Source organism: Pecten maximus, chromosome 13 (genome assembly GCF_902652985.1).
Source record: "Pecten maximus chromosome 13, xPecMax1.1, whole genome shotgun sequence".
Taxonomy (NCBI): domain Eukaryota; kingdom Metazoa; phylum Mollusca; class Bivalvia; order Pectinida; family Pectinidae; genus Pecten; species Pecten maximus.
Window position 1 is genome coordinate 7,098,302 of NC_047027.1, and position 72,089 is coordinate 7,170,390.

A 72,089-nucleotide genomic window follows, 5' to 3' on the forward strand; every position below is an offset into this window, starting at 1 on the left:
TGTAGATACAGGGTTTGTAGATACATGGTTTGTAGATACAGTGTTTTGTAGATACATGGTTTGTAGATACAGGGTTTGTAGATACAGTGTTTGTAGATACATGGTTTGTAGATACAGGGTTTGTAGATACAGGGTTTGTAGATACAGGGTTGTGTAGATACAGGGTTTGTAGATACAGAGTTTGTAGATACAGTGTTTTGTAGATACAGGGTTTTGTAGATACAGTGTTTGTAGATACAGTGTTTGTAGATACAGGGTTATGTAGATACAGGGTTTGTAGATACAGGGTTTGTAGATACAGTGTTTTATAGATACAGTGTTTTGTAGATACAGTGTTTTGTAGATACATGGTTTGTAGATACAGGGTTTGTAGATACAGTGTTTGTAGATACAGGGTTTGTAGATACAGTGTTTTGTAGAGACAGTGTTTTGTAGATACAGTGTTTGTAGATACATGGTTTGTAGATACAGTGTTTGTAGATACAGGGTTTGTAGATACAGTGTTTTGTAGAGACAGTGTTTTGTAGATACAGTGATTTGTAGATACATGGTTTGTAGATACAGTGTTTGTAGATACAGTGTTTTGTAGATACAGGGTTTTGTAGATACAGGGTTTTGTAGATACAGTGTTTGTAGATACAGTGTTTTGTAGATATAGAGTTTGTAGATACAGGGTTTGTAGATACAGGGTTTGTAGATACAGGTTTGTGTAGATACAGGGTTTGTAGATACAGGGTTTGTAGATACAGGGTTATGTAGATACAGGGTTTGTAGATACAGAGTTTGTAGATACAGTGTTTTGTAGATACAGGGTTTTGTAGATACAGTGTTTGTAGATACAGTGTTTGTAGATACAGTGTTTTGTAGATACAGAGTTTGTAGATACAGGGTTTGTAGATACAGGGTTGTGTAGATACAGGGTTTGTAGATACAGGGTTTGTAGATACAGGGTTGTGTAGATACAGGGTTTGTAGATACAGAGTTTGTAGATACAGTGTTTTGTAGATACAGGGTTTTGTAGATACAGTGTTTGTAGATACAGTGTTTGTAGATACAGGGTTATGTAGATACAGGGTTTGTAGATACAGGGTTTGTAGATACAGTGTTTTATAGATACAGTGTTTTGTAGATACAGTGTTTGTAGATACAGTGTTTTGTAGATACAGAGTTTGTAGATACAGGGTTTGTAGATACAGGGTTGTGTAGATACAGGGTTTGTAGATACAGGGTTTGTAGATACAGGGTTGTGTAGATACAGGGTTTGTAGATACAGTGTTTTGTAGATACAGTGTTTTATAGATACAGTGTTTTGTAGATACAGTGTTTGTAGATACAGGGTTTGTAGATACAGTGTTTTATAGATACAGGGTATTGAAGAGACAGTGTTTTGTAGATACAGTGTTTTGTAGATACAGTGTTTTGTAGATACAGTGTTTGTAGATACAGGGTATTGTAGATACAGTGTTTTATAGATACAGGGTATTGTAGATACAGGGTTTGTAGATACAGTGTTTTGTAGAGACAGTGTTTTGTAGATACAGTGTTTTGTAGATACAGTGTTTTGTAGATACAGTGTTTGTAGATACAGGGTTTGTAGATACAGTGTTTTATAGATACAGGGTATTGTAGATACAGTGTTTTGTAGATACAGTGTTTTGTAGATACAGGGTTTGTAGATACAGGGTTATGTAGATACAGGGTTTTGTAGATACAGGGTTTTGTAGAGACAGTGTTTTGTAGATACAGTGTTTTGTAGATACAGTGTTTTGTAGATACAGGGTTTATAGATACAGGGTTGTGTAGATACAGGGTTTGTAGATACAGTGTTTTGTAGATACAGTGTTTGTAGATACAGGGTTTTGTAGATACAGGGTTTGTAGATACAGTGTTTTGTAGATACAGTGTTTTATAGATACAGGGTTTGTAGATACAGTGTTTTATAGATACAGGGTATTGAAGAGACAGTGTTTTATAGATACAGGGTATTGTAGATACAGGGTTTGTAGATACAGTGTTTTGTAGAGACAGTGTTTTGTAGATACAGTGTTTTGTAGATACAGTGTTTTGTAGATACAGTGTTTGTAGATACAGGGTATTGTAGATACAGTGTTTTATAGATACAGGGTATTGTAGATACAGGGTTTGTAGATACAGTGTTTTGTAGAGACAGTGTTTTGTAGATACAGTGTTTTGTAGATACAGTGTTTTGTAGATACAGTGTTTGTAGATACAGGGTTTGTAGATACAGTGTTTTATAGATACAGGGTATTGTAGATACAGTGTTTTGTAGATACAGTGTTTTGTAGATACAGGGTTTGTAGATACAGGGTTATGTAGATACAGGGTTTTGTAGATACAGGGTTTTGTAGAGACAGTGTTTTGTAGATACAGTGTTTTGTAGATACAGTGTTTTGTAGATACAGGGTTTATAGATACAGGGTTGTGTAGATACAGGGTTTGTAGATACAGTGTTTTGTAGATACAGTGTTTGTAGATACAGGGTTTTGTAGATACAGGGTTTGTAGATACAGTGTTTTGTAGATACAGTGTTTTATAGATACAGGGTTTGTAGATACAGTGTTTTGTAGATACAGGGCTTTGTAGATACAGGGTTTGTAGATACAGTGTTTTGTAGATACAGGGTTTGTAGATACAGTGTTTGTAGATACAGTGTTTTGTAGATACAGGGTTATGTAGATACAGTGTTTTGTAGATACATGGTTTGTAGATACAGGGTTTGTAGATACAGTGTTTTATAGATACAGGGTATTGTAGATACAGGGTTTGTAGATACAGTGTTTTGTAGAGACAGTGTTTTGTAGATACAGTGTTTTGTAGATACAGTGTTTTGTAGATACAGGGTTTTGTAGATACACTGTTTAGTAGATACACGGTTTTTAGATACAGTGTTTTGTAGATACAGGGTTTGTAGATACAGTGTTTGTAGATATAGGGTTTTGTAGATACAGGGTTTTGTAGATACAGGGTTTTGTGAATACAGGGTTTTATAGATACCAGGGTTTTATAGATACACTGTTTTGTAGATACAGGGTTTGTAGATACAGAGTTTGTAGATACATGGTTTTGTAGATACAGTGTTTGTAGATACATGGTTTGTAGATACAGTGCTTTGTAGATACAGGGTTATGTAGATACAGGGTTTTGTAGATACAGGGTTGTGTAGATACAGGGTTTGTAGATACAGAGTTTGTAGATACAGAGTTTGTAGATACAGGGTTATGTAGATACAGTGTTTTGTAGATACAGGGTTTGTAGATACAGTGTTTGTAGATACAGTGTTTGTGGATACAGTGTTTGTAGATACAGTGTTTTGTAGATACATGGTTTTGTAGATACAGGGTTTGTAGATACAGGGTTTGTAGATACAGTGTTTGTAGATACTGGGTTTTGTACATACAGGGTTATGTAGATACAGTGTTGTGTAGATACAGTGTTTGTAGATACAGGGTTTGTAGATACAGGGTTTGTAGATACAGTGTTTTATAGATACAGGGTATTGTAGATACAGGGTTTGTAGATACAGGGTTTTGTAGATACAGTGTTTTGTAGATACAGTGTTTTGTAGATACGGGGTTTGTAGGTACAGGGTTTTGTAGATACAGTGTTTTGTAGATACAGGGTTTGTAGATACAGTGTTTTATAGATACAGGGTATTGTAGATACAGTGTTTGTAGATACAGTGTTTTGTAGATACAGGGTTTGTAGATACATGGTTTGTAGATACAGGGTTTGTAGATACAGTATTTTATAGATACAGGGTATTGTAGATACAGGGTTTGTAGATACAGTGTTTTGTAGATACAGTGTTTTGTAGATACAGTGTTTTGTAGATACACTGTTTTGTAGATACGGGGTTTGTAGGTACAGGGATTTGTAGATACAGGGTTTTGTAGATACAGTGTTTTGTAGATACAGAGGTTTGTAGATACACTGTTTTGTAGATACAGGGTTTGTAGAGACAGGGTTATATAGATACAGGGTTTGTAGATACAGTGTTTGTAGATACAGTGTTTTGTAGATACAGGGTTATGTAGATACAGTGTTGTGTAGATACAGTGTTTTGTAGATACAGGGTTTGTAGATACAGGGTTTGTAGATACAGTGTTTTATAGATACAGGGTATTGTAGATACAGGGTTTGTAGATACAGTGTTTTGTAGATACAGTGTTTTGTGGATACAGGGTTTTGTAGATACAGGGTTTGTAGATACAGTGTTTGTAGATATAGGGTTTTGTAGATACAGGGTTTTGTAGATACAGGGTTTTGTAGATACAGGGTTTTATAGATACCAAGGTTTTATAGATACACTGTTTTGTAGATACAGGGTTTGTAGATACAGAGTTTGTAGATACAGGGTTTTGTAGATACAGTGTTGTAGATACATGGTTTGTAGATACAGTGCTTTGTAGATACAGGGTTATGTAGATACAGGGTTTTGTAGATACAGGGTTGTGTAGATACAGGGTTTGTAGATACAGTGTTTGTAGATACAGGGTTTGTAGATACAGGGTTTGTAGATACAGTGTTTTGTAGATACAGGGTTTGTAGATACAGGGTTTGTAGATACAGTGTTTGTAGATACTGGGTTTTATAGATACAGGGTTTTGTTGATACAGTGTTTTGTAGATACAGGGTTTGTAGATACAGGGTTTGTAGATACAGTGTTTGTAGATACTGGGTTTCATAGATACAGGGTTTTGTAGATACAGGGTTTTATAGATACAGGGTTTGTAGATACAGTGTTTGTAGATACTGGGTTTGATAGATACAGGGTTTGTAGATACAGTGTTTTATAGATACAGGGTATTGTAGATACAGGGTTTTGTAGATACAGGGTTTGTAGATACAGTGTTTGTAGATACAGTGTTTGTAGATACAGGGTTGTGTAGATACAGTGTTTGTAGATACAGGGTTTGTAGATACAGGGTTTGTAGATACAGTGTTTTATAGATACAGGGTATTGTAGATACAGGGTTTGTAGATACAGGGTTTTGTAGATACAGTGTTTTGTAGATACAGTGTTTTGTAGATACAGGGTTTGTAGGTACAGGGTTTTGTAGATACAGGGTTTTGTAGATACAGTGTTTTGTAGATACAGGGTTTGTAGATACAGTGTTTTGTAGATACAGAGGTTTGTAGATACAGGGTTTGTAGAGACAGGGTTATATAGATACAGGGTCGTGTAGATACAGGGTTGTGTAGATACAGGGTTTTATAGATACAGTGTTTGTAGATACAGAGTTTGTAGATACAGTGTTTTGTAGATACAGGGTTTTGTAGATACAGGGTTTTGTAGATACAGTGTTTTGTAGATACAGGGGTTTGTAGATACAGGGTTTGTAGATACAGTGTTTTGTAGATACAGGGTTTGTAGATACAGGGTTTAGTAGATACAGGGTTTGTAGATACAGTGTTTTGTAGATACAGGGGTTTGTGGATACAGGGTTTGTAGATACAGTGTTTTGTAGATACAGTGTTTTGTAGATACAGGGTTTGTAGATACAGTGTTTGTAGATATAGGGTTTTGTAGATACAGGGTTTTGTAGATACAGTGTTTTGTAGATACAGTGTTTGTAGATACAGTGCTTTATACATACAGGGTTTTATAGATACCAGGGTTTTATAGATACAGGGTTTTGTAGAAACAGGGTTTAGTAGATACAGGGTTTTGTAGATACAGTGTTTGTAGATACAGTGTTTTGTAGATACAGTGTTTTGTAGATACAGTGTTTATAGATACAGGGTTATGTAGATACAGGGTTTTGTAGATACAGTGTTTTGTAGATACAGGGTTTGTAGATACAGGGTTTGTAGATACAGTGTTTTGTAGATACAGGGTTTTGTAGATACAGGGTTTTGTAGATACAGTGTTTTGTAGATACAGTGTTTGTAGATACAGTGTTTTGTAGATACAGGGTTTGTAGATACAGGGTTTGTAGATACAGTGTTTGTGGATACAGTGTTTGTAGATACAGGGTTATGTAGATACAGGGTTTTATAGATACAGTGTTTTGTAGATACAGTGTTTTGTAGATACAGTGTTTTGTAGATACAGGGTTTGTAGATACAGTGTTTGTAGATACAGGGTTATGTAGATACAGGGTTTGTAGATACAGTGTTTTGTAGATAAAGGGTTGTGTAGATACAGAGTTTGTAGATACAATGTTTTGTAGATACAGGGTTTGTAGATACAGTGTTTGTAGATACAGGGTTATGTAGATACAGTGTTTGTAGATACAGGGTTATGTAGATACAGTGTTTGTAGATACAGTGTTTTATAGATACAGTGTTTTGTAGAGACAGGGTTTGTAGATACAGTGTTTTGTAGATACAGTGTTTTGTAGATACAGGGTTATGTAGATACAGTGTTTGTAGATACAGGGTTTTATAGATACAGTGTTTTGTAGATACAGGGTTTGTAGATACAGTGTTTTGTAGAGACAGGGTTTGTAGATACAGTGTTTTGTATATACAGTGTTTGTAGATACAGGGTTTGTAGATACAATGTCTTGTAGATACAGGGTTATGTAGATAAAGGGTTTGTAGATACAGGGTTATGTAGATAAAGGGTTTGTAGATACAGTGTTTGTAGATACAGTGTTTTGTAGATACAGGGTTGTGTAGATACAGTGTTTTGTAGATACAGTGTTTGTAGATACAGTGTTTTGTAGATACAATGTTTGTAGATACAGGGTTTGTAGATACAGGGTTTGTAGATACAGGGTTATGTAGATAAAGGGTTTGTAGATACAGTGTTTGTAGATACAGGGTTTGTAGATACAGTGTTTTGTAGATACAGTGTTTGTAGATACAGGGTTTGTAGATACAGGGTTTGTAGATACAGTGTTTTGTAGATACAGTGTTTGTAGATACAGGGTTTGTAGATACAGTGTTTTGTAGATACAGTGTTGTGTAGATACAGGGTTTGTAGATACAGGGTTTGTAGATACAGTGTTTTGTAGATACAATGTTTGTAGATACAGGGTTTGTAGATACAGTGTTTTGTAGATACAGTGTTGTGTAGATACAGGGTTTGTAGATACAGGGTTTTATAGATACAGTGTTTTGTAGATACAGTGTTTGTAGATACAGTGTTTTGTAGATACAGGGTTTGTAGATACAGTGTTTTGTAGATACAGGGTTTGTAGATACAGTGTTTTGTAGATACAGGGTTTGTAGATACAGGGTTTGTAGATACAGTGTTTGTGGATACAGTGTTTGTAGATACAGGGTTATGTAGATACAGGGTTTTATAGATACAGTGTTTTGTAGATACAGTGTTTTGTAGATACAGTGTTTTGTAGATACAGGGTTTGTAGATACAGTGTTTGTAGATACAGGGTTATGTAGATACAGGGTTTGTAGATACAGTGTTTTGTAGATAAAGGGTTGTGTAGATACAGAGTTTGTAGATACAATGTTTTGTAGATACAGGGTTTGTAGATACAGTGTTTGTAGATACAGGGTTATGTAGATACAGTGTTTGTAGATACAGGGTTATGTAGATACAGTGTTTGTAGATACAGGGTTTGTAGATACAGTGTTTGTAGATACAGGGTTTTATAGATACAGTGTTTTGTAGATACAGGGTTTGTAGATACAGTGTTTGTAGAAACAGGGTTTGTAGATACAATGTTTTGTAGATACAGGGTTTGTAGATACAGTGTTTTGTAGAGACAGGGTTTGTAGATACAGTGTTTTGTAGATACAGTGTTTGTAGATACAGGGTTTGTAGATACAATGTCTTGTAGATACAGGGTTATGTAGATAAAGGGTTTGTAGATACAGGGTTATGTAGATAAAGGGTTTGTAGATACAGTGTTTGTAGATACAGTGTTTTGTAGATACAGGGTTGTGTAGATACAGTGTTTTGTAGATACAGTGTTTGTAGATACAGTGTTTTGTAGATACAATGTTTGTAGATACAGGGTTTGTAGATACAGGGTTTGTAGATACAGGGTTATGTAGATAAAGGGTTTGTAGATACAGTGTTTGTAGATACAGGGTTTGTAGATACAGTGTTTTGTAGATACAGTGTTTGTAGATACAGGGTTTGTAGATACAGTGTTTTGTAGATACAGTGTTTTGTAGATACAGTGTTGTGTAGATACAGTGTTTTGTAGATACAGTGTTTTGTAGATACAGTGTTTTGTAGATACAGTGTTTGTAGATACAGTGTTGTGTAGATACAGGGTTATGTAGATAAAGGGTTTGTAGATACAGTGTTTGTAGATACAGGGTTTTGTAGATACAGGGTTTTGTAGATACAATGTCTTGTAGATACAGGGTTTGTAGATACAGTGTTTTGTAGATACAGGGCTTTGTAGATACAGTGTTTTGTAGATACAGTGTTTATAGATACAGGGGTTGTGTAGATACAGGGTTTGTAGATACAGTGTTATGTAGATACAGGGTTTGTAGATACAGTGTTTTATAGATACAGTGTTATGTAGATACAGGGTTGTGTAGATACAGTGTTATGTAGATACAGGGTTTGTAGATACAGGGTTTGTAGATACTGGGTTTTATAGATACAGGGTTTTGTAGATACAGTGTTTTGTAGATACAGTGTTTGTAGATACAGTGTTTTGTAGATACAGTGTTTATAGATACAGGGTTGTGTAGATACAGGGTTTTGTAGATACAGTGTTTGTAGATACAGGGTTTGTAGATACAGTGTTATGTAGATACAGGGTTTTGTAGATACAGTGTTTATAGATACAGGGTTGTGTAGATACAGGGTTTGTAGATACAGTGTTTATAGATACAGGGTTATGTAGATAAAGGGTTTGTAGATACAGTGTTTGTAGATACAGGGTTTTGTAGATACAGTGTTTTGTAGATACAGTGTTTGTAGATACAGGGTTTGTAGATACAGGGTTTGTAGATACAGTGTTTTATAGATACAGGGTTTATAGATACAGGGTTGTGTAGATACAGGGTTTGTAGATACAGGGTTTGTAGATACAGTGTTTTGTAGATACAGTGTTTATAGATACAGGGTTGTGTAGATACAGGGTTTGTAGATACAGTGTTTTGTAGATACAATGTCTTGTAGATACAGGGTTATGTAGATAAAGGGTTTGTAGATACAGTGTTTGTAGATACAGTGTTTGTAGATACAGTGTTTTGTAGATACAGGGTTGTGTAGATACAGGGTTTGTAGATACAGGGTTGTGTAGATACAGTGTTTGTAGATACAGGGTTTGTAGATACAGTTTTGTAGATACAGGGTTTTGTAGATACAGTGTTTTGTAGATACAGTGTTTGTAGATACAGGGTTATGTAGATAAAGGGTTTGTAGATACAGTGTTTGTAGATACAGGGTTTGTAGATACAGGGTTTTGTAGATACAGGGTTGTGTAGATACAGGGTTGTGTAGATACAGTGTTTTGTAGATACAGGGTTTTGTAGATACAGGGTATTGTAGATACAGTGTTTTGTAGATACAGTGTTTTGTAGATACAGGGTTGTGTAGATACAGGGTTTGTAGATACAGGGTTTGTAGATATAGGGTATTGTAGATACAGTGTTTTGTAGATACAGTGTTTTGTAGATACAGGGTTTGTAGATACAGTGTTTGTAGATACAGGGTTTGTAGATACAGGGTTTGTAGATACAGTGTTTGTAGATACAGGGTTGTGTAGATACAGGGTTGTGTAGATACAGTGTTTGTAGATACAGGGTTTTATAGATACAGGGTTGTGTAGATACAGGGTTTTGTAGATACAGGGTTTGTAGATACAGTGTTTTGTAGATACAGGGTTTTATAGATACAGGGTTTTATAGATACAGGGTTGTGTAGATACAGGGTTGTGTAGATACAGGGTTTGTAGATACAGTGTTTTATAGATACAGGGTTGTGTAGATACAGGGTTTTGTAGATACAGTGTTTTGTAGAGACAGGGTTGTGTAGATACAGGGTTTTGTAGATACAGGGTTTTGTAGATACAGTGTTTTGTAGATACAGTGTTATGTAGATACAGTGTTATGTAGATACAGGGTTGTGTAGATACAGGGTTTTGGAGATACAGTATTATGTAGATACAGGGTTGTGTAGATACAGGGTTTTGGAGATACATGGTTTTGTAGATGCAGTGTTTGTAGATACAGGGTTTGTAGATACAGGGTTTTGTAGATACAGGGTTTTGTAGATACAGTGTTTTGTAGATACAGGGTTTATAGATACAGGGTTGTGTAGATGCAGGGTTGTGTAGATACAGTGTTTTATAGATACAGGGTTGTGTAGATACAGGGTTGTGTAGATACAGGGTTTGTAGATGCAGTGTTTTATAGATACAGGGTTGTGTAGATATAGGGTTGTGTAGATACAGGGTTTGTAGATGCAGTGTTTTATAGATACAGGTTTTTGTAGATACAGGGTTGTGTAGATAGCAGTGTTGTGTAGATACAGGGTTGTCCCAAATTTATTCGCCTCTTACGATCATGCAGTGGGGACAGCAGGTACAATCCGTACGCCCTAGGATTTCATAGATTACTACCAATGCATAAAATCGAGCTATTTTCAAGTGACTTAAGACTAAGTCTAGCCTGCCTATTACAACCATTGGAGATCAGGTGGTCTTTAGAAAATCAAGAAATCAAAGCAAAACACAAATGTCAGCATTCCTGACTTTTAGTACACCTGTTTTTGACTTATGGGATTACATGGAAACAATACGTCTGGCCTTAAATAAAAAGCGTCTTGTAGGCACCATTGTCACAAACAATAAATAAGAAGTTCAGTTAGCGTGCAGATATTTTGATTACTTCGATTATTGACAATTTCAAGTACATTAATAGTAGTGGAATTATTTATAGGCCGAAATTTCATATTGTCTTAACTTAAGCGACTTCCTAAACACAAATTCTTCCACAGGAAATCATTACAGAATTTACAGAAAGTTTCTAACTAAGATGTTTTCTCCCAATTACGTTTATCGTTGATTTAAAATTCAAGGAATTTCCTTTATTATTGATGCAACAGGGCTGATGACTTAAACACGGCGAGGAAATGTTTATTTTCTATTGAAAACGTTACTCATTCTCGCAAATTTTCACACTTCATAAAAGTTATAAATGTATCACTGGTTATCATTGACATCACACCTACATATAAAATTTCACTGAAATGGGACAACATCTGAAAATCTGACCAATCAGAATCCAACCATTGGGAGTCAGTTAGGAAGTTACATAAGTGTCCATAGATTATAACAATGAAACCACACTATGAGCGGACAGCTTCCTCAATTTCCCCGCGCATGTATCATAGGACAGCTTTCTCCATTTTCCCACTCTCGTTTCCTTCCCATCACCACTTTCCATGGTTTTCAGTTTATTAGTCCCCTACTAGTGAATCCCCAGTTAAAATCTTAGGTATAGGAGAGTCATCTACCGCCTTGTTTGTAGGACACGCTTGTCACTTTAGCGACATAATGACAATGTCTAGTCTAGGTACATCTCAACTAGTGTAAGGGGGAGATGTTTATACAAGTGATATCCCTTCCGTCCCTAACAAATAAAAGTACACAGAACTTTGTCGATTATAGCAGAGTTACAAAGGAAATTAATTAGAGCAGACGTTTTAGAGAATCGATGTACACGGGATAATTCAGTCCATCTATGAAGTCGGCCAAACAGCTAATCCGGATTATCTTTTATATAAGGAGATAATCGAAAAAATCAATTTGCTGTCCTTACAAACAAAACGGAAAGTGTAGATGAAACGCCAAGGGCAAACTATGACCTAGATCTGGGGGTGATGAAGTATCTATGTTTTCTTTATAATGGTTAATGTTAAGATCTCAATGGGATCCATTCTATTTCCTTGTGCAATATTAAGCTAGACGAGTAGTCGATAGACCAGGAGACGCTCTTCCCTCCTGATCACCTGGTTCTACGGTATCTCATTATAATATTTTCCTCGCTCGATATTAAGCAAGACGAGTAGTCGATGGATCGGGAGACGCTCGTTCTTCCTGATCACCTGGTACTACGGTATCTCTCATTATAATATTTTCCTCGCTCGATATTAAGCAAGACGAGTAGTCGATGGACCGGGAGACGCTCGTTCTTCCTGATCACCTGGTACTTTTTCTCATTACATTCTTTTTCCTTGTTTGATATTAAGCTAGACGTGTAGTCGATGAACAGCGAGACGCTCGTTCTTTCTGATCACCTGGTACTTTTTCTCATTACATTCTATTTCCTGGCTCGATATTAAGCTAGACGAGTAGTCGATGGACCGGGAGACGCTCGTTCTTCCTGATCACCTGGTACTTTTTCTCATTACATTCTTTTTCCTTGTTTGATATTAAGCTAGACGTGTAGTCGATGAACAGCGAGACGCTCGTTCTTCCTGATCACCTGGTACTTTTTCTCATTACATTCTATTTCCTGGCTCGATATTAAGCTAGACGTGTAGTCGATGGACAATGAGACGCTCTTCTTTCATTATCAATTATATTCTGTTCCTTCCTGAGATATGACGTCGTCGCTGGTCTACATGCCTTGTGGTTACGTTGTCACCTCCATAGTTCTCAACGTAAAGGGGAGGTAACCCAGGTTTGTATGGCGGAGCAATTGGTCTAATTCTCCTTGTACGTTTCCATGGTCTCCACAAAACTACATTTTGTCCGTATTTTCCCCCTCGTTTTTCGATGTTTCATTATTATATCGATATTCTCCATTGTTTCAAACGGGTTTCCTCTGTTCTTCATGATGTGAAGCAGATTTCTAACTGTTCTGAAACATTTAGTATGACTATTCTTGTACTTTTTAAAGATCGCATTATGAATCTATATTGTTGGATATTTTTCGCTGGGTTGTCTTTAAGATCTGCTTTTTGTATTATTTTTGTTTAACCTAGTGTTACTTTATTGGAGCTTAACCTTGATATTATAAGTTGTTTTGTTCTTCTATGACTAGTCAGTGATGTTAAGGACAGCATCCAGCTGTTTGTCCTTCTATGACTCGACAGTGATGTTAGGGACATCATCCAGCTGTTTGTCCTTCTATGACTCGACAGTGATGTTAAGGACATCATCCAGCTGTTTGTCCTTCTATGACTCGACAGTGATGTTAGGGACATCATATAACTGTTTGTCCTTCTATGACTCGACAGTGATGTTAGGGACATCATACAGCTGTCTGTCCTTCTATGACTCGACAGTGATGTTAAGGACATCATCCAGCTGTTTGTCCTTCTATGACTCGACAGTGATGTTAGGGACATCATATAACTGTTTGTCCTTCTATGACTCGACAGTGATGTTAGGGACATCATACAGCTGTCTGTCCTTCTATGACTCGACAGTGATGTTAAGGACATCATCCAGCTGTTTGTCCTTCTATGACTCGACAGTGATGTTAGGGACATCATACAGTTGTGTGTCCTTCTATGTCTCCTCATTAATGTTAGGGATATTATACAGCTGTTTTGTCCTTCTATGACTCGACAGTGATGTTAGGGACATCATATAACTGTTTGTCCTTCTATGACTCGACAGTGATGTTAGGGACATCATACAGCTGTCTGTCCTTCTATGACTCGACAGTGATGTTAAGGACATCATCCAGCTGTTTGTCCTTCTATGACTCGACAGTGATGTTAGGGACATCATATAACTGTTTGTCCTTCTATGACTCGACAGTGATGTTAGGGACATCATACAGCTGTCTGTCCTTCTATGACTCGACAGTGATGTTAAGGACATCATCCAGCTGTTTGTCCTTCTATGACTCGGCAGTGATGTTAGGGACATCATACAGTTGTGTGTCCTTCTATGTCTCCTCATTAATGTTAGGGATATTATACAGCTGTTTTGTCCTTCTATGACTCGACAGTGATGTTAGGGACATCATATAACTGTTCTTTTAGGCATCGTCATTTCTGATACAAAACACAAATCTCGATGAACTAGGCGACAAAGTTTTTTTCAGCCCATATTCAATAAATCGAAATCGGATTATTGACGCTTTGATAATATTAATTCACGTTAGTGTCCCGTGTTAGAGGCATTAGTGTATGACAAAGTGTGGCTTTGATGAGATGATCAAAGCTATATCCCCACAAAAACAAAAACAAAAAAGAGAGAGAAAAGAAGAAGAAAAAGTCGCCTGTTTTAGTTGATATGAATATGTTGTTTTTACATTGACTATTACAGGAAAAATGTAATATTTGTAGGCTGAAAATGTGTAGGTAATCATTATTGGAAAAATGATCGGGAGAAAATAATCGTCAATGGTCTTCATCTCCTTAATTGTGACAAATAAAAGGTGTAAGGTATTGTTTAAGTAATTTAATCAACTTGAGTGCCGTTTCCCTGTACACTGGACATACGAATATCGTAGACGATGTGGCTTTAGATATGTAAATCGTGGAGAATACGTCACGATATTGGATGGCTGACAGTATCCACCCTGAGCCTGATTGACATAAAGACACTGGCTGGTGTTGTAGTCAGACACAGGTGTGTAAGAGGAAGATATGAGACTGTTATTTACTGTCATAGAGGTATGTCTCCTCAGCCTGGCGTTCACCGAAGGTAAGATTGATAGATTATCATTATAACTAGACGTGGAACATAATAATATAAGGTAGGTGAGATTGGAGAAGATGTAAGATTGAATGGTAGGTAATACTGATTATTGAGATTGGAGGGTAGATAATACTGATAGTTGAGATTGGAGGGTAGATAATACTGATTGTTGATACTGGAGGGTAGATAATACTGATTGTTGAGATTGGAGGGTAGATAATACTGATTGTTGAGATTGGAGGGTAGATAATACTGATTGTTGTGATTGGAGGGTAGATAATACTGATTGTTGAGATTGGAGGGTAGATAATACTGATTGTTGTGATTGGAGGGTAGATAATACTGATTGTTGAGATTGGAGGGTAGATAATACTGATTGTTGAGATTGGAGGGTAGATAATACTGAATGGTGAGATTGGAGGGTAGATAATACTGATTATTGAGATTGGAGGGTAGATAATACTGATTGTTGAGATTGGAGGGTAGATAATACTGATTGTTGTGATTGGAGGGTAGATAATACTGATTGTTGTGATGGGAGGGTAGATAATACTGATTGTTGAGATTGGAGGGTAGATAATACTGACTGTTGTGATTGGAGGGTAGATAATACTGATTGTTGATACTGGAGGGTAGATAATACTGATTGGTGAGGTTGGAGGGTAGATAATACTGATTGTTGTGATGGGAGGGTAGATAATACTGATTGTTGTGATGGGAGGGTAGATAGTACTGATTGTTGAGATTGGAGGGTAGATAATACTGATTGTTGTGATTGGAGGGTAGATAATACTGATTGTTGTGATTGGAGGGTAGATAATACTGACTGTTGAGATTGGAGGGTAGATAATACTGATTGTTGATATTGGAGGGTAGATAATACTGATTGTTGTGATTGGAGGGTAGATAATACTGATTATTGAGATAGGACGGTAGATAATACTGATTGTTGTGATGGGAGGGTAGATAATACTGATTATTGAGATTGGATGGTAGATAATACTAATTGTCGAGATTGGAGGGTAGATAATACTGATTGTTGTGATTGGAGGGTAGATAATACTGATTGTTGAGATTGGAGGGTAGATAATACTGACTGTTGAGATTGGAGGGTAGATAATACTGATTGTTGTGATTGGAGGGTAGATAATACTGATTGTTGAAATTGGAGGGTAGATAATACTGACTGTTGAGATTGGAGGGTAGATAATACTGATTGTTGAGATTGGAGGGCAGATAATACTGATTGTTGTGATTGGAGGGTAGATAACACTGACTGTTGAGATTGGAGGGTAGATAATACTGATTGTTGAGATTGGAGGGTAGATAATACTGACTGTTGTGATTGGAGGGTAGATAATACTGATTGTTGTGATTGGAGGGTAGATAATACTGACTGTTGAGATTGGAGGGTAGATAATACTGATTGTTGATATTGGAGGGTAGATAATACTGATTGTTGTGATTGGAGGGTAGATAATACTGATTATTGAGATAGGACGGTAGATAATACTGATTGTTGTGATGGGAGGGTAGATAATACTGATTGTTGAAATTGGAGGGTAGATAATACTGACTGTTGAGATTGGAGGGTAGATAATACTGATTGTTGAGATTGGAGGGCAGATAATACTGATTGTTGTGATTGGAGGGTAGATAACACTGACTGTTGAGATTGGAGGGTAGATAATACTGATTGTTGAGATTGGAGGGTAGATAATACTGACTGTTGTGATTGGAGGGTAGATAATACTGATTGTTGTGATTGGAGGGTAGATAATACTGACTGTTGAGATTGGAGGGTAGATAATACTGATTGTTGATATTGGAGGGTAGATAATACTGATTGTTGTGATTGGAGGGTAGATAATACTGATTATTGAGATAGGACGGTAGATAATACTGATTGTTGTGATGGGAGGGTAGATAATACTGATTATTGAGATTGGATGGTAGATAATACTGATTGTCGAGATTGGAGGGTAGATAATACTGATTGTTGTGATTGGAGGGTAGATAATACTGATTTTTGAGATTGGAGGGTAGATAATACTGATTGTTGAGATTGGAGGGTAGATAATACTGATTGTTGTGATTGGAGAGTAGATAATACTGATTGTTGAGATTGGAGGGTAGATAATACTGACTTGAGATTGGAGGGTAGATAATACTGATTGTTGAGATTGGAGGGTAGATAATACTGATTGTTGTGATTGGAGGGTAGATAACACTGACTGTTGAGATTGGAGGGTAGATAATACTGATTGTTGAGATTGGAGGGTAGATAATACTGATTGTTGAGATTGGAGGGTAGATAATACTGATTGTTGTGATTGGAGGGTAGATAATACTGATTGTTGTGATTGGAGGGTAGATAATACTGATTGTTGAGATTGGAGGGTAGATAATACTGATTGTTGAGATTGGAGGGTAGATAATACTGATTGTTGTGATTGGAGGGTAGATATACTGATTGTTGTGATTGGAGGGCAGATAATACTGATTGTTGTGATTGGAGGGTAGATAATACTGATTGTTGTGATTGGAGGGTAGATAATACTGATTGTTGTGATTGGAGGGTAGATAATACTGATTGTTGATATTGGAGGGTAGATAATACTGATTGTTGAGATTGGAGGGTAGATAATACTGATTGTTGAGATTGGAGGGTAGATAATACTGATTGTTGAGATTGGAGGGTAGATAATACTGATTGTTGAGATTGGAGGGTAGATAATACTGATTGTTGATATTGGAGGGTAGATAAACTGATTGTTGAGATTGGAGAGTAGATAATACTGATTGTTGTGATTGGAGGGTAGATAATACTGATAGTTGAGATTGGAGGGTAGATAATACTGATTGTTGTTATTGGAGGGTAGATAATACTGATTGTTGTGATTGGAGGGTAGATAATACTGATTGTTGTGATTGGAGGGTAGATAATACTGATTGTTGTTATTGGAGGGTAGATAATACTGATTGTTGTGATTGGAGGGTAGATAATACTGAATGGTGAGATTGGAGGGTAGATAATACTGATTGTTGTTATTGGAGGGTAGATAAACTGATTGTTGAGATTGGAGAGTAGATAATACTGATTGTTGAGATTGGAGGGTAGATAATACTGATTGTTGAGATTGGAGGGTAGATAATACTGATTGTTGAGATTGGAGGGTAGATAATACTGATTGTTGTGATTGGAGGGTAGATAATACTGATTGTTGAGATTGGAGGGTAGATAATACTGACTGGTGAGATTGGAGGGTAGATAATACTGATTGTTGAGATTGGAGGGTAGATAATACTGATTGTTGAGATTGGAGGGTAGATAATACTGATTGTTGAGATTGGAGGGTAGATAATACTGATTGTTGAGATTGGAGGGTAGATAATACTGATTGTTGTGATTGGAGGGTAGATAATACTGATTGTTGATATTGGAGGGTAGATAATACTGATTATTGAGATTGGAGGGTAGATAATACTGATTGTTGATATTGGAGGGTAGATAATACTGATTGTTGTGATTGGAGGATAGATAATACTGATTGTTGAGATGGGAGGGTCGATAATACTGATTGTTGAGATTGGAGGGTAGATAATACTGATTGTTGAGATTGGAGGGTAGATAATACTGATTGTTGAGATTGGAGGGTAGATAATACTGATTGTTGAGATTGGAGGGTAGATAATACTGAATGGTGAGATTGGAGGGTAGATAATACTGATTATTGAGATTGGAGGGTAGATAATACTGATTGTTGAGATTGGAGGGTAGATAATACTGATTGTTGTGATTGGAGGGTAGATAACACTGATTGTTGAGATTGGAGGGTAGATAATACTGATAGTTGAGATTGGAGGGTAGATAATACTGATTATTGTGATTGGAGGGTAGATAACACTGATTGTTGATATTGGAGGGTAGATAGTACTGATTGTTGAGATTGGAGGGTAGATAATACTGATTGTTGAGATTGGAGGATAGATAATACTGATCGTTGAGATTGAAGGGTAGATAATACTGATTGTTGAGATTGGAGGATAGATAATACTGATTCTTGAGATTGGAGGGTAGATAATACTGATTGTTAAGATTGGAGGGTAGATAGTACTGATTATTGAGATTGGAGGGTAGATAATACTGATTGTTGTGATTGGAGGGTAGATAATACTGATTATTGAGATAGGACGGTAGATAATACTGATTGTTGTGATGGGAGGGTAGATAATACTGATTGTTGAAATTGGAGGGTAGATAATACTGACTGTTGAGATTGGAGGGTAGATAATACTGATTGTTGAGATTGGAGGGCAGATAATACTGATTGTTGTGATTGGAGGGTAGATAACACTGACTGTTGAGATTGGAGGGTAGATAATACTGATTGTTGAGATTGGAGGGTAGATAATACTGACTGTTGTGATTGGAGGGTAGATAATACTGATTGTTGTGATTGGAGGGTAGATAATACTGACTGTTGAGATTGGAGGGTAGATAATACTGATTGTTGATATTGGAGGGTAGATAATACTGATTGTTGTGATTGGAGGGTAGATAATACTGATTATTGAGATAGGACGGTAGATAATACTGATTGTTGTGATGGGAGGGTAGATAATACTGATTATTGAGATTGGATGGTAGATAATACTGATTGTCGAGATTGGAGGGTAGATAATACTGATTGTTGTGATTGGAGGGTAGATAATACTGATTTTTGAGATTGGAGGGTAGATAATACTGACTGTTGAGATTGGAGGGTAGATAATACTGATTGTTGTGATTGGAGAGTAGATAATACTGATTGTTGAGATTGGAGGGTAGATAATACTGACTTGAGATTGGAGGGTAGATAATACTGATTGTTGAGATTGGAGGGTAGATAATACTGATTGTTGTGATTGGAGGGTAGATAACACTGACTGTTGAGATTGGAGGGTAGATAATACTGATTGTTGAGATTGGAGGATAGATAATACTGATTGTTGTGATTGGAGGGTAGATAATACTGATTGTTGATATTGGAGGGTAGATAATACTGATTGTTGAGATTGGAGGGTAGATAATACTGATTATTGAGATTGGAGGGTAGATAATACTGATTGTTGATATTGGAGGGTAGATAATACTGATTGTTGTGATTGGAGGATAGATAATACTGATTGTTGAGATTGGAGGGTCGATAATACTGATTGTTGAGATTGGAGGGTAGTTAATACTGATTGTTGATATTGGAGGGTAGATAATACTGATTGTTGAGATTGGAGGGTAGATAATACTGATTGTTGAGATTGGAGGGTAGATAATACTGAATGGTGAGATTGGAGGGTAGATAATACTGATTATTGAGATTGGAGGGTAGATAATACTGATTGTTGAGATTGGAGGGTAGATAATACTGATTGTTGTGATTGGAGGGTAGATAATACTGATTGTTGTGATTGGAGGGTAGATAATACTGATTGTTGAGATTGGAGGGTAGATAATACTGATTGTTGAGATTGGAGGGTAGATAATACTGATTGTTGTGATTGGAGGGTAGATAATACTGATTGTTGTGATTGGAGGGCAGATAATACTGATTGTTGTGATTGGAGGGTAGATAATACTGATTGTTGTGATTGGAGGGTAGATAATACTGATTGTTGTGATTGGAGGGTAGATAATACTGATTGTTGATATTGGAGGGTAGATAATACTGATTGTTGAGATTGGAGGGTAGATAATACTGATTGTTGAGATTGGAGGGTAGATAATACTGATAGTTGAGATTGGAGGGTAGATAATACTGATTGTTGAGATTGGAGGGTAGATAATACTGATTGTTGATATTGGAGGGTAGATAAACTGATTGTTGAGATTGGAGAGTAGATAATACTGATTGTTGTGATTGGAGGGTAGATAATACTGATAGTTGAGATTGGAGGGTAGATAATACTGATTGTTGTTATTGGAGGGTAGATAATACTGATTGTTGTGATTGGAGGGTAGATAATACTGATTGTTGTGATTGGAGGGTAGATAATACTGATTGTTGTTATTGGAGGGTAGATAATACTGATTGTTGTGATTGGAGGGTAGATAATACTGAATGGTGAGATTGGAGGGTAGATAATACTGATTGTTGTTATTGGAGGGTAGATAAACTGATTGTTGAGATTGGAGAGTAGATAATACTGATTGTTGAGATTGGAGGGTAGATAATACTGATTGTTGAGATTGGAGGGTAGATAATACTGATTGTTGAGATTGGAGGGTAGATAATACTGATTGTTGTGATTGGAGGGTAGATAATACTGATTGTTGAGATTGGAGGGTAGATAATACTGACTGGTGAGATTGGAGGGTAGATAATACTGATTGTTGAGATTGGAGGGTAGATAATACTGATTGTTGAGATTGGAGGGTAGATAATACTGATTGTTGAGATTGGAGGGTAGATAATACTGATTGTTGAGATTGGAGGGTAGATAATACTGATTGTTGTGATTGGAGGGTAGATAATACTGATTGTTGATATTGGAGGGTAGATAATACTGATTATTGAGATTGGAGGGTAGATAATACTGATTGTTGATATTGGAGGGTAGATAATACTGATTGTTGTGATTGGAGGATAGATAATACTGATTGTTGAGATGGGAGGGTCGATAATACTGATTGTTGAGATTGGAGGGTAGATAATACTGATTGTTGATATTGGAGGGTAGATAATACTGATTGTTGAGATTGGAGGGTAGATAATACTGATTGTTGAGATTGGAGGGTAGATAATACTGAATGGTGAGATTGGAGGGTAGATAATACTGATTATTGAGATTGGAGGGTAGATAATACTGATTGTTGAGATTGGAGGGTAGATAATACTGATTGTTGTGATTGGAGGGTAGATAACACTGATTGTTGAGATTGGAGGGTAGATAATACTGATAGTTGAGATTGGAGGGTAGATAATACTGATTATTGTGATTGGAGGGTAGATAACACTGATTGTTGATATTGGAGGGTAGATAGTACTGATTGTTGAGATTGGAGGGTAGATAATACTGATTGTTGAGATTGGAGGATAGATAATACTGATCGTTGAGATTGAAGGGTAGATAATACTGATTGTTGAGATTGGAGGATAGATAATACTGATTCTTGAGATTGGAGGGTAGATAATACTGATTGTTAAGATTGGAGGGTAGATAGTACTGATTATTGAGATTGGAGGGTAGATAATACTGATTGTTGAGATTGGAGGGTAGATAATACTGATTGTTGAGATTGGAGGGTAGATAATACTGATTGTTGTGATTGGAGGGTAGATAATACTGATTGTTGAGATTGGAGGGTAGATAATACTGATTGTTGTGATTGGAGGGTAGATAATACTGACTGTGTAGATTGGAGGGTAGATAATACTGATTGTTGAGATTGGAGGGAAGATAATACTGATTGTTGAGATTGGAGGGTAGATAATACTGATTGTTGTGATTGGAGGGTAGATAATACTGATTGTTGAGATTGGAGGGTAGATAGTACTGATTATTGAGATTGGAGGGTAGATAATACTGACTTTTGAGATTGGGGGGTAGATAATACTGATTATTGATATTGGAGGGTAGATAATACTGATTGTTGAGATTGGAGGGTAGATAATACTGATTGTTGAGATTGGAGGGTAGATAATACTGATTGTTGAGATTGGAGGGTAGATAGTACTGATTATTGAGAGTGGAGGGTAGATAATACTGACTGTTGAGATTGGGGGGTAGATAATACTGATTATTGATATTGGAGGGTAGATAATACTGATTGTTGTGATTGGAGGGTAGATATACTGATTGTTGAGATTGGAGGGTAGATAATACTGACTGTTGAGATTGGAGGGTAGATAACACTGATTGTTGTGATTGGATGGTAGATAATACTGATTGGCGAGATTGGGGGGTAGATAATACTGATTGTTGAGATTGGAAGGTAGATAATACTGATTGTTGATATTGGATGGTAGATAATACTGATTGTTGTGATTGGAGGGTAGATAATACTGATTGTTGTGATTGGAGGGTAGATAATACTGATTGTTGAGATTGGAGGGTAGATAATACTGATTGTTGTGATTGGAGGGTAGATAATACTGATTGTTGAGATTGGAGGGTAGATAATACTGATTGTTGAGATTGGAGGGTAGATAATACTGACTGTTGTGATTGGAGGGTAGATAATACTGATTGTTGTGATTGAAGGGTAGATAATACTGATTGGTGAGATTGGAGGGTAGATAATACTGATTGTTGTGATTGGAGGGTAGATAATACTGATTATTGAGATTGGAGGGAAGATAATACTGATTGTTGAGATTGGAGGGTAGATAATACTGACTGTTGATATTGGAGGGTAGATAATACTGACTGTTGATATTGGAGGGTAGATAATACTGACTGTTGTGATTGGAGGGTAGATAATACTGATTGTTGAGATTGGAGGGTAGATAATACTGATTGTTGTGATTGGAGGGTAGATAATACTGATTGTTGAGATTGGAGGGTAGATAATACTGATTGTTGTGATTGGAGGGAAGATAATACTGACTGTTGATATTGGAGGGTAGATAATACTGATTGTTGAGATTGGAGGGTAGATAATACTGATTGTTGAGATTGGAGGTTAGAGAATACTGACTGTTGGGATTGGAGGGTAGACAACACTGACTGTTGAGATTGGAGGGTAGATAATACTGATTGTTGTGATTGGAGGGTAGATAATACTGATTATTGAGATTGGAGGGTAGATAATACTGATTGTTGTGATTGGAGGGTAGATAACACTGATTGTTGACATTGGAGGGTAGATAACACTGATTGTTGAGATTGGAGGGTAGATAATACTGATTGTTGTGATTGGAGGGTAGATAATACTGATTGTTGAGATTGGAGGGTAGATAATACTGATTGTTGAGATTGGAGGGTAGATAATACTGATTGTTGTGATTGGAGGGTAGATAATACTGATTATTGAGATTGGAGGGTAGATAATACTGATTGTTGTTATTGGAGGGTAGATAATACTGATTGTTGTGATTGGAGGGTAGATAATACTGATTGTTGAGATTGGAGGGTAGATAATACTGATTGTTGTTATTGGAGGGCAGATAATACTGATTGTTGTGATTGGAGGGTAGATAATACTGATTGTTGAGATTGGAGGGTAGATAATACTGATTGTTGTGATTGGAGGGTAGATATACTGATTGTTGTGATTGGAGGGTAGATAATACTGATTGTTGTGATAGGAGGGTAGATAATACTGATTGTTGTGATTGGACGGTAGATAATACTGACTGTTGTGATTGGAGGGTAGATAATACTGATTGTTGAGATTGGAGGGTAGATAATACTGATTGTTGTGATGGGAGGGTAGATAATACTGACTGTTGAGATTGGAGGGTAGATAATACTGATTGTAGAGATTGGAGGGTAGATAATACTGATTATTGAGATTGGAGGGTAGATAATACTGATTGTTGAAATTGGAGGGTAGATAATACTGATTCTTGAGATTGGAGGGTAGATAATACTGATTGTTAAGATTGGAGGGTAGATAATACTGATTGTTGTGATTGGAGGGTAGATAATACTGATTATTGAGATTGGAGGGAAGATAATATTGATTGTTGTGATTGGAGGGCAGATAATACTGATTGTTGTGATTGGAGGGTAGATAATACTGACTGTTGTGATTGGAGGGTAGATAATACTGATTATTGAGATTGGAGGGTAGATAATACTGATTGTTGTGATTGGAGGGTAGATAACACTGATTGTTGACATTGGAGGGTAGATAACACTGATTGTTGAGATTGGAGGGTAGATAATACTGATTGTTGTGATTGGAGGGTAGATAATACTGATTGTTGAGATTGGAGGGTAGATAATACTGATTGTTGAGATTGGAGGGTAGATAATACTGATTGTTGTGATTGGAGGGTAGATAATACTGATTATTGAGATTGGAGGGTAGATAATACTGATTGTTGTTATTGGAGGGTAGATAATACTGATTGTTGTGATTGGAGGGTAGATAATACTGATTGTTGAGATTGGAGGGTAGATAATACTGATTGTTGTTATTGGAGGGCAGATAATACTGATTGTTGTGATTGGAGGGTAGATAATACTGATTGTTGAGATTGGAGGGTAGATAATACTGATTGTTGTGATTGGAGGGTAGATATACTGATTGTTGTGATTGGAGGGTAGATAATACTGATTGTTGTGATAGGAGGGTAGATAATACTGATTGTTGTGATTGGACGGTAGATAATACTGACTGTTGTGATTGGAGGGTAGATAATACTGATTGTTGAGATTGGAGGGTAGATAATACTGATTGTTGTGATGGGAGGGTAGATAATACTGACTGTTGAGATTGGAGGGTAGATAATACTGATTGTAGAGATTGGAGGGTAGATAATACTGATTATTGAGATTGGAGGGTAGATAATACTGATTGTTGAAATTGGAGGGTAGATAATACTGATTCTTGAGATTGGAGGGTAGATAATACTGATTGTTAAGATTGGAGGGTAGATAATACTGATTGTTGTGATTGGAGGGTAGATAATACTGATTATTGAGATTGGAGGGAAGATAATATTGATTGTTGTGATTGGAGGGCAGATAATACTGATTGTTGTGATTGGAGGGTAGATAATACTGACTGTTGTGATTGGAGGGTAGATAATACTGACTGTTGTGATTGGAGGGTAGATAATACTGATTGTTGAGACTGGAGGGTAGATAATACTGATTGTTGAGATTGGAGGGTAGATAACACTGACTGTTGAGATTGGAGAGTATTATTGGGTTTGATCATATTGATTGGTGAGATTGGAGGGTAAATAAGTTTGATGTATATTTTATATATATGGTCACATATATACGTATATTGCTTGATAAGTTGTGTATTGGCGTTTAAATACATACAATCAATAGTAATGAAGCCTATGAAATTATGAAAACCCGTTATTTGATATATGTCTTAGATTTGAAATTGACTTATTTAGTGACGCTTTTTTCCCCATTGTTTTTGAACGTTTTATTTTACAGTCACCGAACCCGGAGAGTTCATACTGGGGTTTATGTACAGCCCGCCTCGTTCAGACACGGATGGTATATTAGAAGTTTATATCACATCCAAGTCTTCCTCTGACATACAAGGCAGCGTTTCCTACATTTCAGAGAATAAGAGTTTCATTCTCTCTCCATTTACAACCAAACGAATCGACATCAGTGTTTCACAAGGAATGATGAGAAATACGGAACCGGAAGCTCAGAGAGGAGTCGTCGTTAACACCGACAGCGACCTCGTGAACGTGATCGGTCTGACGAAACAGGTTGGTTCCTCCGACGGATTTATGTCGTTTTCAAGTAGCTATCTGGGTCAAGTCTACCGCGCATGCACGCTCTATCCGCTCTCTGGGAAGTCCGTGATAGCAGTTGTCGGGGTTGAGTATGATACATTGGTCATTATTACATTATCAGCCAATAAAAACGCTTCTCTCTCTCGGCACGGTAACACATTATACTACCCAGGGGAGGTAATCAACATAATGATAACCCGACTAGAGGTCATAATGATAAGGAGCGATGGTGACCTTTCGGGGTCAAGGGTCACTGCTGACAAACGAATCGCTTTCTACAGTGGCAACTCTAAAACTGAAGTGAAAAGCGGGGGCAAAAGTCACCTTGTGGAACAACTACTTCCGGTAAATCAATGGGGCAAGGAGTTCATAGTTCCATCAATGCCACACGGTACTGTGATAGTGAAGATAGTTTCCGACACCAACTGCCGAACGAAAGTAATAGCTAAATTTTGTACGGATACAAACGCAACAACTGAGGAAATTTTCATCCTGGAGGATAGTCTTACTTTTGAAATTAATTATCAGTCCAGCTGTTATTTTCGATCCGATGAACCAGTGATGATGATGATGTATCTGTCAATGTCTGACGCTGTAAAAGATCCCACGATGACCACATTACCAGCTATTGAGACTTACGAGGACAGTTACCGGTTCTATACCCCACCAACAAAAAGGAACAGCTCTGCATTAGAAGTCCTTCTCGTCCTGGTGGTAAAAGACGGGAATAAAAACAGTCTAATGCTGTCTGGCACTCCCCTCTCTGGTAGCTTAACGTTTGATGTCGTCGTTAACACGGACTTTGTTGTCGGTGTCACCAGATTGACCATCGGCTATCACACCATTACGGCCAATGGCGACTTTCTCGCCCTGATCATTGGCATTGATGACGGCGAGAGTTATAGCTTCCCTCTTGGTATGGACCTAAAAGACCCGGACGAGGTAAGACTTTTTTCATTCTTTTAGCTCTCTTTAATACGTATTAGATGACAGATAGTTATAATTGAGGACATTTGGACCATTAAATACAAATGATTTCTGTACAGCGTTTCTCTATCAATTAAATATTAATGAAGCTATAACTAATTTCCTGTTTTATCACACCAGACTCTGCCGTTGTCCACTTCCATCCCTGGGTGTTCCTCCCTGCCGGTAACGTCTTCCTCATCAGAAACACCGAGTTCGTTGACTACATCGAACAACGTCGCACCAATGACAGACGACCCCACTACAAAACCGTCAGAGATTACAACTGAAAGCACCTTGCCAACAACAGTGGTATCCGGGCCCACTACGAATCCGTCAGGGTTGACAACAAAAAACACCAGGCCAACAACAGCAGTACCCGGGCCCACTACTAATCCGCCAGAATCTACAACAAAAATCATCGAGCCAACAACAGTGGTACCCGAACATACTTCTGCGCTCCCAAAGTTTAACATGACGTCATCAACATCATCAGTCACATCTATCAGTACTGAAACCACGATCCTACCGCCAAGTAACATCACGTGCCCGCGTTCTTGTGTTGTTTGCACTGCTGCTCTAACAAACACAAACGGACGAGGATGGAATGCAAATATATTGGAGCTGATGGTAGTAAATCGGAAAACCACCTCCAGGTACTTACGAACGCTGACTTCAGCACAGGACGATCGGTTATCGGTCGTGATTACAGGATCGGTAGGTGGCGCTATTTTAGTAGGTCTATTTTTGGGAATAGTAGCTTTGGATATAGATAATCTTGTCATTATGATCAAATTGTTCCGGGGAAAGGTCACAGTTCGGCAAACACGTCGAAGTTCAAACAAAAGAAAAGAAATGTATAAAACAACCTGGTGTTAGTGACAGGTTTAATTAAGTTCAGTGTGTATAAACAATATTCTATGTGACAAATATCCAATTAAACATAAATATATTTGTTATTGATTTGACAATATGTCTGTGAAACATGTCCATGACGACCTGTATGAGAGGTCATGGCATTTTTATTCCAATGGAGCCGGACTCGCTCAGTGGTGTAGCTGTAGTCCCTGTATATGCTTCAATTTCTGTTTTATATTACGTGTGGTGTTTCGTGGTAATTGTCTGTTTTGTGAGAAAATAAAAGAACAAGGCTTTATACATTTTTATACAAAAATAATGTTTGTTTTCTGTGGTGGGACGGTTGTCTTCTTCTAAGGAAGCGGAACCAGGAATTTCTGGAATAGGAAAATTAATGATAAAGTGTTGTTTCTAAGATTAAACGTTATAATTATTTACCCCCATATCGATAGCTGCATGATGTTATCCAGTAACATGACGCGAGTAGATGCGTGGTGATGATCGATAGTGTACTCAGAAACAGAACAGAAGAAAAAACATACAAGATATTGCACTCAATACAAATTCCACCGGGTTATCTAGGGGATTAGTGATATTATGACAGGGATTATGATTCCAAAGAGACAAAGACAGCCATCGACCTTTCTCGCAAATGGATTATGGAATTTAATAACATGACATGCAGGTTAACGGCAAACCACGCGGTATGATAGTCTACCAGCAGAGTTTAGCTACCTCAAAGGAATTTGACAAAAGACAAGAACAACTCATCTAAACATGAATTTATTAAATACACACATTAGAAGTCAAATACCAAACGGAACCATGCGTTAAGTCATTCAAATTTGTATATTCATCTGAGATGGCAGGCGATAGAAACTTTTAGTATATTTTTCTGTCTCCGAGGTTGATCATAACCTCCCTATCACGTTTTAATTAATTAATTCTAAATAATAGTCATATATACATGGACTAAATGGTATTTCTAAAAACCAATATTGCAAAACTATTGAAATCCAATTTTTACATTGCTTTTGACGTGGTTTCGAGTTTCCGGTCGCCTCCTACGATAAACAGTTAGGCCCTTACCATAACTGACGAACCCTAGAATGACATAACAGCTGTATTATGTCCCTAATATAACTGGAGAGTCCTTAAAGGACGGAACAGCTGTATCATGTCCCTAACATCACAGGAAAGTCCTAGAAGGACGGACAATTAGTTTGTGCCCCTAGCATAACTGACGAGTCTTAGAATGATAAAACAGCTGTATTATATCCCTAATATCACTGATGAGTCCTTGAACGACAGAACAGTTGTATTGAACAGTGCCAATATGACAATAAATAATGCAAGATAGACAACTCCTTGAAACATGAGTGAATTAAATTAGAAATAGCTGTCCTAGTGTAAATAAACACACAACACATACTGTAAACGTGGATATCAACACACAACAAACAACACGTACTGTAAACGTGGAAATCAGCACACAACACGTACTGTAAACGTGGAAATCAACACACAACACGTACTGTAAACGTGGAAATCAACACACAACACGCAACACGTACTGTAAACGTGGAAATCAACACACAACACGTACTGTAAACGTGGAAATCAACACACAACACACAACACGTACTGTAAATGTGGAAATCAACACACAACACGTACTGTAAACGTGGAAATCAACACACAACACGCAACACGTACTGTAAACGTGGAAATCAACACACAGCACGTACTGTAAACGTGGAAATCAACACACAACACACAACACGAACTGTAAACGTGGAAATCAACACACAACACACAACACGTACTGTAAACGTGGAAATCAACACACAACACACAACACGTACTGTAAACGTGGAAATCAACACACAACACGTACTGTAAACGTGGAAATCAACACACAACACGTAATATAAACGTGGAAATCAACACACAACACGTACTGTAAACGTGGAAATCAACACACAACACACAACACGTACTGTAAACGTGGAAATCAAAACACAGCACGTACCGTAAACGTGGAAATTTCTGAAAGGGTGAAATTTATACAAGAATTTTACGCGAAAGGGAAATTTACGTGATGTGGGAAGTCACAAATAAAAATCGTTTTTATTATCTTATAATAAGACAAGGTTTTTCTTTATGGTCATATTCCACAACATATAAAATAACCTTACAGGAGATTAAACATGTATTGTAAAAGAGGATGTCATTCCTGGTAGAAACATATCCATAAACTTTTAAAAACATAATGTATATTAGGATTTCAGGATAAATAAAAGGCAGATTAGGTTGACGTAAGTAAGGATAAGTTAGGTCGATATCAGACGGAGAGAGATAAAGAAGGACAGTTGATACGGCGGATCAGGAACGGACCTTGTAATAAACAATACAATACTCCATAGTTGTTACAACGCTGTAACAATAGCGGTACTGTAACAATAGCAGCAATTTAACAACAGAGGTACTGTAACAATAGCGGTACTGTAACAATAGAGGTACTGTAACAATAGCGGTACTGTAACAATAGCAGCAATCTAACAATAGCGGTACTGTAACAATAGTTGAAGTGCACCGAGTTAAGAACTAAAAATGTGAGTCTACGTAAGAATTGATAGAATACCAGAAATAGAATACCAAAGTACAGACGAACAATAGAACGTAAGTAAAAACAATACAGACAAACAACCTAAAAATTGTAATGTAAATTCCAACCCGCAATAAAACGAATCCGAACATGTCCCCCCCCCCCCCCCCCCCCCCCCCCAAAAAAACAAAACAACTTGCGATCAAATAAATTCAAGCAAAGGGAAAGGGTATAATACAGACAAAAGTTCGTATCGAAGAAACGAAAGCAAAATAGGAATAGAGACAAATTTACAAGTTGATATTTAAAAAATCGAAGACTTACTACACCTAAAGATTCCAGCTGGCTGCTAACATTTTGATAAATTATTTAAATCCACACGATTTATATTTAATACCAGTTAATACTTTATTCTTCGATTCTTACTTACGGCATGAATACAAATGCTGCTCTAGGAACGGCATTTTATCTCGTGTTGTATCTTGATCTTTAATAATCTCCAAATCAAAGACAAAATCAGTGATGGATAATAACATATCTATATGCCTCTCTAACCCTGATCCGTTTCAGATAAGCCGTCAGTAAACTTCCTTTGGAAATATCGATCGTCGATTCTTTAATTATTCTAGGAAAGAGACAGAGCTCTTCATACGTCGATATCAACCATAGAAAGTCTTGAGGATGTTTTAAACCAATCCTGATTGGTATAATCTGAATAAGATTCTATTATGGTTCCATCCCTGTAATCCGTAGGATGTAAGGATTCTTAATGGCGACTTATTTATCAGCTGAAATATGAACCCTAATTTAAATCTATCCGACAACCTTGAATAGTTTTCCTTGTCAGAAGAGCATTAAAACTGGACCGATCAACAACCCCTCAGTATTCCAGAGACTGTCTCCACATTCCAGTGGCTGTCTCCATATTCCAGTGGCTATCTCCATATTCCAGTGGCTATCTCCATATTCCAGTGGCTACATCCATATTCCAGTGGCTATCTCCATATTCCAGTGGCTATCTCCATATTCCAGTGGCTATCTCCATATTCCAGTGGCTACATCCATATTCCAGTTGTAATGCCGATGGCGACGGTTAGATTAAGCTGGTATTTTTGTATAGCACAATTATACCTTACAATCGTCAACAGGTGTGGTAAGTAAATTTTCCTTTTGTTTAAGAGTACAAATAAGAATATTTTGACTGTGATATATACTTTCTTGTTTTGTTCATCCTACAAAATTATATCAGCTTATATTTTAGTAGTATTCTTGTCTATTATTGTTTAAAAGTACGAATCAAACAAAAACTATATGCTACATATTTTTATATAATTCTAAATATGTTAAAATTAATTTCAAAGTTAATCTAAGCGAGTTTATAAGTTTTGTACACATTTTGGGATAATTGTTCATTCTTATGGGCCATGTAGTATAAGGCTAGTGAGTCGGTTATAGAACGATACTCCCAGTAATCGCTGCCTAACGAGATGGGTGTAACAACAGGAGTAATCATGTATACATCACTATCATTACGAGATGGGTGTAACAACAGGGGTCCTCATGTATACATCAGAATCATTACGAGATGGGTGTAACAACAGGGGTCCTCATGTATACATCAGAATCATTACGAGATGGGTGTAACAACAGGGATCCTCATGTATACATCAGTATCATTACGAGATGGGTGTAACAACATGGGTCCTCATGTATACATCAGTATCATTACGAGATGGGTGTAACAACAGGGGTCCTCATGTATACATCAGTATCATTACGAGATGGGTGTAACAACAGGGATCCTCATGTATACATCAGAATCATTACGAGATGGGTGTAACAACAGTGGTCCTCATGTATACATCAGTATCATTACGAGATGGGTGTAACAACAGAAGTCCTCATGTATACATCAGAATCATTACGAGATGGGTGTAACAACAGGGGTCCTCATGTATACATCAGAATCATTACGAGATGGGTGTAACAACAGGGGTCCTCATGTATACATCAGTATCATTACGAGATGGGTGTAACAACAGGGGTCCTCATGTATACATCAGTATCATTACGAGATGGGTGTAACAACAGGGGTCCTCATGTATACATCAGTATCATTACGAGATGGGTGTAACAACAGTGGTCCTCATGTATACATCAGTATCATTACGAGATGGGTGTAACAACAGGGGTCCTCATGTATACATCAGTATCATTACGAGATGGGTGTAACAACAGGAGTCCTCATGTATACATCATTACGAGATGGGTGTAACAACAGGGGTCCTCATGTATACATCAGTATCATTACGAGATGGGTGTAACAACAGGGGTCCTCATGTATACATCAGTATCATTACGAGATGGGTGTAACAACAGGGGTCTTCATGTATACATCAGTATCATTACGAGATGGGTGTAACAACAGGAGTCCTCATGTATACATCAGTATCATTACGAGATGGGTGTAACAACAGGGGTCCTCATGTATACATCAGTATCATTACGAGATGGGTGTAACAACAGGGGTCCTCATGTATACATCAGTATCATTACGAGATGGGTGTAACAACAGGGGTCCTCATGTATACATCATATCATTACGAGATGGGTGTAACAACAGGGGTCCTCATGTATACATCAGTATCATTACGAGATGGGTGTAACAACAGGGGTCCTCATGTATACATCAGTATCATTACGAGATGGGTGTAACAACAGGGGTCCTCATGTATACATCAGAATCATTACGAGATGGGTGTAACAACAGGAGTCCTCATGTATACATCAGTATCATTACGAGATGGGTGTAACAACAGGGGTCCTCATGTATACATCATTACGAGATGGGTGTAACAACAGGGGTCCTCATGTATACTCAGATCATTACGAGATGGGTGTAACAACAGGGGTCCTCATGTATACATCAGTATCATTACGAGATGGGTGTAACAACAGGGGTCCTCATGTATACATCAGTATCATTACGAGATGGGTGTAACAACAGGAGTCCTCATGTATACATCAGTATCATTACGAGATGGGTGTAACAACAGGGGTCTTAATGTATACATCAGTATCATTACGAGATGGGTGTAACAACAGGAGTCCTCATGTATACATCAGTATCATTACGAGATGGGTGTAACAACAGGAAGTCCTCATGTATACATCAGAATCATTACGAGATGGGTGTAACAACAGGGGTCCTCATGTATACATCAGAATCATTACGAGATGGGTGTAACAACAGGGGTCCTCATGTATACATCAGTATCATTACGAGATGGGTGTAACAACAGAAGTCCTCATGTATACATCAGTATCATTACGAGATGGGTGTAACAACAGGGGTCCTCATGTATACATCAGTATCATTACGAGATGGGTGTAACAACAGTGGTCCTCATGTATACATCAGTATCATTACGAGATGGGTGTAACAACAGAAGTCCTCATGTATACATCATTACGAGATGGGTGTAACAACAGGGGTCCTCATGTATACATCAGTATCATTACGAGATGGGTGTAACAACAGGAGTCCTCATGTATACATAATTACGAGATGGGTGTAACAACAGGGGTCCTCATGTATACATCAGTATCATTACGAGATGGGTGTAACAACAGGGGTCCTCATGTATACATCAGTATCATTACGAGATGGGTGTAACAACAGGGGTCTTCATGTATACATCAGTATCATTACGAGATGGGTGTAACAACAGGAGTCCTCATGTATACATCAGTATCATTACGAGATGGGTGTAACAACAGGGGTCCTCATGTATACATCAGTATCATTACGAGATGGGTGTAACAACAGGGGTCTTCATGTATACATCAGTATCATTACGAGATGGGTGTAACAACAGGGGTCCTGATGTATACATCATTACGAGATGGGTGTAACAACAGGGGTCCTGATGTATACATCATTACGAGATGGGTGTAACAACAGGGGTCCTCATGTATACATCATTACGAGATGGGTGTAACAACAGGGGTCCTCATGTATACATCAGAATCATTACGAGATGGGTGTAACAACAGGAGTCCTCATGTATACATCAGTATCATTACGAGATGGGTGTAACAACAGGGGTCCTCATGTATACATCATTACGAGATGGGTGTAACAACAGGGGTCCTGATGTATACATCATTACGAGATGGGTGTAACAACAGGGGTCCTCATGTATACATCATTACGAGATGGGTGTAACAACAGGGGTCCTCATGTATACATCAGAATCATTACGAGATGGGTGTAACAACAGGAGTCCTCATGTATACATCAGTATCATTACGAGATGGGTGTAACAACAGGGGTCTTAATGTATACATCAGTATCATTACGAGATGGGTGTAACAACAGGAGTCCTCATGTATACATCATTACGAGATGGGTGTAACAACAGGGGTTCTCATGTATACATCAGAATCATTACGAGATGGGTGTAACAACAGGAGTCCTCATGTATACATCAGTATCATTACGAGATGGGTGTAACAACAGGGGTCCTCATGTATACATCAGTATCATTACGAGATGGGTGTAACAACAGGGGTCCTCATGTATACATCAGTATCATTACGAGATGGGTGTAACAACAGGAGTCCTCATGTATACATCAGTATCATTACGAGATGGGTGTAACAACAGGGGTCCTCATGTATACATCAGTATCATTACGAGATGGGTGTAACAACAGGGGTCCTCATGTATACATCAGTATCATTACGAGATGGGTGTAACAACAGGGGTCCTCATGTATACATCAGTATCATTACGAGATGGGTGTAACAACAGGAGTCCTCATGTATACATCATTACGAGATGGGTGTAACAACAGGGGTCCTCATGTATACATCAGTATCATTACGAGATGGGTGTAACAACAGGGGTCCTCATGTATACATCAGTATCATTACGAGATGGGTGTAACAACAGGGGTCCTCATGTATACATCAGTATCATTACGAGATGGGTGTAACAACAGGGGTCCTCATGTATACATCAGTATCATTACGAGATGGGTGTAACAACAGGGGTCCTCATGTATACATCAGTATCATTACGAGATGGGTGTAACAACAGGGGTCCTCATGTATACATCAGTATCATTACGAGATGGGTGTAACAACAGGGGTCTCATGTATACATCAGTATCATTACGAGATGGGTGTAACAACAGGAGTCCTCATGTATACATCAGTATCATTACGAGATGGGTGTAACAACAGGGGTCCTCATGTATACATCAGTATCATTACGAGATGGGTGTAACAACAGGGGTCCTCATGTATACATCAGTATCATTACGAGATGGGTGTAACAACAGGGGTCCTCATGTATACATCATTACGAGATGGGTGTAACAACAGGGGTCCTCATGTATACATCATTACGAGATGGGTGTAACAACAGGGTCCTCATGTATACATCAGTATCATTACGAGATGGGTGTAACAACAGGGGTCCTCATGTATACATCAGTATCATTACGAGATGGGTGTAACAACAGGGTCCTCATGTATACATCAGTATCATTACGAGATGGGTGTAACAACAGGGGTCCTCATGTATACATCAGTATCATTACGAGATGGGTGTAACAACAGGGGTCCTCATGTATACATCATTACGAGATGGGTGTAACAACAGGGTCCTCATGTATACATCAGTATCATTACGAGATGGGTGTAACAACAGGGGTCCTCATGTATACATCATTACGAGATGGGTGTAACAACAGGAGTCCTCATGTATACATCAGTATCATTACGAGATGGGTGTAACAACAGGGGTCCTCATGTATACATCAGTATCATTACGAGATGGGTGTAACAACAGGGGTCCTCATGTATACATCAGTATCATTACGAGATGGGTGTAACAACAGGGGTCCTCATGTATACATCAGTATCATTACGAGATGGGTGTAACAACAGGGGTCCTCATGTATACATCAGTATCATTACGAGATAGGGTGTAACAACAGGGAGTCCTCATGTATACATCATTACGAGATGGGTGTAACAACAGGGGTCCTCATGTATACATCAGTATCATTACGAGATGGGTGTAACAACAGGGGTCCTCATGTATACATCAGTATCATTACGAGATGGGTGTAACAACAGGGGTCCTCATGTATACATCAGTATCATTACGAGATGGGTGTAACAACAGGGGTCCTCATGTATACATCAGTATCATTACGAGATGGGTGTAACAACAGGAGTCCTCATGTATACATCAGAATCATTACGAGATGGGTGTAACAACAGGGGTCCTCATGTATACATCATTACGAGATGGGTGTAACAACAGGGGTCCTCATGTATACATCAGTATCATTACGAGATGGGTGTAACAACAGGAGTCCTCATGTATACATCAGTATCATTACGAGATGGGTGTAACAACAGGAGTCCTCATGTATACATCAGTATCATTACGAGATGGGTGTAACAACAGGGGTCCTCATGTATACATCAGTATCATTACGAGATGGGTAACAACAGGGGTCCTCATGTATACATCAGTATCATTACGAGATGGGTGTAACAACAGGGGTCCTCATGTATACATCAGTATCATTACGAGATGGGTGTAACAACAGGGGTCCTCATGTATACATCAGTATCATTACGAGATGGGTGTAACAACAGGGGTCCTCATGTATACATCAGTATCATTACGAGATGGGTGTAACAACAGGGGTCCTCATGTATACATCAGTATCATTACGAGATGGGTGTAACAACAGGGGTCCTCATGTATACATCAGTATCATTACGAGATGGGTGTAACAACAGGGGTCCTCATGTATACATCAGTATCATTACGAGATGGGTGTAACAACAGGGGTCCTCATGTATACATCAGTATCATTACGAGATGGGTGTAACAACAGGAGTCCTCATGTATACATCATATCATTACGAGATGGGTGTAACAACAGGGGTCCTCATGTATACATCAGTATCATTACGAGATGGGTGTAACAACAGGGGTCCTCATGTATACATCAGTATCATTACGAGATGGGTGTAACAACAGGGGTCCTCATGTATACATCAGTATCATTACGAGATGGGTGTAACAACAGGGGTCCTCATGTATACATCAGTATCATTACGAGATGGGTGTAACAACAGGAGTCCTCATGTATACATCAGTATCATTACGAGATGGGTGTAACAACAGGGGTCCTCATGTATACATCAGTATCATTACGAGATGGGTGTAACAACAGGGGTCCTCATGTATACATCAGTATCATTACGAGATGGGTGTAACAACAGGGGTCCTCATGTATACATCATTACGAGATGGGTGTAACAACAGGGGTCCTCATGTATACATCAGTATCATTACGAGATGGGTGTAACAACAGGGTCCTCATGTATATATCATTACGAGATGGGTGTAACAACAGGGGTCCTTATGTATACATCAGTATCATTACGAGATGGGTGTAACAACAGGGAGTCCTCATGTATACATCAGTATCATTACGAGATGGGTGTAACAACAGGGGTCCTCATGTATACATCAGTATCATTACGAGATGGGTGTAACAACAGGGGTCCTCATGTATACATCATTACGAGATGGGTGTAACAACAGGGGTCCTCATGTATACATCATTACGAGATGGGTGTAACAACAGGGGTCCTCATGTATACATCAGTATCATTACGAGATGGGTGTAACAACAGGAGTCCTCATGTATACATCAGTATCATTACGAGATGGGTGTAACAACAGGGGTCCTCATGTATACATCAGTATCATTACGAGATGGGTGTAACAACAGGAGTCCTCATGTATACATCATTACGAGATGGGTGTAACAACAGGGGTCCTCATGTATACATCAGTATCATTACGAGATGGGTGTAACAACAGGGGTCCTCATGTATACATCAGTATCATTACGAGATGGGTGTAACAACAGGAGTCCTCATGTATACATCAGTATCATTACGAGATGGGTGTAACAACAGGGGTCCTCATGTATACATCAGTATCATTACGAGATGGGTGTAACAACAGGGGTCCTCATGTATACATCAGTATCATTACGAGATGGGTGTAACAACAGGGGTCCTCATGTATACATCAGTATCATTACGAGATGGGTGTAACAACAGGAGTCCTCATGTATACATCATTACGAGATGGGTGTAACAACAGGGGTCTTCATGTATACATCAGTATCATTACGAGATGGGTGTAACAACAGGGGTCCTCATGTATACATCAGTATCATTACGAGATGGGTGTAACAACAGGAGTCTTCATGTATACATCATTACGAGATGGGTGTAACAACAGGGGTCCTCATGTATATATCATTACGAGATGGGTGTAACAACAGGGGTCCTCATGTATACATCAGTATCATTACGAGATGGGTGTAACAACAGGGGTCCTCATGTATACATCAGTATCATTACGAGATGGGTGTAACAACAGGGGTCTTCATGTATACATCAGTATCATTACGAGATGGGTGTAACAACAGGGGTCCTCATGTATACATCATTACGAGATGGGTGTAACAACAGGGGTCCTCATGTATACATCATTACGAGATGGGTGTAACAACAGGGGTCCTCATGTATACATCATTACGAGATGGGTGTAACAACAGGGGTCCTCATGTATACATCAGTATCATTACGAGATGGGTGTAACAACAGGAGTCCTCATGTATACATCAGTATCATTACGAGATGGGTGTAACAACAGGGGTCCTCATGTATACATCATTACGAGATGGGTGTAACAACAGGAGTCCTGATGTATACATCATTACGAGATGGGTGTAACAACAGGGTTCCTCATGTATAAATCATTACGAGATTGGTGTAACAACAAGGGTCCTCATGTATACATCAGAATCATTACGAGATGGGTGTAACAACAGGAGTCCTCATGTATACATCAGTATCATTACGAGATGGGTGTAACAACAGGGGTCTTAATGTATACATCAGTATCATTACGAGATGGGTGGTAAAAACAGGAGTCCTCATGTATACATCAGTATCATTACGAGATGGGTGTAACAACAGGGGTCCTCATGTATACATCAGTATCATTACGAGATGGGTGTAACAACAGGGGTCCTCATGTATACATCAGTATCATTACGAGATGGGTGTAACAACAGGGGTCCTCATGTATACATCAGTATCATTACGAGATGGGTGTAACAACAGGGGTCCTCATGTATACATCAGTATCATTACGAGATGGGTGTAACAACAGGGGTCCTCATGTATACATCAGTATCATTACGAGATGGGTGTAACAACAGGGGTCCTCATGTATACATCAGTATCATTACGAGATGGGTGTAACAACAGGGGTCCTCATGTATACATCAGTATCATTACGAGATGGGTGTAACAACAGGGGTCCTCATGTATACATCAGTATCATTACGAGATGGGTGTAACAACAGGGGTCCTCATGTATACATCAGTATCATTACGAGATGGGTGTAACAACAGGGGTCCTCATGTATACATCAGTATCATTACGAGATGGGTGTAACAACAGGGGTCCTCATGTATACATCAGTATCATTACGAGATGGGTGTAACAACAGGGGTCCTCATGTATACATCAGTATCATTACGAGATGGGTGTAACAACAGGGGTCCTCATGTATACATCAGTATCATTACGAGATGGGTGTAACAACAGGGGTCCTCATGTATACATCAGTATCATTACGAGATGGGTGTAACAACAGGAGTCCTCATGTATACATCAGTATCATTACGAGATGGGTGTAACAACAGGGGTCCTCATGTATACATCAGTATCATTACGAGATGGGTGTAACAACAGGGGTCCTCATGTATACATCAGTATCATTACGAGATGGGTGTAACAACAGGGGTCCTCATGTATACATCAGTATCATTACGAGATGGGTGTAACAACAGGGGTCCTCATGTATACATCAGTATCATTACGAGATGGGTGTAACAACAGGGGTCCTCATGTATACATCAGTATCATTACGAGATGGGTGTAACAACAGGGGTCCTCATGTATACATCAGTATCATTACGAGATGGGTGTAACAACAGGAGTCCTCATGTATACATCATTACGAGATGGGTGTAACAACAGGGGTCCTCATGTATACATCAGTATCATTACGAGATGGGTGTAACAACAGGGGTCCTCATGTATACATCAGTATCATTACGAGATGGGTGTAACAACAGGGATCCTCATGTATACATCAGTATCATTACGAGATGGGTGTAACAACAGGGGTCCTCATGTATACATCAGAATCATTACGAGATGGGTGTAACAACAGGAGTCCTCATGTATACATCATTACGAGATGGGTGTAACAACAGGGGTCCTCATGTATACATCATTACGAGATGGGTGTAACAACAGGGGTCCTCATGTATACATCATTACGAGATGGGTGTAACAACAGGGGTCCTCATGTATACATCATTACGAGATGGGTGTAACAACAGGGGTCCTCATGTATACATCATTACGAGATGGGTGTAACAACAGGGGTCCTCATGTATACATCAGTATCATTACGAGATGGGTGTAACAACAGGAGTCCTCATGTATACATCAGTATCATTACGAGATGGGTGTAACAACAGGGGTCCTCATGTATACATCAGTATCATTACGAGATGGGTGTAACAACAGGGGTCCTCATGTATACATCAGTATCATTACGAGATGGGTGTAACAACAGGAGTCCTCATGTATACATCAGTATCATTACGAGATGGGTGTAACAACAGGGGTCCTCATGTATACATCAGTATCATTACGAGATGGGTGTAACAACAGGGGTCCTCATGTATACATCAGTATCATTACGAGATGGGTGTAACAACAGGGGTCCTCATGTATACATCAGTATCATTACGAGATGGGTGTAACAACAGGAGTCCTCATGTATACATCAGTATCATTACGAGATGGGTGTAACAACAGGGGTCCTCATGTATACATCAGTATCATTACGAGATGGGTGTAACAACAGGGGTCCTCATGTATACATCAGTATCATTACGAGATGGGTGTAACAACAGGGGTCCTCATGTATACATCAGTATCATTACGAGATGGGTGTAACAACAGGGGTCCTCATGTATACATCAGTATCATTACGAGATGGGTGTAACAACAGGAGTCCTCATGTATACATCAGTATCATTACGAGATGGGTGTAACAACAGGAGTCCTCATGTATACATCATTACGAGATGGGTGTAACAACAGGGGTCCTCATGTATACATCAGTATCATTACGAGATGGGTGTAACAACAGGGGTCCTCATGTATACATCAGTATCATTACGAGATGGGTGTAACAACAGGGGTCCTCATGTATACATCAGTATCATTACGAGATGGGTGTAACAACAGGGGTCCTCATGTATACATCAGTATCATTACGAGATGGGTGTAACAACAGGGGTCCTCATGTATACATCAGTATCATTACGAGATGGGTGTAACAACAGGGGTCCTCATGTATACATCAGTATCATTACGAGATGGGTGTAACAACAGGGGTCCTCATGTATACATCAGTATCATTACGAGATGGGTGTAACAACAGGGGTCCTCATGTATACATCAGTATCATTACGAGATGGGTGTAACAACAGGGGTCCTCATGTATACATCAGTATCATTACGAGATGGGTGTAACAACAGGGGTCCTCATGTATACATCAGTATCATTACGAGATGGGTGTAACAACAGGGGTCCTCATGTATACATCAGTATCATTACGAGATGGGTGTAACAACAGGGGTCCTCATGTATACATCAGTATCATTACGAGATGGGTGTAACAACAGGGGTCCTCATGTATACATCAGTATCATTACGAGATGGGTGTAACAACAGGGGTCCTCATGTATACATCAGTATCATTACGAGATGGGTGTAACAACAGGGGTCCTCATGTATACATCAGTATCATTACGAGATGGGTGTAACAACAGGAGTCCTCATGTATACATCATTACGAGATGGGTGTAACAACAGGGGTCCTCATGTATACATCAGTATCATTACGAGATGGGTGTAACAACAGGGGTCCTCATGTATACATCATTACGAGATGGGTGTAACAACAGGAGGTCCTCATGTATACATCAGTATCATTACGAGATGGGTGTAACAACAGGGGTCCTCATGTATACATCAGAATCATTACGAGATGGGTGTAACAACAGGGGTCCTCATGTATACATCAGTATCATTACGAGATGGGTGTAACAACAGGGAGTCCTCATGTATACATCACTATCATTACGAGATGGGTGTAACAACAGGGGTCCTCATGTATACATCAGAATCATTACGAGATGTAACAACAGGGGTCCTCATGTATACATCATTACGAGATGGGTGTAACAACAGGAGTCCTCATGTATACATCAGTATCATTACGAGATGGGTGTAACAACAGGGGTCCTCATGTATACATCAGTATCATTACGAGATGGGTGTAACAACAGGGGTCCTCATGTATACATCAGTATCATTACGAGATGGGTGTAACAACAGGGGTCCTCATGTATACATCAGTATCATTACGAGATGGGTGTAACAACAGGAGTCCTCATGTATACATCAGAATCATTACGAGATGGGTGTAACAACAGGGGTCCTCATGTATACATCATTACGAGATGGGTGTAACAACAGGGGTCCTCATGTATACATCATTACGAGATGGGTGTAACAACAGGGGTCCTCATGTATACATCAGTATCATTACGAGATGGGTGTAACAACAGGAGTCCTCAGGTATACATCAGTATCATTACGAGATGGGTGTAACAACAGGGGTCCTCATGTATACATCAGTATCATTACGAGATGGGTGTAACAACAGTGGTCCTCATGTATACATCTGTATCATTACGAGATGGGTGTAACAACAGTGGTCCTCATGTATACATTAGTATCATTACGAGATGGGTGTAACAACAGGGGTCCTCATGTATACATCAGTATCATTACGAGATGGGTGTAACAACAGGAGTCCTCATGTATACATCATTACGAGATGGGTGTAACAACAGGGGTCCTCATGTATACATCAGTATCATTACGAGATGGGTGTAACAACAGGGGTCCTCATGTATACATCAGTATCATTACGAGATGGGTGTAACAACAGGGGTCCTCATGTATACATCAGTATCATTACGAGATGGGTGTAACAACAGGAGTCCTCATGTATACATCAGTATCATTACGAGATGGGTGTAACAACAGGGGTCCTCATGTATACATCAGTATCATTACGAGATGGGTGTAACAACAGGGGTCCTCATGTATACATCAGTATCATTACGAGATGGGTGTAACAACAGGAGTCCTCATGTATACATCATTACGAGATGGGTGTAACAACAGGGGTCCTCATGTATACATCAGTATCATTACGAGATGGGTGTAACAACAGGGGTCCTCATGTATACATCAGTATCATTACGAGATGGGTGTAACAACAGGGGTCCTCATGTATACATCAGTATCATTACGAGATGGGTGTAACAACAGGGGTTGTCATGTATACATCAGTATCATTACGAGATGGGTGTAACAACAGGAGTCCTCATGTATACATCAGTATCATTACGAGATGGGTGTAACAACAGGGGTCCTCATGTATACATCAGTATCATTACGAGATGGGTGTAACAACAGGGGTCCTCATGTATACATCAGTATCATTACGAGATGGGTGTAACAACAGGGGTCCTCATGTATACATCAGTATCATTACGAGATGGGTGTAACAACAGGGGTCCTCATGTATACATCAGTATCATTACGAGATGGGTGTAACAACAGGAGTCCTCATGTATACATCAGTATCATTACGAGATGGGTGTAACAACAGGGGTCCTCATGTATACATCAGTATCATTACGAGATGGGTGTAACAACAGGGGTCCTCATGTATACATCAGTATCATTACGAGATGGGTGTAACAACAGGGGTCCTCATGTATACATCAGTATCATTACGAGATGGGTGTAACAACAGGGGTCCTCATGTATACATCAGTATCATTACGAGATGGGTGTAACAACAGGGGTCCTCATGTATACATCAGTATCATTACGAGATGGGTGTAACAACAGGGTCCTCATGTATACATCATTACGAGATGGGTGTAACAACAGGGGTCCTCATGTATACATCAGTATCATTACGAGATGGGTGTAACAACAGGAGTCCTCATGTATACATCAGTATCATTACGAGATGGGTGTAACAACAGGGGTCCTCATGTATACATCAGTATCATTACGAGATGGGTGTAACAACAGGGGTCCTCATGTATACATCAGTATCATTACGAGATGGGTGTAACAACAGGAGTCCTCATGTATACATCAGTATCATTACGAGATGGGTGTAACAACAGGGGTCCTCATGTATACATCAGTATCATTACGAGATGGGTGTAACAACAGGGGTCCTCATGTATACATCAGTATCATTACGAGATGGGTGTAACAACAGGGGTCCTCATGTATACATCAGTATCATTACGAGATGGGTGTAACAACAGGAGTCCTCATGTATACATCAGTATCATTACGAGATGGGTGTAACAACAGGGGGTCCTCATGTATACATCAGTATCATTACGAGATGGGTGTAACAACAGGAGTCCTCATGTATACATCATTACGAGATGGGTGTAACAACAGGGGTCCTCATGTATACATCAGTATCATTACGAGATGGGTGTAACAACAGGGAGTCCTCATGTATACATCAGTATCATTACGAGATGGGTGTAACAACAGGGGTCCTCATGTATACATCAGTATCATTACGAGATGGGTGTAACAACAGGGGTCCTCATGTATACATCAGTATCATTACGAGATGGGTGTAACAACAGGGGTCCTCATGTATACATCAGTATCATTACGAGATGGGTGTAACAACAGGGGTCCTCATGTATACATCAGTATCATTACGAGATGGGTGTAACAACAGGGGTCCTCATGTATACATCAGTATCATTACGAGATGGGTGTAACAACAGGGGTCCTCATGTATACATCAGTATCATTACGAGATGGGTGTAACAACAGGGGTCCTCATGTATACATCAGTATCATTACGAGATGGGTGTAACAACAGGGGTCCTCATGTATACATCAGTATCATTACGAGATGGGTGTAACAACAGGGGTCCTCATGTATACATCAGTATCATTACGAGATGGGTGTAACAACAGGGGTCCTCATGTATACATCAGTATCATTACGAGATGGGTGTAACAACAGGGGTCCTCATGTATACATCAGTATCATTACGAGATGGGTGTAACAACAGGGGTCCTCATGTATACATCAGTATCATTACGAGATGGGTGTAACAACAGTGGTCCTCATGTATACATCAGTATCATTACGAGATGGGTGTAACAACAGGAGTCCTCATGTATACATCATTACGAGATGGGTGTAACAACAGAGGTCCTCATGTATACATCAGAATCATTACGAGATGGGTGTAACAACAGGGGTCCTGATGTATACATCATTACGAGATGGGTGTAACAACAGGAGGTCCTCATGTATACATCAGAATCATTACGAGATGGGTGTAACAACAGGGGTCCTCATGTATACATCAGAATCATTACGAGATGGGTGTAACAACAGGGGTCCTCATGTATACATCAGTATCATTACGAGATGGGTGTAACAACAGGGGTCCTCATGTATACATCAGTATCATTACGAGATGGGTGTAACAACAGGGGTCCTCATGTATACATCAGTATCATTACGAGATGGGTGTAACAACAGGGGTCCTCATGTATACATCAGATCATTACGAGATGGGTGTAACAACAGGAGTCCTCATGTATACATCAGTATCATTACGAGATGGGTGTAACAACAGGGGTCCTCATGTATACATCAGTATCATTACGAGATGGGTGTAACAACAGGGGTCCTCATGTATACATCAGTATCATTACGAGATGGGTGTAACAACAGGGGTCCTCATGTATACATCAGTATCATTACGAGATGGGTGTAACAACAGGGGTCCTCATGTATACATCAGTATCATTACGAGATGGGTGTAACAACAGGGGTCCTCATGTATACATCAGTATCATTACGAGATGGGTGTAACAACAGGGGTCCTCATGTATACATCAGTATCATTACGAGATGGGTGTAACAACAGGGGTCCTCATGTATACATCAGTATCATTACGAGATGGGTGTAACAACAGGGGTCCTCATGTATACATCAGTATCATTACGAGATGGGTGTAACAACAGGGGTCCTCATGTATACATCAGTATCATTACGAGATGGGTGTAACAACAGGGGTCCTCATGTATACATCAGTATCATTACGAGATGGGTGTAACAACAGGGGTCCTCATGTATACATCAGTATCATTACGAGATGGGTGTAACAACAGGGGTCCTCATGTATACATCAGTATCATTACGAGATGGGTGTAACAACAGGGGTCCTCATGTATACATCAGTATCATTACGAGATGGGTGTAACAACAGGGGTCCTCATGTATACATCAGTATCATTACGAGATGGGTGTAACAACAGGGGTCCTCATGTATACATCAGTATCATTACGAGATGGGTGTAACAACAGGAGTCCTCATGTATACATATCATTACGAGATGGGTGTAACAACAGGGGTCCTCATGTATACATCAGTATCATTACGAGATGGGTGTAACAACAGGGGTCCTCATGTATACATCAGTATCATTACGAGATGGGTGTAACAACAGGAGTCCTCATGTATACATCATATCATACGAGATGGGTGTAACAACAGGGGTCCTCATGTATACATCAGTATCATTACGAGATGGGTGTAACAACAGGGGTCCTCATGTATACATCAGTATCATTACGAGATGGGTGTAACAACAGGGGTCCTCATGTATACATCAGTATCATTACGAGATGGGTGTAACAACAGGGGTCCTCATGTATACATCAGTATCATTACGAGATGGGTGTAACAACAGGAGTCCTCATGTATACATCAGTATCATTACGAGATGGGTGTAACAACAGGGGTCCTCATGTATACATCAGTATCATTACGAGATGGGTGTAACAACAGGGGTCTTCATGTATACATCAGTATCATTACGAGATGGGTGTAACAACAGGGGTCCTCATGTATACATCAGTATCATTACGAGATGGGTGTAACAACAGGGGTCCTCATGTATACATCAGTATCATTACGAGATGGGTGTAACAACAGGGGTCCTCATGTATACATCAGTATCATTACGAGATGGGTGTAACAACAGGGGTCCTCATGTATACATCAGTATCATTACGAGATGGGTGTAACAACAGGGGTCCTCATGTATACATCAGTATCATTACGAGATGGGTGTAACAACAGGGGTCCTCATGTATACATCATTACGAGATGGGTGTAACAACAGGGGTCCTCATGTATACATCAGTATCATTACGAGATGGGTGTAACAACAGGGGTCCTCATGTATACATCAGTATCATTACGAGATGGGTGTAACAACAGGGAGTCCTCATGTATACATCAGTATCATTACGAGATGGGTGTAACAACAGGGGTCCTCATGTATACATCAGTATCATTACGAGATGGGTGTAACAACAGGGGTCCTCATGTATACATCATTACGAGATGGGTGTAACAACAGGAGTCCTCATGTATACATCATTACGAGATGGGTGTAACAACAGGGGTCCTCATGTATACATCAGTATCATTACGAGATGGGTGTAACAACAGGGGTCCTCATGTATACATCAGTATCATTACGAGATGGGTGTAACAACAGGGTCCTCATGTATACATCAGTATCATTACGAGATGGGTGTAACAACAGGGGTCCTCATGTATACATCAGTATCATTACGAGATGGGTGTAACAACAGGGGTCCTCATGTATACATCAGTATCATTACGAGATGGGTGTAACAACAGGGGTCCTCATGTATACATCAGTATCATTACGAGATGGGTGTAACAACAGGGGTCCTCATGTATACATCAGTATCATTACGAGATGGGTGTAACAACAGGGTCCTCATGTATACATCAGTATCATTACGAGATGGGTGTAACAACAGGGGTCCTCATGTATACATCAGTATCATTACGAGATGGGTGTAACAACAGGGGTCCTCATGTATACATCAGTATCATTACGAGATGGGTGTAACAACAGGGGTCCTCATGTATACATCAGTATCATTACGAGATGGGTGTAACAACAGGGATCCTCATGTATACATCATTACGAGATGGGTGTAACAACAGGGGTCCTCATGTATACATCAGTATCATTACGAGATGGGTGTAACAACAGGGGGTCCTCATGTATACATCAGTATCATTACGAGATGGGTGTAACGACAGAGGTCCTCATGTATACATCAGTATCATTACGAGATGGGTGTAACAACAGGAGTCTTCATGTATACATCAGTATCATTACGAGATGGGTGTAACAACAGGGGTCCTCATGTATACATCAGTATCATTACGAGATGGGTGTAACAACAGGAGTCTTCATGTATACATCAGTATCATTACGAGATGGGTGTAACAACAGGAGTCCTCATGTATACATCAGTATCATTACGAGATGGGTTGTGCTACATATCAAATAATATAGTTTCGTGTGTATAACAGTATGTTTATATTGACAGTAGTGCTAAGTTTGTTTGTGTTAAGTGTTGAATTAGATGTTGAATGAGATGTTGAGTGAGATATTGTCGAGCATTAGTTGATTCTATCATCCTTACAGGTGTGGTCGGTTTCTCCGCTTGGTTCCCTAACATCAACATGGTAAGTTGTGTATTTACCTTTATGTAATAATAACCAAACTAACTGAGCATAAAACACTCATATAAACTGGCTAAACCAGTTGATGACAAAACGAGTTAACAGCTAACTAGGAGATTGTTTTGCAATATAATGCATATGTCATCAATGATTGGATGATTAGTTGTGTTGCAATGGTAACACCCGTCACCTTGGCAACGGTGGTTCCTTTCCCGATCGAGCATATATGTGGATCACCTGCCCGACCATGCAAGTTTTCTCTGGGTACTCCATTTTCCTTCCACCGAATGACTTGTCTGGTGCTTCCATAGCTTTCATAGTTTAGTATTTAAATATAATGTGAATGTTTTAATAATCGTGCTTATAAGACACACGGATGTCATGTTACTACATGACGTATAGATGTAGGTATAATGAATTATTTATCACGTGACTGGGGTGTTCTACAATGTCATTAGGTCATGTCTTAAACAGTGTCAGACACGTGTGTAGCAATCAGTATTCAAATTGATCCAATTCATTAGTACAACAAACTTTAAAGATTAAACAATGTTAAATAAATATGTATATGATGCCACGCAATTAAGGAAAAACAGAATATAATGTCATTTGTTAACGGAGTTGTCCATTCCCTATAGATATAGCATTGTTATATTGCAGTGGCAGCCAATGCATTACAATGTATATGCTATATATTTCAATTTCTCCTCAAGTTAGACTCAATGAAACTACCAATTTACATGTAATCTGTTTCATTTGTCCATGAATTTGACCAGATTAACATCATTCAGCCGCCCACCCTCCTCTGTCCGATCTGTAGGCATAACGCATATAGTACATACATCAGGCCGATGGGGTGAAACTATTTCATGGGCTTAATTTGCAGGAATAGTTCCGAGTCAGAAATATATACATGTGAGATTATCAGGGATTTGGATGAAGTGAATGGGACTGTTATCTTAGATCTACATAATAGGCATCATGGAGCCTCCATTGGAGGCCTGCATTAAGGTTCTGAAAATATAAATGAAATTTTCAACAAATGTCTAATTCCCGCTTATGAATGATGCCTGATTTTGTATAGGCCTATATTCAGAATTAGCTCATAATGCATTAAATTTGCCATTTATAATCAAATCAAATTCGTAATCATCACGGTCCGATTCTATCCTGATCCTGTAAATCGTCCGAGTGGACAGTGGACTGGGAATCATTCGTGTCAAGGCCCTGTGTGTCAGGCAGTCGAAATAACGCCTCCATTTGAATAAATGTATACAAGGAAGTTCAACCGATCAAAAAGAACTATCAGTAAACAGTAAAACAGAACCTCTTCAATACATTAAGAAACATGCGTGTTAGTTGAAATGTAAGGATTGAACGTTGTTTTGGTCGATCTCATGGGGTGATGGATTGAGTTGCTCTCGAGACAAATTCAACATGAACTTCATTACATTTGTCTTAAGAGCAACTCATATGTGATCAAAATAGAAAGAAATACTCGTGGTAATAATCAACAGAACTAGTGTATCTTCGACAGATACTCGGCCTAGCAACATATGTATATAATGCACTGTGCTCATCATATAAGATATATTCACAAGAGACAAGCCAATTCTACCCGTGCCCTGCCCTTACCTCAAACTCCTGACATACCGCACTATTTTAAGATGCCTAAAAGCACTATCTCAATCTTATAATCATACAGACAACAAATATAACCGATCTGGAAAACTATCTGTGTATATCAGAGCAATAGCCTTCCTTATTTCTATAATCCAGTAATAAACATGGCAACTTTGTCATATAAACCATCTTCTTCGTTTGTTCTATTCCACAGGAAACGAACCTCAAAGGAGATGACAATAACAAAACAACAACAGAGAAAGTCCAAACCTCCTCAGAAATGACCAGCACTACTTGGAAACGAATATGGCCGTCAGTTACTGAACAGCGTATCTCTCCCTTTACAAATACCTTTCCCACCAAAGCAAACGAAGCAACAAGAGCACCGCCCACATTCAAAGAGCGCCTAACAAACATGGAAAAGGTGTATACGTCTAAGGCATCAATTACCATGAAAACTAATAAGGTAACCACGCCTACTTATACACCGACCACGCCTACTGATACATCGCCCACGCCCACGTCCACTGGTACTCAGACCACGCCCAATGATGTACCCACCATGTCCACAGACGAAATAACCACGCCCACTGATACACCGACCACACCAAGTGAATCGCCTACCAACGAGCTATCTAATAGTTCATCAACTCCAAACCCATCTGATTGGAATGCTTCGTCAATTGAAACTTCACATGTTAACAGTATCACCACAACCGTCGATAATCTGCCCGTTGACGATCAGACCACGCCCACTCACATGACCACGCCCACTGACAAGGCCATGTTTTACTAATGATCTTAGTACACCGATTGATACCATGGCAACGCGTATCTCTCGATGTCAAGATTCCGTTAAGTATTTTGAAAACATGACATGTTCAATAGGTCATCTGGTTTGTTACAACGTACCCACTGGACTGGATCTCGTGAAATTCCGTACGGAAAGGATCGATCCAAAAACAACATCGAAGTACCGACGAACTCTGACGTCTGCTCAGGATGACAGACTGTCAGTTGTAATAACAGGATCGGTGGGCGGGGCCATCATGGTAGGCTTGTTCGTTGGGGTTGTGGCTTTGGATGCAGGCAATCTTGTCCAAATGTTTAAGGGTGCCGTACGGATAGTCCGACATCGTCCACTGTCACGTGACTTTTTGAGGCGAACCAATAGAGTCTCTGACAGTTGTGAGTAGTGGAGTGATAACACCTCGGGTTTCGAGGTCACGTGAATTTTTATGTGTGGTTATAGTTGTATAAAGACTACATACTGCCGAAAACTACACTACAGTGTACACGAATCCATTATGGTTAAGTTGATGTATAGTTGGTGTAATTTGGTTTAGCTGACTGAATTAGAAATGATCCTGGGTTAGTCTTGTGAGTAGTAGTAGATACGTAAACACATTAAACATGGACAAAGATTTATAACACATTAAACACTGACAAAGATTTATAACACATTAAACATTGACAATGATTTATAACACATTAAACATGGACAAAGATTTATAACACATTAAACACTGACAAAGATTTATAACACATTAAACATGGACAAAGATTTATAACACATTAAACATGGACAAAGATTTATAACACATTAAACATTGACAAAGATTTATAACACATTAAACATTGACAAAGATTTATAACACATTAAACATGGACACAGATTTATAACACATTAAACACTGACAAAGATTTATAACACATTAAACATTGACAATGATTTATAACACATTAAACATGGACAAAGATTTATAACACATTAAACACTGACAAAGATTTATAACACATTAAACATTGACAATGATTTATAACACATTAAACATGGACAAAGATTTATAACACATTAAACACTGACAAAGATTTATAACACATTAAACATGGACAAAGATTTATAACACATTAAACATGGACAAAGATTTATAACACATTAAACATTGACAAAGATTTATAACACATTAAACATTGACAAAGATTTATAACACATTAAACATGGACACAGATTTATAACACATTAAACACTGACAAAGATTTATAACACATTAAACATGGACAAAGATTTATAACACATTAAACATGGACAAAGATTTATAACACATTAAACATTGACAAAGATTTATAACACATTAAACAGTGACAAGGATTTATAACACATTAAACATGGACACAGATTTATAACACATTAGACATTGACACAGATTTATAAAACATTAAACATTGACAAAGATTTGTAACACATTAAACATTAAACATTGATAAAGATTTGTAACACATTAAACATTGACAAAGATTTATAACACATTACACACGGACACAGATTTATAACACATTAAACATGGACACAGATTTATAACACATTAAACACTGACAAAGATTTATAACACATTAAACATTGACAAAGATTTATAACACATTACACACGGACACAGATTTATAACACATTAAACATGGACACAGATTTATAACACATTACACATTGACAAGGATTTATAACACATTAAACATGGACACAGATTTATAACACATTAAACATGGACACAGATTTGTAACACATTAAACATTGACAAAGATTTTTAATTTAATTTTGCTTGTAACAAGCATTTTCATTGGCTCAAAAAGGTATGTTATCATCTCATAACATAAAAAAAATAAAAGGAACTACTTTCAGTTATACCGGAAGTTGACTGTGACGTCAGCGGAGTAATCGTTGTTCACGGGATTTTGTATTTATCTATGTGTTTTTAAATATCTGGAGCAAAATAAACATGTTAAACTGAATGAAAATGTTTCTTATCGTTGTTAATTAAATTATAAGAGTTAACTGTAATATTATTTTAACGTTATTGAGCAATAAAACAAAAAACTGGGGTGTACTCTTTTCATAAACCTCTTCGCGGTTTATTCAGAGTACACCCCAGTTTTTTGTGTTATTGCTCAATAACGTAAAAAAAATATTACAGTTGACCCTTAAATAACACATTAAACATGGACAAAGAATTATAACAAATTAAACATTGACAAAGATTTATAACACATTAAACATTGACAAAGATTTATAACACATTAAACATTGACAAAGATTTATAACACATTAAACAGTGACAAAGATTTATGACACATTAAACATTGACAAAGATTTATAACACATTAAACATTGACAAAGATTTATAACACATTAAACATTGACAAAGATTTATAACACATTAAACATTGACAAAGATTTATAACACATTAAACATTGACAGGATTTATAACACATTAAACATTGACAAAGATTTATAACACATTAAACATTGACACAGATTTATAACACATTAAACATTGACAAGGATTTATAACACATTAAACATCGACAAAGATTTATAACACATTAAACAGTGACAAAGATTTATAACACATTAAACATTGACAAAGATTTATAACTCATTAAACATTGACAAAGATTTATAACACATTAAACATTGACAAAGATTTATAACACATTAAACATTGACAAAGATTTTTAAAACATTAAACAGTGACAAAGATTTATAACTCATTAAACATTGACAAAGATTTATAACACATTAAACATTGACAAAGATTTATAAAACATTAAACAGTGACAAAGATTTATAACTCATTAAACATTGACAAAGATTTATAACACATTAAACATGGACACAGATTTATAACACATTACACATTGACAAAGATTTATAAAACATTAAACAGTGACAAAGATTTATAACACATTAAACAGTGACAAAGATTTATAACACATTAAACAGTGACAAAGATTTAGAACACATTAAACAGTGACAAAGATGTATAACACATTAAACACTGACAAAGATTTATAACACATTAAACATTAACAAAGATTTATAACACATTAAACATTGACAAAGATTTATAACACATTAAACAGTGACAAGGATTTATAACACATTAAACACTGACAAAGATTTATAACACATTAAACATTGACACAGATTTGTAACACATTAAACATTGACAAAGATTTGTAACACATTAAACATGGACACAGATTTATAACACATTAAACATGGACAAAGATTTATAACACATTAAACATTAAACATTGACACAGATTTATAACACCTTAAACATTGACAAAGATTTATAACACATTAAACATTGACAAAGATTTATAACACATTAAACATTAAATATTGACAAAAATTTAAAGCACATTAAACATTGACAACGATTTATAACACATTAAACATGGACACAGATTTGTAACACATTAAACATTGACAAAGATTTATAGCACATTAAACATGGACACAGATTTATAACACATTAAACACTGACAAAGATTTATAAAACATTAAACAGTGACAAAGATTTATAACACATTAAACATTAAATATTGACAAAGATTTGTAACACATTAAACATTGACAAAGATTTATAACACATTAAACACTGACAAAGATTTATAACACATTAAACATGGACACAGATTTATAACACATTAAACACTGACAAAGATTTATAACACATTACACATTGACAAAGATTTATAACACCTTAAACATTGACAAAGATTTATAACTCATTAAACATTGACAAAGATTTATAACACATTAAACATGGACACAGATTTATAACACATTACACATTGACAAAGATTTATAAAACATTAAACAGTGACAAAGATTTATAACACATTAAACAGTGACAAAGATTTATAACACATTAAACAGTGACAAAGATTTAGAACACATTAAACAGTGACAAAGATGTATAACACATTAAACATTGACAAAGATTTATAACACATTAAACATTGACAAAGATTTATAACACATTAAACATTGACAAAGATTTATAACACATTAAACATTAAATATTGACAAAAATTTAAAGCACATTAAACATTGACAACGATTTGTAACACATTAAACATGGACACAGATTTGTAACACATTAAACAGTGACAAAGATTTATAACTCATTAAACATTGACAAAGATTTATAACACATTAAACATGGACACAGATTTATAACACATTACACATTGACAAAGATTTTTAAAACATTAAACAGTGACAAAGATTTATGACACATTAAACATTGACACAGATTTGTAACACATTAAACATTGACAAAGATTTGTAACACATTAAACATTGACACAGATTTATAACACATTAAACATTGACACAGATTTATAACACATTAAACACTGACAAAGATTTATAACACATTAAACATGGACACAGATTTATAACACATTAAACACTGACAAAGATTTATAACACATTAAACATGGACACAGATTTATAACACATTAAACATTGACAAAGATTTATAACACATTACACATGGACAAAGATTTATAACACATTACACATTGACAAAGATTTATAACACATTAAACACAGAAAATGTCGACTTGTAAATAATTGATGTTAAGATGTATATCGTAATGGATTTCTTTTTTTCAGCAAAATATTCTTAACATTCTGAACAAAACGAAATCGATGAAATTACTTCAAACATAAACTCTCATCAAATGGAGTACCTGGGTACTATTTCGATCACATTATATTATTAATCGGTAAAATAAATACCAACCTACTCGTCTTCGGTGTTATCATTTCCCAACATAATCAGTCAGGATCTGATGAAGGTATTTCATGGCTGGGGACCTGTCTTGGTCGTTTAACATTGTGATGACGCGTTTACTTCAATCATCTTAGTGACAAACTGAAATTAAAGAGGTCATGTTTTCATGGAGGTCTCAACTGTGAAAATGTCAAAGCCAAAAGATTGAATTTTACAATATATCTCAATATTTAGAAGAAATATTTCTGTTTATGTCACTTGAAGAAAATAAAAATGATATTCAAGAGAAAAAAAGACACCAATTGTTTTTGTAAATAACCTAGGCATTTTTTCTCAGTCGCTTTCCATTGCTGTTGGTGGTTAATAAAAAAAAAACATGACAATTTAAACACTTAGATCTATCTAAAGAATAATGAAGTTCGAAGTTCACCTGACATCGATAGGAGTCCAATAAAGTTAATCCTGTTAATCCCATCCAGGTTACAGTTGATAGTGAATATGCATCATTCAACAAAACGTTAACGGAACCACAGTCTCTTCTATCACAGTGCTGTAAGTAACACGACATTTACCAATAACCATCCGGGACTGTACCTTCTTAAATTCATAAATATTCATGTTTGAACCAAAACGAGGCTAAGTGAGCAACAGCGTCCCTACTAATATACACGTACAGCAATGACGTCATCATACAGTGGAAGACACTTAATTTGATTTAATTCTTCACTTACCTTTTCTTTTGTTGAAAAGTGTGTGCAAGCACAAAAATAAATCCTCTGGACAGAAGTTATGAATAAGGGACTGAAGTATTTCAAGAAAGTATATATATATATATATATATATACAACTGTCTTGGTGTTTCCTGGACAAATATGTTTCACCCTAGCATGGTACAGTAGATCCTGTGACGGATTATTACAGAGCTTTATATAACTATATAGTGAATGATGTGATCACAAAGACAATACCAAGGATACGTATCAATAGGAATATCACTGACTGTAGTTTTATTTTGTAAATAATATTTCACAGCTTACAGCTTGCCACTTAATATTCTTCTCGGCCCATTAAACGGCGCATGCGTACAACTATTTTCAACTTCTTCACGGTGAAACACGTTTGAACAAAGTAACCCTAATACAGAAGCGACGAGAATAGGTAGGTGAATTGTTTAATCAAATAAATGTACATGTACTCGGTTCTAGTGTGCCTTTGTAACCTGTGTGGAGTTGAGAGTTCCTAATTCATGCTGATGAAGACCTCTGTCATCTCCTGTGTATGTTTGTATCCATGCACCAAGTGCAATAATAACTACACTTATGATAACAGTAGGCGTGCTGTAACATATGGACTGGTGGACTCAGCCTTCAAAATGTTTATATTTAACCATAAAACCTTTTATTATATGATTGGTATGTAACACAATCACTCATTGGTCCTAATGAGATCACATGACATTAAACATTTCCTTGAAAAGACCTCATGGAATCAACGAGGAGTCAATATAATGTTTTGTCGGGTCCGTGGGATCATATATTGACTCCTATTAAGAATAGAAATTATGTAATCTGTACTGAGATTTATATTAGCAGAGGTTAATATAACATTCCACAGACCTTGCGAAACAGTATATTGACCTCCCGGTGATGTGATGAGGTATCTTAAAGGAACTTTCTTAGTTTTCTGCTTTTGTTTTTGAAGACCATGCCTAGAACCCGTAACAAAGTGCGCTCCAAAACACAGCCGTATGTATCAAGTCCGGACAAAATTACTCCGAGGAACAATGACTCCACGGATGGCTACAAAGGAACAAGGCAGACGAGGCCGAGACGTACTGCAGGAGACTTTCCACTATCTGAAGGAACAAGGCCGAGGAGGCCGAGACGTACTGCAGGAGACTTTCCACTATCTGAAGGAACAGCAGAAAAAGAGAAAAAAGCTCTGCATTCTGATCAACTGGCACCTGGGGAAATAATAGACCATAACGCCAAGCTCCTACACCAAGCAACAGGTATTATAAGCACATTTTAGGGACCAGGTAACTTGCAGTGGTGAACCAAAAATATTTTAAAAGGTAGAAAACTCGGTTTTGTTTGTGATCACTTCAGGCTATATCAAGGCGAGATAGCGATATACATTCATGCATGTACTTAATTATCAAGTGTGTTTTTACAGTGTTATCACACTGAAATATTATAGTCTAATGGGATACTCTCCCGATTATACTCAGTATGTAAGTATCATTTTGATTAGATTTCTCTCGTCGACTGTGAGAATACTAAGGCCAAAATTGAGGAACGAGGCGAATCAATAAAACTCGGATTTATTTTGGACAAGGTAGGGCATTTATTATTAAGCAGTATTAAGTAGCAAGTACTAAGTAGACATGGTAACATATATACATGGCGCTTTTAAAAACTCAAATTATTCATGAAACGTTTGATAAATGAGTTTAAAATCAAATATTTTCCGTGCCAGGAGTGGATGTGAGAAGCGTGACGTTTGTCACTGGTCTGTACGACATTGGGCGTGCCGACTGGAAACACTACACGAGGAATATGACTGATTATCTCACGTATTTTTCACATTTGCTGACACTAAAAGTGATGTTGTACGTGTTTTGTGAGGGTGAGGTAGCCGAGTTTGTCAGACAGAACAGAAACAGTGAAGACACAGTCATACATGAGGTTCCCTTTAAAGACGTAGAGTGTTACAAGTTTAGACAGTCCATACAAAGAGTAATGCGTAGCAAGACGTTCCGAAAGAACAATACATTACTAAACCATCCGGAATGTTTCTCCGCAGACTATGTTATCATAACGAATAGCAAAGTGTCTTTTCTCAAAACTGCTACAGAACGCAATCCGTTCGGAACCTCTCATTTTGTTTGGATAGACGCTGGTTACGGTCACGGAACTGGGATCTACCCAGAAAATGGCAAATGGTTACCAGCTAAACTACTCGGAATGCATAGGAAAATTACCTTCATACAGCTCAGAGATATAGCAGCAGACGACGACAGTGATTTACATAAAGGAAAAGAACCTGTTTTAAATGGTGGGTTCTTTGGAGGCGACAAATGGGCGATTGAGGAATATTATCGTACATACCGGGACGTTTTCTGCGCATGCCTGAACAAGAATGTCGTTGACGATGACCAGAGTATCGCTCTTTACACGTACTTCCGGTATCCATCTTTATTTGAATTCGTCCGAGGAGATTGGTACGATGCAATAAAACTTTATTCTTGAAATGTGATCATCAGCATCATCTGTGGGAGACCAGTACCATGTGATTTGGTATATTAATGTATCAAACCCATTGAAAGTTTAGATAAAGACATACGAGGAATGATTGATATGTTGTGAGCCTCGTATTGAAGGAGGTACTCAAGGATGTTCTTTTTAAGTCCTACTATTTTTTTACTATATAGGCCCGTCTACTCAAGGACTGGTCTCATTTGGTTAGTTTATATCGACGAGGTAGCACTCTAAAATAAACAAGACAAGATCGGTTATGGTTAAGGTTTGGGTGAAAGAGTCTGTCATTGCCATGGCTACTATTAAAGATTGTGGCTTTAAATTGATTGGGCATCCGCCTTATTTACCTGAGCTCGCTCCATCAGACTTTCATCTATTTCCAAAACTGAAAACAGCTATTTCAGGCACCCTAACCCTAACTCTAACATGCAGCGGGTGACTTTCTGAACAGACAATAAAAGGAGTTCTATAAAACTAGTAAAAGTGTATAGATACTGAAGGGGATTATTTTGAAAAGCAATACGAGGTTCAAAACTTACCAATCAGCCCTCAGGGGAATCCTCTTAAAATACAGACACATGTGACATACACCGAAAACATATAACGTGACTGATAGATTGACTTGCGGATTTCTATTTTTGATATCTAAAGCTTGTAAGTGGGATTTCAGTTCAATATGGCTAAAATATCAAATGCAAACATAAAGTAATGTACCTTTGTTTAGAATCCTTAAATATCAAGGCATACTATTCTTTTGTCGTGTTACAATGATTTAAAAATGAGAAAATGGGCTGTTAGTGGACGATGCATCGATTGTGAAGCGGTAATAACTATACTCCTCTGTATATTTTAGAGCGGTTTTGTAACACGCAATCTGATTGGTCGACAGCTCTCTGTTATCAGTGTCGACCAATCAAACTCCCCTGTTTTAAAACCGTTCTCAGATAGCCTACTGCCGTTCCACAGTTGACGCATCGTCCGATATTCAAGTGTTACACCTCGTTGATATAGTAAGAGTAAGAATGTTTCTCTATAAATACTTCCCAGATGCAGACTCCAGTGAGAATATCTGCGTTGCTTGAATAACAGCGAGGACACCAACAACTGTCTAAATAGGTATGCACTACAATAATACATGTTAGAAACAGCAGTAGACATTCAGCAATACCGATATAAAGATCAATGAAAATCATAGAACTGCATCCAACAACTACACGTAATCAGCCCAGTCATACACAGATAACGAGTACTTACGTCCACAGCTTTCTTCAACACAGCAGAACTGACCACCGATGTGATGTACCGTGCTGTCCGACCATGTCCTTCCTTTCTTGCTTGGCGATGCCTCATGTCGTCTATAGACGGGACCTTTTATAAACCAATATTGATGTGCTGTCCCGTGTCTCTATTGACGGGACCTTTTATAAACCAATATTGATGTGCTGTCCCGTGTCTCTATTGACGGGACCTTTTATAAACCAATATTGATGTTCTATTGACGAGACCTTTTATAAACCAATATTGATGTGCTGTCCCGTGTCTCTATTGACGGGACCTTTTATAAACCAATATTGATGTGCTGTCACGTGACTTCTATAGACGGGACCTTTTATAAACCAATATTGATGTGCTGTCTCGTGTCTCTATAGACGGGACCTTTTATAAACCAATATTGATGTGCTGTCCCGTGTCTCTATAGACGGGACCTTTTATGAACCAATATTGATGTGCTGTCCCGTGTCTCTATAGACGGGACCCTTTATAAACCAATATTGATGTGCTGTCCCGTGTCTCTATAGACGGGACCTTTTATAAACCACTATTGATGTTCTATTGACGAGACCTTTTATAAACCAATATTGATGTGCTGTCACGTGACTTCTATAGACGGGACCTTTTATAAACCAATATTGATGTGCTGTCACGTGACTTCTATTGACGGGACCTTTTATAAACCAATATTGATGTGCTGTCCCGTGTCTCTATAGACGGGACCTTTTATAAACCAATATTGATGTGCTGTCTCGTGTCTCTATAGACGGGACCTTTTATAAACCAATATTGATGTGCTGTCACGTGACTTCTATTGACGGGACCTTTTATAAACCAATATTGATGTGCTGTCTCGTGACTCTATTGACGAGACCTTTTATAAACCAATATTGATGTGCTGTCACGTGACTTCTATAGACGGGACCTTTTATAAACCAATATTGATGTGCTGTCTCGTGACTTCTATTGACGGGACCTTTTATAAACCAATATTGATGTGCTGTCACGTGACTTCTATTGACGGGACCTTTTATAAACCAATATTGATGTGCTGTCACGTGTCTCTATAGACGGGACCTTTTATAAACCAATATTGATGTGCTGTCACGTGACTTCTATTGACGGGACCTTTTATAAACCAATATTGATGTGCTGTCACGTGACTTCTATAGACGGGACCTTTTATAAACCAATATTGATGTGTTGTCCCGTGTCTCTATAGACGGGACCTTTTATAAACCACTATTGATGTGCTGTCCCGTGTCTCTATAGACGGGACCTTTTATAAACCAATATTGATGTGCTGTCCCGTGTCTCTATAGACGGGACCTTTTATAAACCAATATTGATGTGCTGTCACGTGACTTCTATAGACGGGACCTTTTATAAACCAATATTGATGTGCTGTCCCGTGTCTCTATAGACGGGACCTTTTATAAACCACTATTGATGTGCTGTCCCGTGTCTCTATAGACGGGACCTTTTATAAACCAATATTGATGTGCTGTCTCGTGACTTCTATAGACGGGACCTTTTATAAACCAATATTGATGTGCTGTCCCGTGTCTCTATAGACGGGACCTTTTATAAACCAATATTGATGTGCTGTCACGTGACTTCTATTGACGGGACCTTTTATAAACCAATATTGATGTGTTGTCACGTGACTTCTATTGACGGGACCTTTTATAAACCAATATTGATGTGTTGTCTGGTGACTTCCATTGACGGGACCTTTTATAAACCAATATTGATGTGTTGTCTGGTGACTTCCATTGACGGGACCTTTTATAAACCAATATTGATGTTCTATTGACGAGACCTTTTATAAACCAATATTGATGTTCTATTGACGAGACCTTTTATAAATTAATATTGATGTGCTGTCTGGCAATCTAATTAAATTCTAGAAGATCATTCTCACTACGTTACATGAACATCTAACAACATCCCATTAGGGGTCACGTTCTGATGACCTCGGGGATGTGTGTATTTCACTTTCAGGGCGAATTGGCAATTTTTCGATGGCATCGAAGCAAAACATTTCGTCACAGCATGCATCTGAAGCAAACCATTTCGGCACAGTATATCGCTTAATGCTTTCTGGGACGAAATGAATTGAAACAAATTGACAGATTATACCAGCTATGCACTCTAGTTATATGCTAATTCGGACATATAAAATTCACTTTCAAGATTCTGGAAGCAGTCGTTTGATTGGCTAATCCAAAAGGTCACCCTGACGTGACCCCTTATAGGATGTTGTTAGATGTTCATGTAACGTAGTGAGAATGACCATCTAGATTTTAATTAGATTACTCAGTAGCTGTCTGGTGACTTCTATTGACGGGACCCTTTATAAACCAATATTGATGTGCTGTCCCGTGTCTCTATAGACGGGACCTTTTATAAACCAATATTGATGTGCTGTCCCGTGTCTCTATAGACGGGACCTTTTATAAACCAATATTGATGTGCTGTCCCGTGTCTCTATAGACGGGACCTTTTATAAACCAATATTGATGTGCTGTCACGTGACTTCTATAGACGGGACCTTTTATAAACCAATATTGATGTGTTGTCCCGTGTCTCTATAGACGGGACCTTTTATAAACCACTATTGATGTGCTGTCCCGTGTCTCTATAGACGGGACCTTTTATAAACCAATATTGATGTGCTGTCTCGTGACTTCTATTGACGGGATCTTTTATAAACCAATATTGATGTGCTGTCCCGTGTCTCTATAGACGGGACCTTTTATAAACCAATATTGATGTGCTGTCCCGTGTCTCTATAGACGGGACCTTTTATAAACCAATATTGATGTGCTGTCCCGTGTCTCTATTGACGGGACCCTTTATAAACCAATATTGATGTGTTGTCCCGTGTCTCTATAGACGGGACCTTTTATAAACCAATATTGATGTGCTGTCCCGTGTCTCTATAGACGGGACCTTTTATAAACCAATATTGATGTGCTGTCCCGTGTCTCTATAGACGGGACCCTTTATAAACCAATATTGATGTGTTGTCCCGTGTCTCTATAGACGGGACCTTTTATAAACCAATATTGATGTGCTGTCCCGTGTCTCTATAGACGGGACCTTTTATAAACCAATATTGATGTGCTGTCCCGTGTCTCTATAGACGGGACCTTTTATAAACCAATATTGATGTGCTGTCCCGTGTCTCTATAGACGGGACCTTTTATAAACCAATATTGATATGCTGTCCCGTGTCTCTATAGACGGGACCTTTTATAAACCAATATTGATGTGCTGTCCCGTGTCTCTATAGACGGGACCTTTTATAAACCAATATTGATGTGCTGTAACGTGTCTCTATTGACGAGACCTTTTATAAACCAATATTGATGTGCTGTCCCGTGTCTCTATAGACGGGACCCTTTATAAACCAATATTGATGTGTTGTCCCGTGTCTCTATAGACGGGACCTTTTATAAACCACTATTGATGTGCTGTCCCGTGTCTCTATAGACGGGACCTTTTATAAACCACTATTGATGTGCTGTCTCGTGTCTCTATAGACGGGACCTTTTATAAACCAATATTGATGTGCTGTCTCGTGTCTCTATAGACGGGACCTTTTATAAACCAATATTGATGTGCTGTCCCGTGTCTCTATAGACGGGACCCTTTATAAACCAATATTGATGTGTTGTCCCGTGTCTCTATAGACGGGACCTTTTATAAACCAATATTGATGTGCTGTCCCGTGTCTCTATAGACGGGACCTTTTATAAACCAATATTGATGTGCTGTCCCGTGTCTCTATAGACGGGACCTTTTATAAACCAATATTGATGTGCTGTCCCGTGTCTCTATAGACGGGACCTTTTATAAACCAATATTGATGTGCTGTCTCGTGTCTCTATAGACGGGACCTTTTATAAACCAATATTGATGTGCTGTCTCGTGTCTCTATAGACGGGACCTTTTATAAACCAATATTGATGTGCTGTCTCGTGTCTCTATAGACGGGACCTTTTATAAACCAATATTAATGTGTTGTCCCGTGTCTCTATAGACGGGACCTTTCATAAACCAATATTGATGTGCTGTCTCGTGTCTCTATAGACGGGACCTTTTATAAACCAATATTGATGTGCTGTCTCGTGTCTCTATAGACGGGACCTTTTATAAACCAATATTGATGTGCTGTCTCGTGTCTCTATAGACGGGACCTTTTATAAACCAATATTGATGTGCTGTCTCGTGTCTCTATAGACGGGACCTTTTATAAACCAATATTGATGTGCTTGTCCCGTGTCTCTATAGACGGGACCTTTTATAAACCAATATTGATGTGCTGTCTCGTGTCTCTATAGACCGGACCTTTTATAAACCAATATTGATGTGCTGTCTCGTGTCTCTATAGACGGGACCTTTTATAAACCAATATTGATGTGCTGTCTCGTGTCTCTATAGACGGGACCTTTTATAAACCAATATTAATGTGTTGTCCCGTGTCTCTATAGACGGGACCTTTTATAAACCAATATTGATGTGCTGTCTCGTGTCTCTATAGACGGGACCTTTTATAAACCAATATTGATGTGCTGTCCCGTGTCTCTATAGACGGGACCTTTTATAAACCAATATTAATGTGTTGTCCCGTGTCTCTATAGACGGGACCTTTTATAAACCAATATTGATGTGCTGTCCCGTGTCTCTATAGACGGGACCTTTTATAAACCAATATTGATGTGCTGTCCCGTGTCTCTATAGACGGGACCTTTTATAAACCAATATTGATGTGCTGTCCCGTGTCTCTATAGACGGGACCTTTTATAAACCACTATTGATGTGCTGTCTCGTGACTTCTATAGACGGGACCTTTTATAAACCAATATTGATGTGCTGTCTCGTGTCTCTATAGACGGGACCTTTTATAAACCACTATTGATGTGTTGTCTCGTGTCTCTATAGACGGGACCTTTTATAAACCACTATTGATGTGCTGTCTCGTGACTTCTATAGACGGGACCTTTTATAAACCAATATTGATGTGCTGTCTCGTGTCTCTATAGACGGGACCTTTTATAAACCACTATTGATGTGCTGTCTCGTGTATCTTTATCCAGTCATTTCTGTTCTTTCCTTCATTTCTGTCAGATCTTATGTTTTGCTTTGTCATTATGTTTCCTTGGCACTCTTGATGTGACCCTAGCTGTTACGAGGGCGTTAAACCCCCTACTAACGCCATTCGGTCGGTGTCCTAGATATTAAACTCATACAAAACAAACATGTAATACAAGTGAAAACTTTAATTGATAAAGTCAATTTCAAATTGTATTTATGGACTTGACTACTCTTGTTTGAAAATTAAAAAAGTGGTGACGACATGTGCCCACGCCATGTTGCTTTTCTTTTGTCATTCTATCAGCTATCTGATGACCAATCTCGGGGTCACCATATCATTATATTGTTTTTTTTCAGCTATCTGATGACCAATCTCGCGATCACTATATTATTCTATTGTTTTTACAGCTATCTGATGACCAATCTCGAAGCCACCATACCATTCTATTGACTAGTTTTAGACTTGGTTATCGCTATTTTTTTCAAAAGTAAAGTATCAACTAACACCAAACAAATACCTAACCATGCGACTTTGATTTTAACAAGACATATTAAAGGAACGCAGAGAGCGAGAATAACTGGCGATATACATAGAGGGCCAATGATGGACATTAACACCAGTAAGTTACCCCTCAAATGATTCGTATCTATGTCACATTTATGTATGATGGCCAAACATATTTCTGAAAATGGGTTTGTAAACTTTCATTCCTTTCTTTGTGATCGACCTAAACTGCCATGAAATGTCCCTGTTGCTATGGATAAATCTTTGACCAAGGGGTAGCGATGGCCCAGTCGGTAAGGCATGACACAAAACAAAACATTTTTTGAAATTTGATTTTCGTTTTTGTTTAAAATCTAAATATTTAAAAATCTAAAATTGCAAACCAATTTAGAATTTTAAATTGATAAATTTAACACGGACACGTCACGAGAAATTCCTTCTCAACGACCAGTTTCAAAAGGCAATTGAAAGTTTGACGAGCGAAATTTACAAAACTCTTAATGTTAAATGTTACAAGGAGCGTGATGGGAGTACGTTGTGCAATGAAGATGGAACCGCGGATGGAATCTTCATTTGTTTAATGGTATCTACTTGTCAGATTAGGAGGAGATGAATGCCAAAAAATATGATTACCTTAATCTTTCAATTGTTTATAGGATGAAAGGGACGTTTACAATATGTAACATGCGATTGAAAGAAAACTAACATATTTCTTGTAAAATTACAAACAGTTCTAACAAATGATTCACAAAATATTTATTAGGTGCACTGCCATAACGTACGTGTTATATCTGCCCATCTACACTGTATAAGCTATTTTATACAATATTGTGATATATTGTTTGACCACTGGTTACACACTTGAGTGTGCAGGAGTGAAATAAAAAACAAGTTTAGGTAGAATGTGTTGGTTTATCATGGAGACGACTAACAGTATTGGCCTACATTACATCAGGTCACGGGTACATGGGGTCAGGAATAAAAAAAAATTGAATTTCAAAAATGTTTTTTGACATCCTCAAGCGTTGCTGAATAATAAAACCTGAAGTGAGGCGTGTTTTTTGAGGAGAACATTTTAGTGAATTCTCATTACTTATTCTATCCATTACCGGGGATAGTGGGCGATGTCGTAACATGTTTAAAGGCAATATGATTCTGGTTTGAGAAAGTCCTGACCCCAGGGACCTGCGGCCCGGGTATGCCTTAGGAATCAGGCCTGTTTATATCATGTTTCTGTCTGACAAATGCAACATGATACACAGAGTAATGCACTGTATCATTCGTGAGTTCATTCATTGCACGGGAATCCATCCGGCAAATCATACAAATTACACTTGGAATAGATACAGTGAATATCAAAGCTGTTTTTTTAATCATCTAGCTTTCTCCACAGGCGACACATCCACTTCCATGGAATTCTTATTGATATGCGACGGCTTTCCTGTATGTTACTCGGTGTGGTGGCCATCAGCTACTACAATTTGGCACCGCCTCAAAGCTGTCCACGAGACAATAACCCCAGCACACAAGATTTATTTGTCTATCAAAAGCGATATCTTTCTGAAAGTTTCCGGAGTTAAGTATACAAAATGTTACGTAAAATGAAGTAAAATCCGTGTGATTATATCACCGATTTGGTTTGTTTTGGTTTGTTTTGGTTTGTTTTTGTTTAACGTCCTATTAACCCCAATATATCACCGGTACACTAATAACCTTTACGATATATGTATGTTGAGTCAGTATTAAACAAGTTCTATATTCAAAATTATTTTTCTCACGTTTATCATGTCTAACTCTACTTTATATAAATACTTGACTAACGGCAAAGAGGTACGAGGTCACACATCGTACCTTCATACTGTATGTAATAACTTTGTCTATAGTACCATATACCTGTCACCTGTCAAATGCTATATATAGTAACGACGCTGGAATCAGTAAATTACGTATGAAATAACTCGTGGGAACCGGAGGTGGCTGGGTGGGGCAGGAGTAACTCCTTTGACTGATAAGACCACTTGTACATATAATGTGTTTCATAGTTGTTGGTCAGATTAATATAACCTGATTGTCAGATTAATAAAGTTTATATTATAGGCAATCGTCATCATACACATCGAAATTTGTAAACTTCGTCCGAGATGAAAAGATTTTGTCACGGGACCTCAAAATTCCTATTTTGGTCTCGGTGTGATGAATGATTACGTAGATTCGTATTGACCTCTTCACACTATTCCTTCCATTATGTTAATCATTGACGCATATTTTATATTACCTCAGTTCGTGTTTTTGTCTTTCAACTTGTTTGTCTCCTCAGTTCGTGTTTTGTCTTTCAATTTATTTGTTTGTCTCCTCACTGGAGATATCTATATACCTATATCGGAATTTCTGGCTATTTTTAAAAGTATGGTGTTTGGGATTTTGACTTGGCTATAATCAACATATAAACGTCGTATGAATTGTACGTGTATAATATGTCTGTGTGATATCAAATGCATGCTTTAAAATATGTAAAACATGTTAACTTTTATTTTGACATATGGAATCTTCGAGAGGAGGAGATAAATAATATCCCCTATATCTCCTCCTCCTCCTCCTCCTCCTCCTCTCCTCCTCCTCCTCCTCCTCCTCTCCTCCTCCTCCTCCTCCTCCTCTCCTCCTCCTCCTCCTCCTCCTCCTCCTCCTCCTCCTCGTTGTCGTCGTCGTCGTTGCTGCGATACTCTATCCGCGTTAGAAATACAATCTATAAAACCATCTGGGAGTGTTTGTATTATGATTCATTTTAAACTACTCCAGATAGAATATTTTATTGTGTTCCATATCATATTACACTATGAGGTCATCTTATCTACCACAGCTCTACCTAAGGTCTGATTTCGGACAGCTAATCGATAACATTACACAATCCACGATAACTCAGATACAACTCCAGGAACGGTAAACATTAACTGTTATCATCCAGAGACACAATAATTGTCTAGAAATATATAAAAATTATCCCATAATTTTATTGCATTTTAAGTGATATCAACGTTACAGTATCACATATATACCTACACGAATATATACTTATTACGACAAAAAGATTTTACAATCCTTTGACAGTTTGTTCTATCATAAAACATTTTAGATAATTAAACAATGTACGTGTAATTTGACTTTTTCAAAATGAATATATTGTATTCCAATGTCGATCTTAATTAAGATTCGAATTGTTTAACCATTATACATTATGTTGGGCCATTCTACTTTCCCTACTATTTAGGTCAGATAAAAAGTTTACATGACGTACATGTACATTTGGTTCTGTGTCGTGGAAATTTGTAAATAAAGTTCTGAAATATTTTAATTTTGGGCCAGGTATACAAAAGTGGGTTAAATTGATTAATAGTAATATTACTGCAACTGTGAACCAGGGGGGAAATTTGTCACCTTTTCTTCATATCAAAAGAGGCTGTCGTCAAGGGGACCCGATTTCCGCATATATTTTTATTTTATGTGTTGAAATTCTAGGAATCAGGTTAAGAAATAACAAAAAGATTAAGGGCATAGATGTAGGCAATTTTCCTATTCTAATTTCGCAGTATGATGATGATACCACACTTATACTTAATGGCTCGGAATTATCTTTAAAGGAATCCATTACTGGGTTAAACACCTTTGCAAACATCTCTGGGTTAAAACTTAATGTTGATAAAACACAGGTTGTTTGGATAGGGAGCAAAAGTTACAGTGATGATACCTTCCTACCGGAATTAAATTTACAATGGGGAAGAACAAAATTCACATTGCTTGGAATTGAATTTGATGTGAACCTGCATGTAATTCATAAACTAAATTTTGATAAAAAGTCAATTAAACTTAAAGCACTGATAAAGACATGGAGTAGAAGAATACTTACACCCATAGGGAGAATAGCCTTAATTAAGTCTCTTTTGTTATCTCAATTCAACCATCTATTTATTTCTCTACCTAATCCAAATGAACAATTTCTTCAAGAGCTCAACTCAATCCTTTTCAACTTTTTATGGAATAGTAAGGTAGATAAAGTAAAGAGAGATATTATAACACAAAATTATCATGAAGGGGGTCTGAAAATGGTAAATGTAAAACTATTTATTGATTCATTGAAACTTAGCTGGGTAAGGCGGTTGCTGAAAAAAACATGCAAATGGCAAATTATTTTTGAATCACACACTGATATACAAAAATTATCAACATGTGGTAGCGAGTTTATTGAGGAATGCCGAACAAAATGTAAGAATAAATTCTGGAAAGATGTTTTAAAAAGCATGGAAACAATTTATTGATGCTGAGGGGGTGAAAGAAAAAATAAAAAGGCTGACAGGTACATTGACAATACCTCTTTGGTATAATAAAAGTATAACCTATTGGAGGGAAGACAGTCTTTTACAAGTCCTGGCATAACAGAGGTGTAACAATAATTAATGATTTGGTAAAAGATCCTGGTACAAGTTCCTTCTATACATTTCAAGAATTTAAAGAGATATATCAGCTCAATACAAACTCTCTTCAATTTCAGGGTGTAATCTCAGCTGTCAAAGTACTTTTAACGAGGCTGAATGTTGAGAATCACACGAAAATAGTATATCCAGTTATTCCCAATAATATATTATTGTTCATGAAAAGTGTCAAAGGGACAAAGGATCTGTATAATATTATGGTAAAAAATGCTCTTATATCAACTGGTAGAAGAAAATGGGAAGAATCATTTGAAGATATTGAATTGGGTCAATATATATAATAATCCGTTCAAGGTTACGAAAAGCACAAAATTACAATGGTTCCAGTATAGGATAGTTCAAAATATTTTAACGACAAATTCGTTTTTATTCAAAGTGGGATTAGTAAATAATCCAATATGTAATTTATGTAATCGTGAAAGAGAAACTATCGTTCATATCTTATGGGAATGTAGAGAAACTCAGAGATTTTTGCAAAGTATAGAGACACTTTTGGATGCGCTGTATATCCCATTTCAATACAATAAACAAAGTTTTCTTTTTGGTGTGTTTTTAAATAATAGATATTCTCCTTTAAATAGAATAGACAATGAAATTTTGATCATAATTAAGTTTTTTATATACAAAACAAGATGCTTGCATAAAGTCTTAAGTCCTCATGCCTTAATCAATTCAATTAAAGAACATTACATATTTCAAAAGTATATAGCCAACAGTAAAAGTGAAGGTGCACAGCTGAAATGTGAAAATGAATGGAAAAAATGGGAAAAACTTATTGAACTATCTGATAGTTAATTTTCTTAACAATTTTGATTTAGTGTGCCAATATATGATAATACATGTACAATATGTATATTATTTATGTAAATATACATGCGTACCTTGTATGCTTGTATGTA

General features: G+C 37.8%; 3 protein-coding genes across 3 annotated transcripts; all 3 read left to right on the forward strand.

Annotated features, from left to right (window-relative positions):
• Nucleotides 1-26,341: 26,341 nt before the first annotated feature.
• Nucleotides 26,342-28,115, forward strand: LOC117341492. Its single transcript, XM_033903367.1, has 2 exons — nt 26,342-26,923; nt 27,089-28,115. The coding sequence occupies exons 1-2, from the start codon at nt 26,363-26,365 to the stop codon at nt 27,824-27,826; spliced, it is 1,299 nt and encodes a 432-aa protein (XP_033759258.1). The 5' UTR covers nt 26,342-26,362; the 3' UTR covers nt 27,827-28,115.
• A 22,220-nt stretch (nt 28,116-50,335) lies between these two features.
• LOC117340387 (cell wall protein DAN4-like) lies at nt 50,336-51,773 on the forward strand. The gene is made up of 2 exons (XM_033902149.1): nt 50,336-50,365; nt 51,192-51,773. The coding sequence occupies exons 1-2, from the start codon at nt 50,336-50,338 to the stop codon at nt 51,771-51,773; spliced, it is 612 nt and encodes a 203-aa protein (XP_033758040.1).
• A 7,058-nt stretch (nt 51,774-58,831) lies between these two features.
• Nucleotides 58,832-59,819, forward strand: LOC117341260 (protein HtrL-like). The gene has a single exon (XM_033903109.1). It carries the CDS (start codon nt 59,125-59,127, stop codon nt 59,815-59,817), a length of 693 nt encoding a protein of 230 aa, XP_033759000.1. The 5' UTR covers nt 58,832-59,124; the 3' UTR covers nt 59,818-59,819.
• Nucleotides 59,820-72,089: the final 12,270 nt, after the last annotated feature.

What these genes read in the sequence shown, in the direction of transcription:
- LOC117340387 (XM_033902149.1), top strand. Translation starts at nt 50,336, where the DNA reads ATGGAGCCTCCATTGGAGGCCTGCATTAAG. An exon ending in CATTGGAGGCCTGCATTAAG is followed by an intron (nt 50,366 to 51,191) that starts GTTCTGAAAATA and finishes TCTATTCCACAG; the next exon opens with GAAACGAACCTCAAAGGAGA.
- LOC117341492 (XM_033903367.1), top strand. Translation starts at nt 26,363, where the DNA reads ATGCCACACGGTACTGTGATAGTGAAGATAGTTTCCGACACCAACTGC. An exon ending in ACCTAAAAGACCCGGACGAG is followed by an intron (nt 26,924 to 27,088) that starts GTAAGACTTTTT and finishes TTATCACACCAG; the next exon opens with ACTCTGCCGTTGTCCACTTC.
- LOC117341260 (XM_033903109.1), top strand. Translation starts at nt 59,125, where the DNA reads ATGACTGATTATCTCACGTATTTTTCACATTTGCTGACACTAAAAGTG.